Source organism: Elaeis guineensis, chromosome 4 (genome assembly GCF_000442705.2).
Source record: "Elaeis guineensis isolate ETL-2024a chromosome 4, EG11, whole genome shotgun sequence".
Classification (NCBI taxonomy): domain Eukaryota; kingdom Viridiplantae; phylum Streptophyta; class Magnoliopsida; order Arecales; family Arecaceae; genus Elaeis; species Elaeis guineensis.
Window position 1 is genome coordinate 21060622 of NC_025996.2, and position 72089 is coordinate 21132710.

Genomic DNA, 72089 nt, shown 5'->3' on the forward strand with positions numbered 1-72089 from the left:
TGACAGTATCGTCATGGAGAGTTTGAATTCTCTGAACATCTTCTTTCGAAAAAGTTATTATATCATTAAATTATCACTTTTTTGTCAATTTTTCTTTGAAAGTTGCCTCCCAGTTTGGTCGTCCAACGATCATATTAATAGCTCCTGCAGTTGGCCGATTATTGATAATCTCTTCAGGTTGTGGCTAAGGTTATCGATCAGCAAGAGGTTAAGTCGGTTGATCTTTTCGAAATTTTTCGAGGTAGTCTCGTCGGATCAGGATCTCTATCTCATCCCTGAGCTAGATATATTGTTCAGTATTGTGATCGTGATCACGATGGAATGACAGTACTTCCTTCGATCACGATTCTTTGATGGCGCTTTCATTGGTGGGGGGTGTCGTAGGTATTCTGCTCTTTCGATCTCTATGAGAATCTATGCATGAGGAGCAGAGAGAGAAGTATAGGAGTCATATCTGTCATAGTTCGGCTTCAGACTGGGTGAAGCTCGCTTATTGAGAGGTGGCCTACTTGATTCGGTTGGAGCTACACCTTTCTTCTGTTTCTTCTTCTGACTTTTGCCTTCCGTCTGGCGTCGGTCAGAAGTAGCTTCGTCCGTGTGGATGTACTTATACGCGCGTTCGAGAAGTTCAGCATAAGTTTGGAAGAGAGTTTTGTCTAAGGAGTAGGCGAATCTGGATCCCCTCAGACCCCTCTTCATGGTCGATATAGCATGTCTTCATTAAGATCCCTAACCTCAAGTGTGGCCGTGTTGAAACGAGCCACAAAGTCTCTTAGTGTCTCAGTCTCTCCTTGTTTGATGAGAAGAGATTGTCGGATGTTCGTGGCGACCTTCGGCTAGTGCTGAAGTGGGTCACAAAAGAATGTTTGAGTTGCTCAAAAGAGTCAATGCTTCTCAACTGGAGTCCAGAATATCAGGTCTGAACAGCTTTCCGAAGAATTGCCAAGAAGTCGATGTATAAGAGGGCATCGGTTGCCCCCTGGATCATCATGAGAGTTTTATAGCTCTCCAGATGGTCGATTGGATCGGTGGAGCCATCGTATGTCTCCACTTGCGGTATCTTGAATTGAGATGGGATCAGATCATTCAAGATGTGTTGAGAGAGAGATTGGGTGGTGTGAAAGTCGTAGTCACCAGAGAATTTTTGACCTTCCACCTGAAGTCGGGCAAGTCGGCGGTCAATCTCCTGAAACTTGCATTCATAGTCGTTCAGCCATCGCTGCTGAGAAATTCGGGGGTGGAAGCCCCCGATGAGCTCGAAGGAGAAATAGGTGTCTGCGGGCATTTTTCCTTCCTAACACTGTGTAAATGGGAAGGAGAGGGGGAACGCCGTGAATGGAGGGTGGCACGATGAGAATGCTGAGAATGCGGTTGTCCGTCTCATGCTCCTAACACTATTAAATGGGAAGGAGAGGGGGAACACCGTGAATAGTGGATGGCATGGTGAGAATGCGGTTGTCTGTCTCGATGGGAACATCGAAATAGTCGCTCTGGGGAGGAGAAAGGTAATCACCGGGAGGATGATGGCTGTACCTGGATGGTACCGACTGTGCCACTGGTTGCTCCACTGATAGTTGCTGCTGCTGCTGGGTTTGTTGTTGTTGGAGACTTTTGACTGCCTTCATCAGAACGTTAATCTGCTGCACAAGTACAGTGATCTGGGCATCCGTGGTGACCATAAGATGTAAGGAACTAGGTTCTGCTATCGAAGATGGGGGAGGTGGACCTTCCCGACAGGGAGAGTGCCTCATCGAGCCAGTCGAATGTTGGGTTCTGATTTTTGATATGATCGAATACAGATCTTTCCCTATCTGGTGCGTCAATCTGTTGTGGCCAACTCCCTATTGCCTGTCGCCAGTGATGAGCACCTGCAAAATAACATCATCACAAATGGAGTTATGTCCAGCGAAGATCCTCCGATACTTAAGTCAGAGAGAAATTGGTGAACAGTAGATTTCTGAATGTCAAGAGTAGCAGAGCTCTGGCTCAGAAGTACCTTACCGATGCTGTTCACTTATCCTTCTTTTATAGGTGATTCTGATATAACTGTCGAGCACGTGGTCCCGCTTTTTATGACACTAAATTATCGGATCATAATTATGGAGTTAGTAGGTCGTTAATTTTACTAATTACTGTGACATATAGTCGATAATCATTTATAGTTGTTACAGTACAGATTGGCCGACTATATGTCGGTAATATTGATATATCGGTAGAACGTCCGAGTGTCTATCAGCTAGTAACTCTGATATATCGATGGTCTTAGTCGGAGGTTGATCAAATCGTTTGTTTGTTGATTGATAGTTACCGACTGTAGATCGGTCAATCGATCGTAAGTAAGTGTGATATGTTCAGTCGATCGATGTAGAGTCGGAATCGGTGAAATATATTCAGTTGACATTCGATCGTCGTAGAGTTGGAGTCGGAAGTCGGTTGATTTATTTTAATAATAAAATATTTAAATTAAAAATTTATTTGATCGATCATGATGTAAATATATCACAATCTATATAGATTAAAAACCTATAAATTTTGACGGCGAACTCTTTCTTTTTGTATCACTGCAATGTATATGCTATAAATTAACAAAACAAGTATTTTATTATTTTTTAGATCTATTTAGTAATATAAATCATAATTAATGATATGAATCGCCCATTTACAGGATCAATCATTGATTATCAATTTTTTAAAAAAATAAAGATTTGATATAAAGTAGTCTAACATTCTAACTTAAGATAAGTTAATTAGTGACAACATACTAATTTAGAAAAATACATTCTGTCAGTTCGCAAAAAAGAGAAGGAAAGAAAACAACGTTCCGGACAAATCAAGTGTCTCCCATGTACAAACAATATAAATAAGTCATAAATAAATTCCTATTGCAAGAATTTTTTTAGATGTGCTCGACCAAAACTGCCATCCATCCAAATACTTTGTGGAGGCCCCCATTGCCTTTCTCGCGATAACTGTCGCACGTGCTGCATGCAGTCATGGGCTCCTCCCAGAACCGATCACAGAGAACTTGCACCCAAAAACTTGACGCCCGACCTACGCCTCTAACCGAGCCGCTTTAAGCCGCCGCCGGGGCGCGTTGGTACGGCCGTCAGATGGCAGCTAACCGGCACCGCCCCACGAGACCAGGCGTAGCGGACCAAAGACCTTCGGATCGACACGTGTCCTTTCTGCGCCGCGGTCGGAACTTTGAGTCTCCCAAGGAAAGGATATGGATATCGATGGACGATGGAAAAGATGGAGAGAAACAGGGCGGTGGGGGGCCCACAGGTGGGCGTGCGCTTAGCTGCTCATGGAAGCAAAGAATATTGGTCTCTTTTTATCGGAAAAAACGAATATAATATTGGCCTATTTCTATCTCTCTCGTATGATATGAGCACCGGCCTGTGTGTGGTGGGAATTGTGTGGGCCCGGCGGTGCGGTGACGTCACATCCGGGGCAGTTTGACGTGGACTGCACGCTCCCTTGTGGGTGGGTGCACATGTCACCAAATCCATCTTCTTCTCCGCTTCCTTCTCTCTTTTTTCTCCCTCCACCGGCGGTCCAACTGCCGCTGCCATGGGATTTATCTGCTATCATAAAAAAAACAACGAAAAAAGATTTAGAATGTTGTGTTCTGTGCTCTTGTCGCCTACTTCATTTGTAGCACAAATTAAAAGCGGGCGAACGATGAATGGTGTGATTTTATTTTTGCGTGCGTGCGTGCGTGCATGTGTGTGTATATATATATCACATGCTATTAAATGAGAGGGACTTTGATTGGAATGTCCATACCCCATTTCATCTTTTATTAGAGTTAAAAGTTTAATTTAACAGTACCTAACATATGCAGTGCATGTGAGTCATTCAAAAGAGCAAATAAATGAAAATCTTTTTTTTTTTTTTTGGAGACATGTTTTCATTATCATGCTTCTCCAGTTTTGTGGATAGGGTAGAACAATGTGAGAGAGATGTTGTTACAAGAGTAGAGTGTTGTTTATAATGGACTCATGGAGAGACAGATGAAGGGCTCAAGAATCTATTGGTGTAGTATACTAAAAAAGAAGAGGTCAACATAGTGTTCTATACATTTTGATTCACTTGGTTGGAAATATTAAATAGAAACGATACAGTGTTGCTCTAATTTATGCATCTGAAGTATATTTACAGTGGCACTTCGAGGTAGGTGTCTTAGAGTTTGCTTATGATAGTATAGATAGGTTTTATCTCGGCCAAGTCATTAACTTATACTTTACCAAAAAAAAATAAATAATTTGTACATGGCGAAATGTGATATAACCAATTCTCTCTAGAAATTGATGTATCTTGAGATGCCATCCAATACAATATCAAGTATCAATATATTGGCTAATAAAGTCTCAATCCTTTCTTAATATCAAGCTATGGGTTTGTTGACAAACAATAATGTATAAAAGAATCTTTACCAATATATATATAAAAGAATGGTTAATTTTCCTTGATTGGTGTATCTTGCGATTCCATTAAATACCACATCAAGTATTGACATATTGACTAGTACAAGTCCCAATCCTTATTTTACTACCAAATTATGGTCTTTTTCAACACATATAAAAGAATGGTTCATTTTTCTTTACCATATGAATCAATATCTTTTACTGGTAACCATCAGCCATATTTCAACACTTGATTGTGGTATGTTGGTGGAATCTCCAAAGACTACCATAATTTTGAATATTCTTCAGACCGAACGAAGATAAACCATTATCTTTCTTCTCGGTCGTTGTTAAATCGTAAAATTTGAAAGGTTGAAAACCTTGGTTAGATTTTGAATATTAATATAATTGGTAGGATAAGGAGAATAAAGTCTCTTGCGGCATTCAAAAAAAAAAAAAAAAAAATCCTTTGTATCAGATGTAGCAAGGCACAACAACTTAGGAAAACCAAGCATACCCCTTGACTCTTCCATCAATTCATGCGGCTTGGCTAACTAATCCACGAGAGAATTTATAGTATGGAAAGTCAATTTACGGAAAGAATTTCTCATGCCTCTTTGATAAGCCGTAGGTTATTCTAAAGCACTGGAATGTCATGACAGTATGTTTCACCCTTAGCTTCAAACTTCTTACGATATGGTTGGATATGATTTGGTCAAATTTATCCACCAACAGCTCAACACAATTCTTATTTACTTATTTGCTTATTGTTTGGTAATTAAGGCTCGAAGGCTGGATATGAAGGGCCAAAGGCCCCTTTTTTATACAAGACCGTACTTAGATGTGCTCCACATAGATAGAAGCACCAACTGCTCATGCCATTCCATCTTGATGTGGTCTATTACCATCACTCTAAAACTAGCCCCGTGCTCATGAGCCACTTTTTGAGGACTTATTTAACCAGAACCCAATGGGCCCATGTAACCCAAAAGGAAAAAAGAGAGAGGAAAAAAAAGAGCGAAAAGGATTCCATACATACAAGTGTAAAGCGTCTTATGTCTCCCCCAGAACCATTGACATCCGAGCACACCTTTCTAAAACTTTGGCATGGTCTCATACATAATATGCTTCATAGAGATTTATTGGCATCGTTTTATTTATATTAACTGGCATATGGTAGCCCTGCCACTCCGAGATTCCGCATCTTTTTGACATTACCTTGCCTTAGGAGTCAAACGTTCCGCACATTTTCTTCAACCTTTATTGTTTTCTTCTCTAGAAGAAGTTTCTAACAAGACATTTATGGAAGGAAACCAGGGCGGATTATTTTCTGATATATACAGTTTGAAAAAAAAAAAATATTCAATATCAGTCTCAATTTTTAGCTTCCAATTTGATTTGTTTTTTTTTTTTTTTAAACAACATCTTAACCAACGATGTGGCAGTTCATGAGACTTAACCGGGTATATCCCCAGTCGCCACACATCCTCATCTCTAGCCCTCCATTTTACCCTCTCCACATAAATAAATACTTCCAAAAAGATTCTTTTCTCTTGAAAATCTTTTCAGTTTTTTTCTTCCTTCTGGTTGACATTTAGAAAGGATAAGAAAGATTCTCCACTCTTTCTCTCATAGGCGTTGTCTTACTTTCCAATTCAATTTTTCAAACCTAATATATATTGAATCAAGCCCTCTAAAAGGCTAGTGGTAGTAAATTTTTTCTTTTCTTTTTTCTCAAAAAGATGAACGGTAAAGGACGTCCAACGCATGGAACCACTGGCCCTGCGGCTGGCTAGAAATCTCTTCGGCTTTGAAAAAAGTGGGCCCTACATCACCCAAAAGCATAACATGTAAGAAATGTTTCCAAAATTTTAAGAATATTTAACAAAGTATTATCCTTTGCTTTGAGAGGCCGACAAGGACGAGAGAAAGTCTATGTTTCTACGGAGTTGGGCCGATTCAGTCCATCTTCAGTTTCCTTCCTGTTCCCACCACCACTGATTGGACCCACCGAGCCCCACCAGCTGTGGGTAGTGAGGTCCAACAATATCCCTCCCCAAATCTCACCTAACTTGACCCTTCCAGTTTTTAAGAAGATATCAGTCTAATCAATTCGAATGCCATACACAAAAACTAACATGGTGGACCCCAAGCTTTTCTTCTCCCAACTCAGGTCAGCCACTATAAAGCAACAAATATTAAAACGTACACTAAAAGCACAAACCAAGGTACTTCTTTGGTCCTTTCCATTCACTTATAAAAGCATTTATATCTGTATATTTCTGATCGATATAAGAGAGAATGGTTGATAATCCGAAAAGTAATGGACAGTGGTCAAACTTAGCTCTCTTCGCCATCTTCTTTGCAACTGGAAGGTCATTAACAAAGAAGAGAAAATAAAAGTGATGTACTGGTTGCTAATGCGCCTGGGTCCCATCTCTGTCATCCACCAACCCACCTTGGATTAGGTTCAGGAAGGAGTCTTAAATTATCATTCTGCATAAATATTCACCATTATGACCTGGTCCCGCAAACTGAGTTCCCACTGGAGAGATGCCATGGTGTTTTGGAGAACAAATTGGCTCAGTCATTCAAATAAACTTCTGAATGGCATTTTTGGTACTTGGTTCCCTGTATAAAAATAGCTGTTTTCGGTCATCAAGCAACAGAAATAAACCAGAAGAAGGTATGCAACTAGCAACTTATCATTTTACTCAAAAAAAAAAAAAAAAAAAAAAAAAAAAAAAGAAAAGAAAGGAACAACGAGCAACTTATCATGTGGCAGCAGCACACTGCAATAACAGATGATGCAGTCAGGGACATGGAATGATACAGGAACACAGTAATAATTTAAAGGATGACAAAATTGATCATAAGATCTACGGTGAGTAAAAGCTGGTTTCATGGTTATATTTGATTATTAACTACTCAAGAAAATAACCTTGAATGAAAAAAAAAAAAAAAAAGATGAGTAACACTACAAAAATTAAATGAAAATTAAGGAAAGAAAAAGAATGGCAAATAGGTTAAGATTACCACATAAGAAGCTTGGTTGCAGTCAATGCATTGCCGAAGTCTAAGTTCCGGTTGATGAGTCAGTCAGGAATGACTTGGGAGACTGTTGAAGCTGCCATAGCTTCCTCAGTGGTCAGTGTTTCTCAATGAAGCTCCCACTGCATTTTGTACATCTTGACATAAGTTGTTCCTCCGTAATCTTCAACTGGGAAGGCCTCAATCGCTGTAATGAATAAAGCACATTAAAACTGAAGCATTAGCAGAACTTCCAAAACATAAATTAGCTTTTAGGAAGCTCTGAAGCCTTTTTCTCTTATGCTTTGCTCAAGGATAAAAGTAGGTGCACATAGGCTTAAAACCAGATAATATATTGTAAAAACATTGATAGCTTCCAGAAAATCCTTGCATAATATTAGCTGATAGATTTTAAAAATTCTTATCGATATGTTCAGTAATTAATGGCCTATAATTTAATTTCAATTATAACTATCATCAACAAGCCTTATAGCAACAATTGGGAGAGTGGTAATAAAACCTGTTCACCAAGGGGTAAAGAAACCCAGGGAGGTTCAAAACCAATTCAGTGTTGCAATGTCATCAAAGCAGTGACATTTTCACTGTCCAAACCAAGGGGCTAAACAAGCAGAAACCATCAAGGACTTCCGTATTCAAAAGAATAGTTTATGACAGACAAAGTTACATTTATTGGGCGAAGAAGCCCTTGCCAGTAACCAGACCCAATTCTCCATGCTGCATGGTTGATGTCAGGAATGACGACAGTTTATGCTGAAAGAGTTTAACAAGTCAAAGACAAAGATTTCATCGAATAAACCAATGACAAGCTCATGGATATGACCCTTTTCAGTGGTGATAATCACAATGATGCCTTACATCATCTTCTTCCTTTAAAAATGGATCATAATTTTGAATATCAATGGAATGACTTGTTAGAAGGAAATTTTTGAGAGAAACTCAGAGCAATAGAGGTTGAAGGAGAAAAGTTCAAAGCCAACAAAGCAATGACCCAGACTTTACAACAACCCAACAAAGCAACAACCCAGACTTTACATGTTGAAAACCATACATTTTATATCACATCAAATCTAGCAATTCCTAAGATCAACTCAATGTTTCAAATTTCCACCAATCAAAGCCAAATCAGGTTTTTCCTTTACTTTAAAAACATTCTTGGCTTAGAATTGTCTCACTCCTTAAAAGGATAATCAATCACATGTTCCCATAATAATATCCAACTTCTTGTTTTCTGTCAGTTTCAAATTAAAATTTTTTGATCCTTTTACCAGAATAACTATGTTTATTATCTCAATCAAAAAAGCACCAATATTGATTATCATTCATTTCTTTGTTATAATTGAATATCACAAAAATTCAAGGTCATGATACATTCTTGCCATAGGTCATTGCATCAGTATCAATCTATATGGTCATGCCATACCGATGCCACCATCATCAATTTGAGTATTAATAAGAAAACTGTTCAATTTGAGTTGCATATTTTTCTCTTATCTAATTATATATTCCATTTTCCAGAGGAAAAATATGTTTTCTCAGGACATATTTGTATAAGATAAAATGGTAGTAACAACATTAATGTCTGATGCCATTATTTCTTGGCAAGCTTCTATTTTTAATTTGTCTCCCTTTTTCTCTCAAGTTTAAGATCTTTATAGAAGCTGAACAAAAAAGTTAGGAGAAGATGAAAGATGGTTCCAGCATGTGAAAGCTATAATGAAGAACAAGCAGTGACCAAGCTGCAAAACTAACATTAAACTCTAAACTATCTGCTTGAAGTCTCACTGCATATTATCTCTTGCCACTGGATAGTTTTGTTAAGAAACAGAAACACTCTGGTCAAATCCATGATTGCCACCAAATCACCAAATTTATTTATATTTTCCTCAAATGTTGAAAGATTATTGTAGAAGCTCCAAACATCTCACACAATGAGCATGACGCATGGTTAATACTTGGTGAAGTGTTAGGTCAAAACTGATCAGACATCTGTCCAAATGCATCTTCATCCTAGCAATATTAGGGTAATTAGTGAGCTCCATGAAACATTAAACCCAAAAAAAAAAAAAAAAGCCCTCAGAGTATGTGTGAATATCTGTTGATAAACCTGATGCTACTCAGGGTTAAGGCAGGGGAGCAACATTTAAGGTAACAAAAGATGAGGGTAGATAAGTCTTATCAGTGATGATGCAAAATGCACTCTTAAATGATTCCACCAATTGATGACACAGATAAATTATCTCTTGCTCTAAGCAGCAACAGATATCACACATACTGGATACCTTTCATTTAGGAGTTAATTATAGGATCAAGTGGGCAATGATGATATGTGAAGATAATGTTATCATACTCCTGATATTCTCTGAATTATTGAAAAAATTTCCCACTAGTCATGATTTAGTACTGGCAAAACTTCAACAAATTATTCCTAAATGCTCAACCTAGTAATGAAGACTAAGTAAATACTTTGATGAATATTAACAGATTAAAACAGTATTAAGAGTTACTTCATTGGTTTTTGCTATTCTTGCTTTTCTGTTGTCATTCTTTTGCATGCACTAGTACATTTATGTATCAATTGATTTGTATTTTTGAAAATTTGATTTTTAAATATTTTTTGCATCTTTTGAAAATTTCATAGTTAGCTCATGTTGATAGGGGTGCAAACAAACTGAGCTGATCACAAGCAGATTGGGCTTAGCTTGCTAAGAGCTCATTGGAGCTTTGCTCGACTAGGAAAACAAGCCAAGCAGGTTCTGAAACACATTTCAGAACCTGGCTCATACAAGACCCATGCTTGACACTGAGCTGGGCTCGAGATTAATATGAGCTCAAGCAGCGCTGCAGCTTGCTTAGAAACTGAGCCAAGTCCAAGTAGCCTGATGCTCAGCTTGGCTTGGCTAGTTTTTACCATCCTTGTTGAATTAATTCTACATCCAAAAAAATTGTGATTATGGCACTTAAAACCATAACATGAATTCGGCTGCTAGACAAGTAAACTTCACTTACTTCCATGATGGTATAGAAAAGAAGGTTTGGCGAGGGTTGCAAAAGCCAATAAATGACTAGAGAGCAGCTGAGGTGACTGGTATTCTTATTCATTTTGCTCCGCGCATATTATCTGATGAATAGGTGAGAATGAGAAGTTATGTTCGTTGTGCTAGTTGCCCCCCAGCCACCAGGAAACCATGTGTCCATTGCCATTTGGAATTGCTACCTCAACATTTCTTGCACAGGTGGAAAGCATACTCTTAATCAGTCTGTTGATCAATATATTGATGTGAAATACTTTGATAAACAAGTCTGATTGGTTGAATAAGCTTTCCTTGATTTTGTCCAAGTTACCAATTGTCAAATATGACAACAACCAGCAAACCAATTGTTGAACAGATTATTTTTCTTCATGATTTATTTTAAGGTAACAGTTAGCGTGCAACCAGACCAAGATGACTTTTTCAGGTATTCATGTAGAAAACAACCATATTTATAGGTAATGGTTTGCTACCATCATCTTTTTGGTCCAAGATGAACAGATTGTTTTCTTCATTTGATGCATAAGTCATCATTTATATTCATTAACTTTGCTCAAATGCAAGCATATGTGACTTTGAATGTGAATGAGAAAGAAGTCTTTCGTGTGTCCACAATCTATACAGCTTGAAATGGGAATGCCTTTTTATCAGATTTTGGTTTGAGAACAAGAAGCAGCACATTTAAATAAAAGGAAGCATGAGCACATGGGGCACAATCATGCAGGGATAGGTCAGTTGGGTGAGTGTCCGACTGAAGATCTGAATGTTGCTTGATCGATCCATGCTCACTGCAAGATTCCAAAAATTTTTGGCTCAATGATGGGCTAAATCAAAATTTTTTGGTGCAATGGTGGGGTAAGAGTGCACAATGGTGGGAGCCTTGTCCACTAGGCTACCCTTTTATGAGCACATAGGGCACAAGTGTTTGTAATGTCAAATGCAGTGACTATCTATTTCTAACACGAAGTGGTTGCGAAAATGCATAGTACAGTCTTGAACTAAACGATACAACAAGATATAAAATGCATCGAACAATTAGAGTTCTTAATGGACCCTAATTACTTCAATCCAGGTGGATTACAGAATCTGTATAAATCCCTAAATTTTAGGAAAAGATCAAAATGGAATGAGCTAATGGAAGGGCTATACAGATTCACTATATTACAAATTAAAACAAACTTAAAATGTCTTAAAATCTTAAATTTAGTAACCAAAGCCAGGAAACTGAAACCCAACTATGGACCCATGAAAGGTCTTGTATCTGATTTTCTGGCTAAATTTGGCTTGTTTGTGCTTCAGTATGTTGTAAAATATTTAATGACTTGTGTTTATTAGTTATGGTTGTTTATAGCCAAGGTTTGTCGTACCAGTCGATATTATGTTATACTGGGCATACCGTACCATACCAGTATGTTATACCATACCGTACTGATACTTTATATGTCAAGTTGTATCATGCCAAACCATATACCAAAATTGTAAGAAGATGGTACGGGTACGGGATCCGGTACTGTAATGGTGAACCTTGGCTGTAGCCCTCGTGGCTTGTAGAATGTGATGAAGACTTCACTCGCTGCTTGATCATAGGTCAAGATGTTGATAGTTTTAGCCCATTAATTGCATTATTTTGTCATCTAACTTCTTTCTCTCTGAGAGAGAAGGGGGAGTGGGTAACACTCTATGTTAGAAGTTCTTGGATGACTCTAGCTTTTTTGTTTTTGTTTTTTTTTTTTTGGCGAGTCGATACTAAAAGGTTGAAATATAGAATGAAGCATATTGAGTTATTGACGTGGAAATAAAAAAGAAATGGGACAGTAAGGTTGTACCAAGGGTGACACATGCATATCGAATTGGTAACGTTGTTTGCATAAGAATCAAAATACTCCCAAATCTATCTAAAAAGAGGAAAACTGGTTACATACCTTATCTTAATGGAGAGTGAAAAATGCATGTCATGCTCATCTTGGCAGGAAAAGGATGATTATATACAAGGAATATAGAGACATCAACCTTAGTAAGAAAAAAAAGACCCAACTATATTCAATTTTCAGGCTGATATAAGCAAGGAGTGATTTTGCCAAATAAGCTTCAATGTAGTACAATCCTGAAAGAACAAAACAGATCATATGAACAAGTTATCAGCTTTGCACTTTTCCCTCTCAGAAGTCTTGCTGCACTCTTAAGGCACCCCCATTATATCATCAGCTTAAATATTGTCCAAAAGGATAACTGGATGGACCATGTGCATCTTGATTGGTACTGGATTGTCAGTTTGCTAGTATTATATTAGTGACAAACTGTTACTGATGATAAACTCTCTCTGGATCAGCCTAGCAGCCAATGTAGAACATCATAGTTCTGCTTGTTCACAAGAGGAAAACTAGCACTGAACATCTTGTGGCAATAATATGGATGGAATGATGCCTTTCAAAGAAACTAGTCCTGCTGTTTCACTAGTCAAGGTAGCAAATAAATCCAAATAATTATGAGAATGTAAAAGCTTAGGACCTTACAAACTGCACAAAATACCATGTTAGTAGTGGACATTACTTAGAACTATTAAAATGTGAACGAAAATAGAGCACTGGACGGGTTGTGAACAAAATTGTTTAATAGTACCATTCTAGATTTCTTATACTATCAAGGGTTTAGACAGAAGATTCAGATTTAACCTTTTAGTGGGATTGTGGCTCTACAGACAATCAAAAGGCAGGATAATTTTATATTAGAGTATCCAGCATCATCTCCATGATTCCAGCTAGAATAATGAGAACTGAATTCCAGGAAAGAAACATGAGTTTTAAAGCAAGAAAAGTGCTTAGCTGTGTGTCTGGCAAATTATCCATGTATGTACCCCATGTAGTTGGTCATTCTTGAGAAGATTTGTCATGCAATCGGTCAGCATTAGAAATGAACGCTTCTGGGTTTTAATTTGATGGCCAGTCCTGCAACCTCCAATTATTTGGTACCTAATCTTGAATCCAACACTGCATCTTCTGTATGCATTAATCAGATCAGACTTCTTTTTAGCACTTTGAGTGCATTATCTAAGACCTCAAAATGATTTTGCCAGTACACAAGGGTGAATAATTTTCTCCACATATCATATATCCAGGCTTTTCGACATAATCTCAAAGCCTTTGCTAATTTCACATCACATCAAACCTCCTTTACAATTCACAGAGCAGATACAAGCAAGGGATCAAGTGTCAAATTCCACCTGGGAATGTTGAGTTTTTGCATTTCTTCTGAGCCCAATGCCCACATAAACTAATCAGAAACTAAGACAGTCGTGTTCCTACCATCAACAACCTCGATATAATGATTTTCACAAACAAAATCCTAGAGCAGTGGTGACCTCAAAGAAATTTTGGTTGACACCCTGTCTGGACACTTCATTTGCCCTCAACAAGTACAGATTTCTTAGCAGGGCATCTGCCAGCTTAATTAATGATCCCCAGACAATGACAAAATAGCAACTTTCCACTAGCTATATTTAACCTTTTCCCTCATGCCAAACAGACAGTGAAGAATAATGTGGTAATTGAAAACACTCGTCGCACCACTTATAATGAAGGTTAGTGCTGATCCGACAGGCATTGGTAAGTGAAATCCTTGACTGCACTTAAATCAGCTTAAGGTGGCAACCTCACAAAATTGGAATGAAAAATCCAAGAGAATGTGTATGCAGACCTACTACTGCAATTAATCAAGCATTTTTCTCAACCAAGTGAAGCAAATTCCATGTAACATCACGCATAAAACATGATGGCAGCCTTTTCTTTCTTGAAGGCGCAAATGCCATTTAATGACTTTGCCTTTCATGACAACTATAAAGGGTTGCAGTTAAGCTGTGAAACAAGACGAGACCAAGAAGAAGAACCAGTAAGATGCGTCAAGAAGACAAAACCTAGCAATGATCTCGAGAACAGCAGTAGCAGAAGAAGAAGAAGTCCCACAGAACGGAATTAGGAACACCAATAACGCAATTAAGAACACAAATAAACACTGGCAACACTAAAGCGTACCTGAATAAACGAATGCAAAATACCACGATGCTATCAATGGGTTTCACACAGATAGTCAATTCAACAAATTTTTGCCTCAAAACACATGATTCCCATAACGCGCAACCTCAAACTGTCACATCTCAAATAAATGTAAAACTTCAAGAAAATAGCTCAAATAAAGATTCAGAGAGAGAGAGGGTACTCTATCGCAGCCGGGGTGGCAGCCCTGGGAGGAGAATGTGGAGGAGAGATAGATGGGTCCTGCTTGAACCTGAAGCCGAGCTTCAGCACCAACGGAGCCACCAATATTTCCCTCAGCACCTCATAGAGGGTGGAGCGCAGGACGGACAGCAGGGCCACCAAGAACACCAGCGATTCGCCGACCGCCGAATCCGACGGCTCGCGGTAGACCCGGCAGGCGATCTGGAAGAGGTCACGGCGTGGAAGGGCGGTGCGGTAACGCAGCAGAGGGGGATTCTCCGCCACCGCCGTCACTCTCGCCGCCGTGGTGGTTCCGGTTGGGCTTCCACACGGCATCGAGGCCAAATAACCGGGGGGGGGGCGGACGGCCCATCGGAGGAGGAGAACTCCGGTGAGTCGGCAGCCGTCACCATGTGCATCTCGAAGAGCGGGGGCTTCGCCTTGCCGGATTCCATGGCTGCGGCATTGGAATATCGGATCGTTTCGGTACCCTTTTCGTCTTCTGTTTTCTTGACCGGCTTCCTCCTGCCATCCGAATCGGAGCCTTTGGAGAAAAGAATCGGACAACCGTTACTTATGCCGTAACGTTACGGTAAACAGGGCGTACAATGTATATCATACGCAATAGGAAAATGCAGCAACGGGGTGCCGACGTAAGTTTGAACTTGATCAATTCAATTAGGGGATGTTTGGTTTGTAACTGAAGGGGTATTTGGTTGGAAGGGTTGAAAGTCTCAAATCAAAATTAGAATGGATGATTTTTATTCTAAGTATTTTATTGAGGAGAATCTCATTTCGATTTCAATTCCGATTCTAGGAAGGAATGGAAATGGCTCAACTATATAGAACTCAATCCGTACTCTCCTCTATGGATTCAAATTTTCATTCCCATTCCAATTTCGATTTCGATCACGAATCAAACACTTCGGAGGATTTGGCCATTCTGATTTCGATTCTGATTCCAAGCTATTCTGATTCCCATTCCCATTTCGATTTCGATTGTGAACTAAACATCTCCTGAAATCAAAATAAAAATAAGAATCTGAATGGTTTGGAATCAGAATCTGAATGGCCAAATCCTTCGAAGCATTTGGTTCGTGACTGAAATCGAACTCGGAATCGAAATTTGAATCCATAGAGGAGAGTAAGGATTGAGTTCTATATAGATTGAGCCATTCCCATTCCATTCTAGAATCAGAATCGGAATAAAATTTCTTCCAACTAAATGGTTGGAATGGAAGTCATCCATTTCGATTTCGATTCCACACCCCTACTCCCCCCAACCAAACACCCTCTTATTGTGTTTGGATAAGCAGAAGTAATGCCTAAGAAATGAAGTAAAGTTAATAGCTATGAAAGATAATATTTTACTAATATATATTAAACTTAATATAATAATATTATTTAATGATTATATTAATGTTTTAATTTTAGTATCAACGTAATATATAATCATATCACCAAAATAAATTATTAACATATTATCATAATAAATATTAATACCAATCTACTATTAATAATATCACAGAACAATATTGTTGCATCAATATTAATATATTTGACCAAATCCTATAATTGATAATAAAATATATATTATATATTATTGCTGCCAGAGAGTCAAAGTGGCATAGGCTGCTTAGCTAGAGTCGGGAGAGCGTGATGGTCGTAGGATAGCCGGTTGGATCCTTTGGAGCAAGGTATTGGAGCTAATTCCTCGATCAATCTCTCAGATCGATCCCGTAAAATTACTAAAGGTAGTAAAATCCTCACGTTGGGAGGCTCTATGGTAGTGGATCCTTTGATGCCTAAGTCTTCAACGGAAGCAAACAAAAGAGGTATAAGCTATAGATAAAGATTAGAGATTGTGGTGGTGTTGAGTATGAAATATGAGAGATCGATGTAGTAGGATGGAGAGTGGAAGATGGAGGATACCATATGGAGGATGGAGATCTTGGAGATGGAGAGAGGGACACTCAGAGTTTTGTGGAGAACTCGGATTCCAATTCATATGGAGTCCATCTCTAGGAGAGAACATGCAAGGTAGGTGTTTCTCTCCTTACTTGGAGGGTCCTGAGGAAAAGCTTTTATAGACAAAGACAGATACCTATTGCCTTCGAGGATGTGCGCTTAGGGCTGGAAGTGGGCTCGGACAGGCTCGAGGCCCATTGGGCCGGACCGGCTTCGGATCGGACTTAGGGCTCGATTCGAAATTATTTAGATCGGGCTCGGGCCAAAAAATAGGGTCCGTTTTACTTTCGGATCGGATTTGAGCAGACCTTTGGCCCGATCCGGGCCCGAATCCAAAACTCAGTCCAAAGTTCGGCCCGACCCCCCATGCTAGTTCTATTACGGAAGATTTACAGCCAATACGAAATCTTTTCTAGACACCACTGATGGTGGAAGATTCTGGTGCCGCTCTAAACCCTTATCCTCCATTTGCTGCCGCTGCCGATGGCAACTTCACCTGTCGGACCACCAAACCAGGCACCAAGCACCTCCTCCTCACGCTCTCCGTCCTCCTCTCCTTCCTCTCAGGTATTTTCCCTCTCCTCTCTCCATTTCTAGGGCTCTTCCTCTTGTTCTCTCCCTATCTCTAAACCCTATCTCCCTTCGCCCCCCAAGCCTCCCTTTCCTCCTTAAATCCATGAAAATCTATCGATCTTCCCTCCCCTTCTGCTCCATCGACTCCCTCTCAAGCCGCCTCCAATCAGACCACCCCACTCTCCTCTACTGCTTTGAAGCCATCCTTCTCTGCCCAGACGCTGATCGATTCCTTACCGATTGGTTGGGATCTCTGATCTCAGAAGATCTGGTAAAAAGAACCAGCAACGATCCGATCTGCGGTGGTTGCGAGAAGAACTTTTCTATCTTGGTGATGATCGATTCTGGTGCGTGATGCATTCGGAGCTCCGTTGGTGTAGGGGATGCCTGCCTACCAGACCACCGACCTCCATGCCAAGTGTGACTCCCTTTTCGCAGTCGTCTCCGCTGCCTCCATTGATGCCTACCTTGCCCTAGCCCTCTACCCGGGCCTCTTCCCTACTGAGCTTGCCCTTACTGGTGCCATCATCCTCCAGGGCCTCTGGCCCTTCCAGTTCGGGCCTCCCTCTACATGGATGCCTTCATCCCTGACGACTGCCACTGCTTTCTCTATGTCCCCACTGGCTTCGCCACCCACCAAGCCTCGTCCGATTGTGGGCTAGCCCAATCAGGTTCAGACTGGGCTCAGGTCTGAATCTTTTAAAAAATTTCGAGCCTAAGCCTGACCCGAAGTCCGAAAAAAAATTCAGATTGAGCTTGGACGAGGGTATGACTTAGCCCGGCCCGACCCACTTCCAGCCCTATGTGTGCTGTTCGCTAGGAAACAAAGGTTGTAGAGACGTACTCCGATTGTCAAAGAATAATGACTCGCACGTCTGGGGTTATTGAGATCATGGATCTCACTGAATGGAGGAGGAAGTGGAGCAGTAAGCAGGTAGGTTGCTTGTCAACTTGCAAACAAAAAGCTCTAGAGCTCTTCCAGTATAATCGTGAAAGACTAGGTGGCAAATGCTTGCCGATCGTTCTGTCATCTTTTATTAAAGATATATGTTGGACCATCGCTGGGTTGTCAGTGTCACGATGAACGGTCCTTCTTTGTATGTAGAATATTAACAATATTATAATTAAATTTAAAATTAAAATAGTAATATTTATTAGTAACAATTTTAAAATATTATTAATGATATTATGTTAGATTTTTAAAAATAATTAAAATACAATTAGCATATTAATTATAATATTTGTGATAACTATAATCATATTGCAATAATGTAATGAGCATAGCAATATTTTCATAACAATGTAATTCAGTAATGCAATAATAATCCAATATACAATATGATATATTGTAGTAAAATAATATGACTAATAATATAGTAGCATAAGTAAAAAAAATAATTTTATGATATTAAATATAATATTATGTTTCTCCGTAGATAATATATTTAATGTATTTCTAATGTATAAGCACTATTAATAAATATAATAAATCAGAACTTCTAATTGCTGCCTGAACATATAGCCCCCTCTGGGATGTGGTTTTTTACCCCTTTTCATGTGACCCTGGAAATCAGCATTTCTATGTAACCTAAGGGCTAAGACTCTGTTTCTTATTGCTCAATCTAGCTTTCAGCTCCTCTTCTTACCAAAAGAAAGAAAGAAAGAAAAGAAATAAGCTAGATCAAAAGCTGATACCCATTCCCACTTCCCAGTTCCCATAAACCAAATATGGCCTGATAATCAATTTAGCCATGCAAAGTTTAGAAAATTTAACCCTGAATTGGGCTTAATTAGTGAATCCAACCTTGTATTTGGCCCAACCAAGCTCAATTGAAGATACCATTGTGACTCAAACGCTTAGGCCGAATGCGGACTAAGATTGGGCCAGGCGTCCAGAAGTCTAGGGATGGGCTTGAGTCCACCACTGACCTGGCGTAAGACACTTGACACCACCCATCCGCTGAAACTTTCTAGAACGAGAATTCTTCAAATCTTCCACCCTATTAATTGCATTGATCTAGCTCAAATCTCTCGATCTCTGCCATGTCTCTCTCGTGTGTGCTGTCAAGTGAATAGCCTTACCGTCAAGAAAGGTAGGTTCATGCTCATCTGAATAGCATTTGTCCTGCCGACATGAATATGCCGACCAATAAAAATATACTACAGGTTTTCATTAAGGGCACCATAGAGAGTCCAAATCTTCTTCAACAACTGGTCGTTGTAGCTCAGTCCACGATGGCACGCATTTAAGCTTGCATCCTTAATGTACACGCACAATACATGGACAGTTTTTTTTTTTTTTTGGTAATCATAATACGTGGGCAGTTATTGAAATACATAATACGTGGACAGTTACTGTGCGGTTAAAGCATGTGATCATCTTATTCACTAGTTGTTGCCGACCCTCATCTATATAGATAGCATCCGAGGGATATTTAGTATATTTTCTTATAATATTTGACTTTCTCTGTACTCACACTAGCATTCTCTCTCAAACCTTCGGGGGTATTTAGTTCGTAATTAAAATTAAAATAAAAATAAAAATAAAATGGTTTGGAATCAAAATAAGAATGGTCAAATCCTCCGAAGTATTTGGTTTGTGACCGGAATCGGAATTGAAATGAAAATTTGAATCCATAGAGAAAAGTAGGGATTGAGTTCTATATAGATTGAGCCATTTTCATTCCATTCTGAAATGGAAATCGGAATGGGATCCCTCGCAACCAAACAGTTGGAATGGAGTCACCTATTTCGATTCTGATTTCAGACCCCCACTCCCCCCAATCAAACATCCTTTATTATTTTTCAAAAATTTTGGTTGATTTAGACATTGAGAAATTCCCGTAGGGCAAATGTAAGCACTTCATCAATTATGCAAATGAAATCTGAATTTTGCATAAACCTTTATGTCCAAGGTCTTGAACTTTATAATTTTCACATTCTAAACAAATTTAAAGATAACGTACCTTGATCTATCATAAAATACTTGAAGATTGTCGATCACAAGAATGTTCTTTCTAAAGAACTGTATTTGTCTCTCTTGGCCTTCTTGATCTTGAAGTACGGTTTTCTGATGGAAAGAAAACTGTCTATATCTTTGGCAGAGAGAGGACTCAGTTGTAAATAAGATTTCCTTTAGGAGTCACTTTCCATTAACGAACAATATCTCCTTAACTGACTAATAGGAATTTAGCACTTAATTTATTAAACCATAATTAAATAACCCTTTTATTTAACGTGGGCCACTAAAGAAATAACTAACATTTCTCCCACTTGGCCCATGTGACGTTATCATGGTTTAATAATAAAACATAATATGCATAGTAAAAGCTAAATCCTTTCTTATATTGGTCATAACATTAATCATCATTAAGCCAAAACTAATATGGATCATAGCGGTCTTATGTCATTAGGTTAACATAATTCCTTCTATGTATCATGATATTAGTTCAAAACTTAACATGACCTATAATGAGATATATCATAATAGTCCAATAATAATGTCTTCATCAAAGACAAATCCTGCTATCTTCACATAATTTCAGCATGTATATCTACCAACAATAAATAACAGGATGTTTAAATATCAGAAAGATTACTTAAATGAGCTCAGACTGCTAAATACACGAAACAATAACATAATACCAATAATGGTACCCAACAATTAATGCCTATTCTTTCGACATGTTTATTAAATGCTTTTGGCAGCAATCCTTTTGTTAATGGATCAGCAATCATAAATTGATGCTAATGTGCTCAATTGAGACACTTTGCTTCTGAACTTCTTCTTTAACGGCAAAGTATTTTACTTTCATGTGTTTAGTACCCTTTGAATATTATCATTTTTTAAAAAGAAGACTGCTGCAGTATTATCATAATAAATTTTTAGTGACTTGGCAATACTGTCGATAATTTCAAGTCCTGAAATAAAATTCCATAGCCATAAATCATAAATAGTGGCCTCAAAGCATGCCACAAACTCAGCTTCCATAGTGGATGCAGCAATGACAAACTGTGTCGCACTCTTCATGAGATTGCTCCTCCAGCTAAGAGGAACAAATAGCCAAATGTGAATTTTTTTTTTATGTCAACACATCTAGTATAATCTGAATCTGAATACCCAATCACCTTAAGATGATCAAATCTCCTATAAATGAGCATGTGATCTTTCGTTCCTTGTAAGTATCTCAATACTTTCTTTGCTGCCTTCCAGTGATCCAATCCTGGATTACTTTGATATTGTCTAGCATTCCAATAGCAAACTGATGTCTGATCTGGTACAAATCCATGCGTACATCAAACTCCCAACAATAGATGCATAAGGAATCTTTTCCATTTTTGTGCATTCCAATTCATTCTTTGGGCATTACATAAGGCTGAATTTATCACCTTTCTGAATTGAAACAACATTTGTAGAGCACTTTTCCATCTTGGATCACTCTAGAACTTTATTGATATATGCTTTCTGAGACAACCTTAACAATCCCTGTGATCTATCACGAAATATTTCAATTCCTATCATATAGGATGCCTCACCTATATCTTTCGTTTCAAATTTTTTAGAGAGAAATTTTTTGGTCTCATGTAGTAAGCCAAGATCATTAGCAGCAAGTAAGATATCATCAATATACAGAATCAAAAATATAAATTTGCTTCTACTGATCTTCAGATATATACACCGATCAACTATATTTTCTGTAAATCCAAAATAAACAATAATATCATTGAACTTAAGATACCATTGTCAGGAAGCTTTTTAAGTCCATATATTGACTTCTTAAGTTTACACACTATGTATTCCTTTCCTTCAACTAAAAACCCTTTGGGTTGATCTATATAGACTTCTTCCTCTAAATTTTCATAAAGCAAGATAGTTTTCACATCCATTTGGTGGAGCACTAAATCATAATGGCTACCATTGCCATAATAATTCTAAATGAGTTTTTTTTAGAAATAGGAGAAAATGTCCCATTATAGTCAACGCCATCCTTTTGAGTGTAACCCTTGGCAACGAGTCTAGCTTTATATCGTTCGATATTGCCATTTGAATCATGTTTGGTCTTAAAAATCCATTTACAACCGACTCTTTCACAACCTTAGGGCAATTCAATGAGATCCCAGACTCCATTATGGTCCATGAATTTTAACTCTTCTTTCATGGCGTCTAACCATTTAATAGAATTTTCACTTTTAGTGGCTTGTGAAAATAAAACTAAATCTTTGTCAATTCCTAGGTCATTTTCTAACTCCTGTAAATAAACCACATAATCATCAGAAATAATAGATTTTCTTTGTCTTTAGGACCTTCTTAATGTTACTTCACGTGGTTCATCCACTATAGGTTCATTGGCAACAACTTCATTATGCCGAGTTTGGTCGTTTATTTGTTGTTTTTGTAAATTGTCAAAGTGTTCCACAACTGTAGGAACAAAAATTTGAGAAGAAGTTATAGGTAAAGGAACTTGCACCCTAATTTCTTGGATTTCCACTTTATGTGGTTCCATACTCCCACTAATTTTGTCATTTTCTATGAACCTAGCATTTCCACTTTATGTGGTTCTATACTCTTCTTTCATGGCATCTAACCATTTAATAGAATTTTCACTTTTAGTGGCTTGTGAAAATGAAACTGAATCTTTATCAATTCCTAGGTCATTTTCTAACTCTTGTAAATAAACCACATAATCATCAGAAATAATAGATTTTCTTTGTCTTTGGGACCTTCTTAATGCTACTTCACGTGGGTTATCCACTATAGGTTCATTGGCAACAACTTCATTATGCCGAGTTTAGTCATTTATTTGTTATTCTTGCAAATTGTCAGTGTTCTGTAGGAACAAAAATTTGAGAAGAAGTTATAGGTAGAGGAACTTGCACCCTAACTTCTTGGATTTTTACTTTGTTAGGATTTGATGCCTTGAGATTCAGCCCACATTGAGCCCACAGTGAGGTTCGCGATGAAAAACAGAGTCTAACGAGATCAAGATCACCCCAAACGAAGCTCGGATGGAGGAGATACGAGCTTTTGAAGTCAGCATGAGACTCGAGGCGGTGGAGGACCCCGGCGGCCGGCGGCGGGCCGCGGAGTGGCGCAGGTCGGCCGCAAGAGGCGGCGCGCAGCCCAGCTCACGGGCATGCACGCGCGAGGCGCAGCCCGGGCCCAGGTGCCCGGCGCGGGTGCGGCCCATGCCCGTGCATGCGGGCCGGCCCAGGCCCAGGCACCGTGCCTGGGCCCTGTACCCCAATCCACCGTGGACCGGATGATCCACGGCTGGGTTGTGGATCGCTTGGACTTTTTCACGGTTCATGGAACTATTTCGTGGACCGGAGCGCGATCGGAGGGCCTAGGCGCTTCCCGGTATTGATCCAACGGTTTGAGGCTTAATTGGGCTTGATTAAGGAGTTCTAAACCTAATCTAAGTCATTTTTAAGCCTATAAAAGGATAGGAACAGTGGGTTTTTTTTTGGGTGCTCTGCTATTTTGCCACAGGAAGCTGTGGACATACGGAACCGTGAAGAGAGAAAGGAGTGCGCGTTGCTGAGAGAGCAGGGGCAGGGCTCCGGATAGTGGACGTCAGGCACTTCAGGGGTTAGGGGTCTTCTAAGAGAGAAAACTTTTGTGACGAAAATTTCTGTGAGAGAAAAATTGGGTGTACAAGGGTTGAGGGTAAGGTCTCCTCTTATAATTTTTTTTTTATAGTAAAGTTTGCATGCCCCGTAGAGGTGAGCCCTTTTGTGGCTGATTCACGTATTTTGATTGCTTTTGTTTTATTTCTTCTTTCTTTCTGCTGCATCGTGTGGTACTGTAAAGATCCTGAATGATGGTGTCCTGGTCAGACATCCACTCAAAAATGGTATCAGAGTGAGGTGGTACAAAGATGCAGATTGCAGCGGTGGTGAGCAAGACTGAAGATGAAGAAGACAGGATCAATCAAGATGGAGATCAACAAGTTTGATGGTAAGAGTAATTTCTCCTTATGGCAGGCAAGGGTGAAGGACGTGCTCATCCAACAGGGGTTGATCGATGCTCTCTTGTGCGATGAGAAACCAACCACCATGGAGGTGTGGGATTGGAAACGGCTATAGATGCAGGCGTGAGTACCATCCGCATGTACCTGACAGATGAGATGGTGATCCATGTGCTGAGCGAGACTTTTTCGATGGTGCTGTGGTCGAAGTTCGAGGAGTTGTACATGGCGAAGTCTCTCACCAATATTTTTTTCTTCTGTTGGTATTCTACCAACTGCAGATGACTGAGGGATAGAGCATGCAAGAGCATCTAAGCCACTTCCAGAAGATCTTCATCGACCTCCTCAGCATTGGTGAGAATGTTGAAGAGAAGACCAGGATGCTGGTGTTACTAGCATCCTTCCACCTTCGTAAGAGTCCTTGGGGACTGCTCTTCTAATGGGGAAGAGCACTATCAAGATGACGAGGTCACCGCGGTGATACTCCAGAATGAGGTTCTTAGGAGGGTGAACCCAGCTTCGAGCTCAGGTGATGGTAGCTCAGCTTTCATGATTTTTGGAGGAGCAGGAGGCGATAGACGGAGCGACAGAAGGTCGCGATGAGGACGGTCCAAGTCCAGGAGGGACTTGAGCAAAATCAAGTGTTACCAGTGTGAGGAGTTGGGGCATCTAGTCAGAGATTGTCCTCAACTCAAAAATCGAACGATGGCTGCTGTGGCGATGGCTGACAGCGATTCAGATGGAGATGTCCTGGAGATATCCGATGAGGTATCTACTTCTTCCCAGCAGTGGATATTAGATTCTGCATGTCCCTATCTTGTATGTTACAGAGAGAAGCAGTTTGACTTTTTGGAGAACAGTGAGGGCACTGTATATCTGCCGGATGGATCGAGCTGTGCGATCAGAAGCATCGAGACGGTCAGCTGGAGGACACATGGATGGTGCAGTGAGGAGATTGGGAGAGGTTCGATACATATCTGATTTCAGACGGAATCTTATCTCACTTAGCAGACTGGATTCGAGAGGCTACAAAACGGTAGCTGGTGGAAGAATCCTGAGGGTGCTACGCAGCGATAGGATTGTGCTGGAGAGGAAGAAGGAGAGCAGAGGACATTATTACCTGACAGAAGTCTAGTGTGAGGTGGAGCTTCGGGAGCCAGATGGAGTCAGATCGAGGTGGAGCTCCAGGTGGAGGCGGATCGGACACGAGACAAGAGACTCGGGAGGACGAGAGGCGACGTCGCAAGGTGAGATTCCTATTGCCACAGGATGATGCTTCGAGTAGATCTCAGGTCAGGAGGAGCACAGCATACGATGGAGATGGGATCGAGCAGCCTGGCTCGACTCTCATGTTTGCCCATCCATATCAGCAGGCGATTGCCCAGGGCATGGGGACGAAGAGATTTAGAAGCTCTCGGAGTTAGGAGGAGGCCGAATATCGAGTCGAGATGGAGATTATTAGAATTTGATGCCTTTAGATTTAGCTCACATTGAGCTCACAGTGAGGTTCGTGATGAAAAACAGAGTCTAACGAGATAAGATCACCTCAAACGGAGCTCGGATGGAAAAGATACGAGCTTTTGAAGTCGGCACGAGACCCGAGACGGTGGAGGGCCGCTGGCGATAGGCGCGGGCGGACGGAGTGCCGGCGGTGAGAACGCAGGGGCGGTGCACGGCCCAGCCCATGTGCATGTGCGCGCGAGGCACGGCCCGGCCCAGGCGTCCGGTGCGGGAGCGGGGGGGCGGCCCTAGGCCCAGGCGCCGTGCCTAGGCCCTGTACCCGATCCACTGTGGATCGGACGGTCCATGACCGGGTCTGTGGACCGTCTGGATGTTTTTTAGGCATTTCTGTGGTCCACGAAACTATTCCATGGACTAGAGTGCGATCAGAGGGCCTAGGTGCTTCCCAGTATTGATCCAAGGTTTGATACTTAATTGGGCTTGATTAAGGAGTTCTAAACCTAATCTAAGTCACGTTTTAAGCCTATAAAAGGACAAAAACATGGGTTTTTTTTTTGGGTGCTCTGCTGTTTTGCCGCAGGAAGCTGTGGACGTACGGAACCCGTGAAGAGAGAAAAGAGTGCGCGTTGCTGAGAGAGCAGGGGTAGGGCTCCGGGACAGCGGACTTAAGCACTTCAGAGGTTCAGGGGTCTTCCAAGAGAGAGATTTTATGAGGAAAACTTTTGTGAGAGAGAAATTGGATGTACAAGGGTTGAGGATGAGGTCTCCTCTTGTAAATTTTTTTTTATAGTGAAGTTTGTATGCCTATGGAGGTGAGCCTTTTGTGGCTGATCCACATATTTTGATTATTTTTATTTTATTTTTCTTTCTTCCTGCTGCATCACGTGGTATTGTAAAAATCTGGAGGTGGTGTCCTGATCAGACATCCACCCAACACACTTTATGTGGTTCCATACTCCCACTAATTCATCATTTTCTATGAACCTAGCATTTCCAATTTCAATAATTCTCATACTATGGTCAGAAAATAAAATCTATACCTTTTAGATTTTTTTGGATAATCAATGAAGAATTCACAGGTTGTTCTTGAATCCAATTTCTTTTCATGTAGATTATAAATTCTTACTTCCACGGGCAACCCCAAATATGTAAGTGCCTCAAATTGGATTTCTTTCTATCCATAGTTTATAAACAGTCTTTGAAACTATCTTACTAGGAACCCTATTTAGCACGTGCATGGCAGTCTTTAAAACATACATCCACAATGATAAGGGTAAAAAAGAATAACTCAACATACTCCTAATTATGTCTATTAAAGTACAGTTAGCTTTCTGCAACACCATTCTATTGGGGTGTACCTGATATTATGTATTGAGCATATATGCCATGCTTTTCAAGAAACTTAGCAAATGGATCAGGACATTGTCTAGTTTTATCATGCTTTCCATAATATTCACCACCTCTATCAGACCTGATAATTTTACCTTTCTATCTAGTTGTTTTTCAACCTCATTAATAAACATCTCTAAGGCGTCTACTGATTGAGATTTTTCATGCAACAAATAGATATAGCCATAATGTGAAAAATCATCAATAAAGGTGATAAAATATTTTCTTACCAAAAGATGAAATATCAAAAGTCCACATATATCAGTGTGTATAATTTCAAGAAGCTGTGTGCTTCTTGTGGCTTCTTTTTTAAGGGTGTGCTTTGTATATTTTTTTTAATACAATCAATACAAATATCAAGATAGTAAAATCCAAATCTGAAAGGATTTCATTCTTTACTAATCTTACTATTCTTTCTTTGGATATGTGACCCAAACGCTTGTGCTACAAGTAAGCTGAACTTTTATTCACTAAACACATTTAGTACCAATATTATGATGCAATGTTAATAGAGTTTCAGCAAAAAGATTATCTAGCTTTAATTTATATAAACCATCACAAAGAACACCGGAACCAATAAGATGATTATGTTTAAACAAACTGAAACATCCATTTCTAAATTTAAAAGAATATCCAGTTGTATCAAATTTGGACAAAGAGGTTAAATTTCTAAAAATAGAAGGAACATAAAGAGTTTGGAAAAGATCTAAATGGTGTCCAGTATCTAAAATCAAACGATAAGTTTTAATGGCTTCAACTGGAGCTTTGACTCGATTTCCCATGAAAATAAACTTTTATTTGGATTTATAGTTTGGATCGTAAGGAATCCTACATCATATTAGTAACATGAGTGGTACAATCAAAATTAATCCACCAAGTATTATAAAAAACTTCTGCTAAATTAGATTCGAAACATACAAAAGCACTAGGCTTATCTTTCTTTTCGAACCATGCCTTACATTTCAAGCAATCTTTCTGATAGTATCCAAATTTTTTGCAGAAATGACACTTATCATTCTTCGATTCCTTCTTGTGGATTGGAGCAGACGACACATTAACCTTATGTGTTCCTTGCTTGCCCTTTTCTTTCTTTTTCTCGGATTTCTTTCCGGCACCTTGCCGACCCACGAGATTAATTGAGTGAATTCCTTGCTTCCTCCTGAATAAGCATACTTTGCAGTTCATTCACATTCCATTTGTCCTTTATAGTATTGTAACTCATTTGGAATAGACCATATTTAGAAGACAATGAGTTTATGATAAACTGCACAAGGAAACTTGCGCTCACTTCCATCCCCATGGATCTCAATCTTGCTGCTGTATTTGTAATTTCAGTGACACGCTCATGCATGGTACGAGAATCATCAAACTTAATGGTGGTTAACATATCCATTAGTGTCCTAGTAAGTGACTTATCAGCAGAATCAGACCGGGAGATATCTTCCACATATTTTAGGTATTCTTTAGCATTTTCAGTTTTAGGAATTGTAGCCTTAATGTTGCTAGCCACAGTCATTCGCATAAGCATTAAGCTTAGCCTATTTGATCTTTCCCAAGCCTCATGAAAAGACCTTTGTTCAGCACTACTAGACTCGGTAAGAGTAGTGCACTTATCAGTTAGGAGTGCCCAATCAAGACACAGAACATCTAGGTGAAACTGAATTTGCTCACACCATTCAGAAAAATTAAGCCCATTGAATTTCACTATGGACATAGCTTGCCAATGAAGAGCAATAGAACTAGATACTGAAAAAATATATTAAATGCATATCATACATTATGCTTTGAGTTGTAATTTAAACACATAAAGCAGATTCAAATATCATTCATAACAATACGTGCATATTGAAGTTCTCCTTTGGGTGAAGCAACAACATACAAAAATAAACATAATTGATGCTTAATTTTGTTTTCACATAATTGATAATTATATATACTTTAATTAAACATGTTTGCTATCTTTGGATAGACTAAACATATCTAACTAAGTATATTAAGTAACCACAATCATGTTCATAGACATAAAATTAATTAATCAATCTTTGGATGATTCTTAAATATTTTATAATCAATGAACTTCAGTATACCCATTACATGTATCATCATGTCATCTTAAGCATAAGCATCACATAAGCATGATTAACTGAGTTATTTAATTTGATATTAATTAAAACTTTCCAATTTGGCCACTTTAGTGACTAACAAATTGTCCATGATATAAACATCAAATTAAATAATAATATAATTATACAATTTGATAGACAATAATGATAATACCAGCTTTCGGTCATAAGGTGCTTATTATTCTATAATTCTCTATACATGCACTACAAGAAATTTAATTTTTTACGACGAAATTTTTTCATCGCTAAAAATCATATTTTCTTCGCTAAAAATATTTGCGACGAAATATATCATCGCTAAAAATTTGTAGAGAAAGCCTCGTAGCAAAAGACCTTAGCGACGAAACGATTTTATTTCGTCGCAAAAAATAGTAAACCTAGACGACGAAGTATGTGCTATATTAGCGACGAAAATATTTTGTCGCAAGAGTTTAAATTTTTGTTGCTAAAATTACAATAAAAATAATTTCATCGCTAAATATAGTGATTAAAAAAAATATTCTCTTATTTTTTGCGACGAAACTTTCCTTTCGTCGTAATTTTTTGCGACGAAAACGAAATTCGTCGTAAAACTTAGCGACGGAATTAATCGCAAACAAAATTTGTCGCAAAAATTTCGTTGCAATAATTGTGATGAAAAAAATTTCGTCGCTATAATGGCGATGAAAGAAAAATTTCGTCGCTATAAGGACGACGAAATAAAAAAATTCGTCGCTATAATTGCGACGAAATAAAAATTTCGTCGCAAAAAAATTAAAATTTTTAGCGACGAAACTATTTTTTCGTCGCAAAAATAGTAACGAAATAAAAAATTTCATCACGATGTATAATAAAAATTTTACTTTTTTGGGTTCACAAATTTTTTTGCGACGAAATTAATATTTCGTTGCTAAAATAAATTTTGGATAAAAAATTAAATTTTTATTTTTTTTTCAAAAAAAATCTGCTCAAATACAAATTCTTTGATCAAATATATTTTAAATAAATAATATATTAACATAATAAAAATATTCTAATTCAAAATACCAATTCCAAGTATCAAAAAGTTTCATAACCATCTTTGTCATATACAAAAATATAAGTCCATACACCATTTTAAATTTAAAATAACTACAAACTAGGTATGATCTGACTGGTTGGCCTCGTTTCCTTCTCCAGGCATTGATCCCTGATCCGATATGTGTCGCGATGGTGGTGTAGAGGCGGCATCATGTGACTGTAGAGGTGCTAACTCAGAAGCATCAATACCGAGCCATCCCGCCACCGCAGCTACTATTCTCTCGAGTGTCTGACTACGATTCATCCAGTAACTAATCTGATCTTGCATCATGCTCATGGATGTCCTAACTGCCTCTGGTACCGATGCATCATCAGACCGATCGGATGACGAACTACGTGATTTTTTGGACCGCATGCTATGACCAGATCCTAGCTGCCGCCCGAGGACGGTATCCAAAATCGTATCATCTGTCATCAAACAAACTTGCTGCGATCCAGTATCACCGTCAGATCCAACCTCCCTCGTCGCCTGCTCTCTCAATTCTAACATTTTTTCCTTCACAATAAACCAAATAAAATCATAAATTTTTTTCAAACTCTTTAAAAGTATTCAAAATGTAGAGTAATGATACTTACATGACGCTGCCTCGCCTCCTCGATCACGAACTCGCCACTCTTGTTTTGATAGAATTTAGCATAGACGTCGACTCCGGATAGTCCCTGTTCAAATAAAAAAAAAAGAAAAAAAAGATATCAAAATAATATAAATATTTAATAAGAAGTTACAAAGTATGATTGCAAATGTAGTTACGTACTATCTTCTTCATTCCCTGTGTAAAAGAGGCACTTCCTTGCGTGTGAATAGAATCAATCTTACTCCTATTCACCTTATTCGCCTCCGATCATCACTACAAAATACATATAATTATAACCAATAAAGGACATAATAAAATTAAAATAACTTGAAACACTAGACATACCTGAAATGCCTCACTTCCAAAATGCTCACATAACCACCGCCAATCGTCACTAGATCCAGCCCAATTTCTGTATGGCTGGGTCACAGAATTAATCTCCTTCGCCTGCAGCTCATTGCAGTATTTATGAAGCCTACATCGCCGATCTCTGTATCTATTTACAGCCATTTTGAGAATACATGCCGTCACTTCTTCGTCGGTGCAATCCTCGAAGTCAATATTATCCTACACAGTCATCATACCAAAAAGCAAATATATGAAATTATTCATATAATAAAAAATTTATTTATATAACCAAAAATAATATGGATCATGTAATGATATGCAAGATATCCAAATTTAATTCTTACCTTGATGTGAGAGACTAGAGCATCACGGTATCGAGGAGCTACATGCTTGAAACTTTCAGCAGCCCATGAAAAATAATTTCACATATACAAACTGATCTCATTTGCGACGATACTAGCCTCTGTGCCAACCGGATGATCTCGAAATATCTGTACCTTGATTTTTCATTGTGTGTATGCACATATTTTTCCAAAACAAGACCCCTACTAGGACCACCCACTGCACGTCGATGCTGTGTTCCTACATGTAAAAATTGGTGAAATAAACATATATCATGTATCACTAAATGCATATAACAAAAAAATATATATGGTTTATAAATTGATAGAGATGTACCTGTAAGGGGATGATGCTGCAGTGCCATGACCTCCGGCTGGGCAAGCTCTAGCTGAGCACTAGTCTGCTCTGTGGACTCGGACAATTGAGTCTCATCTAAATCCTCTGACTCATCATGCAAAATGCTAAAGTGAGGATGTGTATCATCAAGCGGAGCCTGCTGCCTACCCCGTGAACATCTACATCCAGGACCAGTCATGATGCTGCAATGATTAAAATAATTTAAATCAGCACGTAATCAAAAAAACTCAAGTATTACATGATATAACAAAAAAAATAAATTAAATTACTTATTCATATTAATTATTGTTCTCAGATTCTGAACTTGTGTCCATATAGTCATCTTCGACGGGAGTCATAGAAGACTTCGACCCTGAAGTGCTATCATCATCGTCGTTAATGAAGTTATTATTGGATCGTGCTTGTGCCCGTGCCCTTATCGACGATCCAACAATAGAAACATCCTCAGGTTCATAGTCATCTCTTTGTAATTATTCTATGTCAATCGTATCATCTGGCACTAATATGTTATCTGGTGCTTGTATTTGATATGCTTCATTTTCAATAATTACACGGACTTCATTCTCTAGATCTTCATCGTTCGGGCATGTGAAAAGTGCGGGATCAAACAAATGCCTATGCTGAGCCCTTATTGCAACTCGTCAAGGCTATTTCATTTTGTTATCATCAATATACCACACTAGTCTCGCTTGCTTTGTAAAAATATAAAGATCACTTTCGTACCATACATGACCAGTGTGGACACTGACGAGTTGAGGATCTATAACAATTGGCCTGTGTCGTCCTAAGTCATACCATTGACACTTGAATAATACAATCCATCGAAGACCACTATATCTCAACTCTATAACCTCATGCAGAACACCAAAAAAACTATTATTTCACCCTTGTGCTCGCCCTCCACGCTTATTCCATAATTCTGTGTGGTTCGATCGCGATCGCAATTTTTCGTTAAGAATTGCACACCATTGACTTTGCATGCTGAATATACTGATACACGTTTGTCAGATTTTTGTACAAGTACAGCTAAGTCATTACTGATACAGTTAGGATTATCTATACGTAGCTGAGTTATCTACAATTAAAAGAACAATAAGCAGGTTAAATTTGACAAAATAAATACTATATAACAAACTTTTAATCATGGATGAACATTAACATAACTTACCCGTTCATCAAACCATGATGCGAATTGATTCCTATGTCGTGCCGCTGCTAATGTAGGATTACTTCTTCTGAGCTCACTTTCGTGTTCACTGAAGTGATACAGTAATACCATGTATATTTTAATTTAGAGTCCACATACATTCATTGATATATCAACAAATAAAAATTAAATATATATACTCACATCATGTACGCTTCTACCTCCTCGCAATTGTTTAGCACATACCAATGCATGTCATCCGTTTCTTGTGGTGTCAATATTCGAAAATCTTTTTTACCATATGGTCGGGCAACATTGGAGAACACGGACAATCCATCGGTCAGAATCTCGTCAACATCGATATTCCGTTGTGGCCTTGTAAATTTGGTCTCCACTCTCCGAAGGTACATAGAGCAGAATGTCAGACATTCATTCATAACATGTGCCTCTGCTATTGAACCTTCAGGCCGTGCTTTGTTAGTGACGGCACTCTTGTATTCACGCATCTCCCTATTCAATAAATTATCAATTGATATCACATATAATAAGAATATAATAATGAATAATAAATATTATAATATCATGTAATTACCTTTCAATTGGGTACATCCATCTTGTATGTACTGGCCCACCCAATCTAGCCTCATGTGGAAGATGAACAGAAAGATGCACCATGATATCAAAGAAGGCGGGAGGGAATATCATCTCGAGCTTACAGAGAGTAATGATAATCTTCTTCTCCAATATGTCGATCTGACTTCGTCTCAATGTCTTCGCACATAAGTCTCGAAAATAAGTTCCAGATCAAGTAACGCATCACACACATTATCCGGCAACAATCCGTGCAAACCAACTGGGAGCACATGTTGTAGAAGTACATGACAATCATGACTTTTCATCCCGACGATCTTCCCATCTTTCGACTTGATGCACCGTTTCAAATTTGAGGCGTATCCATCAGGAAACCTCACTGATCTCAAATATGAAAGAAATTAATTTCTCTCTCTTTGATTCAGTGTATAACATGCCAATGGCTTCACCAACCTATCCCCTCGTCGAATCAAATGTAATTTTTTCTAATCCGCATATCCTCTAAGTCAAGACGAGCCTTCACGGTATCCTTCGTTCTTCCTTCGATATTGAGAATGGTATAAAATACATTATCAAATATATTCTTTTCAATATGCATGACGTCAAGATTATGTTGAAGAAGAAGCATTTTTCAATATGACATCCTGTGGGTTGGGTAACTGATTTAAAATATTGTCCGTAGATCAGAATCTTGGCTGCGCACGTCGTTCATGCTTGCCATTGAACTTAAGACTTCTCCCCTATCTATGATCATCTGGCAAGAAACGTCGATGGCCGGTAAAATAAATCTTTCCACGAATACGGTCCGATGTAATATCATCGTTACAAGTTGGGCATGCTTTATACCCTTTTGTACACCATCCAGAAATATCGCTATATGCAGGAAAATCATTAACTATCCAAAGCAGTGCTGCATGCATGCGAAAGATGCCTCCTGCAACATGATCATATGTTTCGCATCCTTCTTCCCACAAATATTGTAACTCTTCGATCAACGGCTCTAAAAATATGTCTATGTCTCTTCCAGGGGCACGGGGACCCGGGATCAACAAGGCCAATAGATTAAAAGGTGATTTCATACACTTCCATGGTGGTAAATTATAAGGAAATACCATAACAGGCCACATACTATAAGTAGTACTTAGATTACCATATGGATTAAATCCGTCTGTTGCCAACCCTAGCCTGACATTTCGTGAATCAGCTACAAACCATGGATGTTCACGATCAAAATGTTTCCACGCATCTCCATCTGATGGATGTCTCATGACATCATCGTCGATATTGTTTTCCTCCTTATGCCATTGCATGTCACAAGCAGTATGCCTCGACATGAACAATCGACGCAATCGTGGTGTAATCGGAAAGTACCACAAAATCTTGCATGATATTTTCTTTTTCTTCTTATCCTTACCACGACTTTCTTTCCATCTGCTTGAATGACAAATCGGACATGCTTGTAGATCTTTTTTATCCTTTCGAAACAGAACACAATCATTCGGACATGCATGTATCTTTTCACAGCGTAGGCCCAAGTCATCGACTCCCAAACCGAGTCCTTTCAATAATTTTTTGGCTTCATAATGACTTGACGGAAGTAACTCTCCCTCTGGCAGTAAGTCCTTCAAAAATTTGAGCAACCAATTAAACGAGTTGTTTGACCACTTACCAAGTGTCTTCATGTGTAATAACTTTATTACGGCAGACAACAGAGAGTACTTCTTACAACCAGGATAAACATCACTTTGTGCATCTCTTAATAGACGCTTGATCTATCATTTATAGATATATTACTGTCCTCTTCAGCTTCTTGTCTCAGAATGGAATGCTGATGTTCTGCTCTCGCTTCTACATTTACTTCAAATAATTTCGGATGAAGATCCTCTAAAGTTTCTCTATCTTCTTTACCGAGTGTTTGTCTTTCACGACTGCATGATCCACCGACTGACGACGGATTTATGAACTCCTGGACAACATGCTCGAGCTAGTCGGCAAATCTTCATCATGACAAGTCCATCTCTTGTAAGTTATATCTATACCGTGTTCGTATAAATGATTCTGAATGTCTAATAAGGTACACCAAAATAAATTCCTACATCGACGACATGGACAACGAGCTTTTCCATCTTCTCTAGTATGATTGGATGCCACATTCATAAAAGTCATCACACCCATAATATACTCGAGACAGAACTTATCACGCAATGACATCCAACCACGATCCATACCTACATATTTACGATGCAAACTATACAATCAATTTTATGTAATAATAGTTGACTAATGTCTTATATCTCCTACCTATAGGGTGATGGTCCTATTCCATTCAGGAACGTAAGAATTTAATATTGCAATACATGTCTTCTATACCAAAAAAATTTCGACAGTATTTCGATGCAGTTCTCCAGATACACAAGCATTAAAATTGTGCTATGTATCCAGAGAACATGATCAAAAATACCGACAAAACTCTACGATATAAAAGCATATGTGTTGCAATATTAAATTCATTCACGTGCCCAAACTATCCACGAGGACAATTCGAGAATAGTGTGTCAAGCACCAATATTTTTTTCATAAAAAAAAATATTGGTTTATGCACGCTATCCTCGAACGAAAATTCTAAGGCTTATAAATTTGTTATGCTACAATTAATATATTATTATTATAAATATTTTTATTTTTAAAATATTTTTAAATCATGATTAAAATTAATTATATCAAACAAATAATTATATCTAACATTATATCTAATTACTAAAATAATAAATAATTACTTCTAATGGCTAAAATTTATTAAGAAAAAAAATTAAAAAATATATTAATTAAAAAAATGGTTCTCACCTTCAACTCTTCCGTGAACAGTGATGGTGACAGTGACGGCAACCGGCGATGGCGGTGGCGGCCCGACGGCAGCAGCGGCGGCCCGACGGCGGTGGCGGCCCTACGAAACCAGACAAGCCAGGTGAGGGAGAGTGACAGAGAAAGTAAGGGATCGACCTTCAACTTTTTCTCAGGTAAGAGACTGAGAAAGAAAATGAGGGAGGGAGACAGGGGAGGGAGGGGTCAACCAGCGGCGGCGACAGCCTTGCAGATGCCGCGGCAGCGGGGGACGGGAGGCCGAAGCGGCAGGCGGCGGCGGGGGATGGGAGGCCGAAGCGGCGGGCGACGCCGCGGAAGGGGGCAACGTGGGCGAGGCGGAAGAGGGGCAGAAGAGGAGGAAGAAGATGAAGGAGAGGGCTATAGGGTTAGGGTTTCGAGGGATTGGAGGGAACCGGAGGGAAGGAGGCAGAGAAGAGGGAGGATTCGAGGGACAGGGTTTGGGAGGGGAGGAGGAGGTCGGAGTCGGAGAGGAAGTGGAGGGAGAGGGAAACGGTGGAGGCGAGGAGGGAGAGGACAGGCGAGGAGGGAAACGGTGGGGGAGGGAGGCCATGACCGGCGACGGAGGCGGGAAGGGAGGACTCGATCGGCGGTGACACAGTGGAGACCGAGAGGGAGACGGTGCGGGAGGAGAGGGTGGCGAGGCGGGAGGGAGATGGCGCGCTGGGGGTGGGCTCGATCAGCGACGGGGGGCGGGCTCGAGCGGCGACGGTGGCGGGGAGGGAGGGCTCGACGGTGGTGGGGAGGGAGAGAGAGAGGATGGTGGCCGGAAGGGAGAGAGAGAGGATGGTGGCGGGGAGGGAGAGAACTTACCGGGAAGGATGACCGGCGATCGGGGAGGGAGGACTGTCGTCGGAGATCAGGGAGGGAGAAAAATTTTGACGACTGCGGCGGCGTGGGGAGATCAAGAGGTTTATTTTCAATTAGGGCCCTATTTCAAAGTATTTTTTTTTAATTAAAAAATATGTAGCGATGAAATACATTCGTTGCTAAAAATAAATATTTTATCACAAAAAAAGTATATTTTTTGCAACAAAAATTTTTTCGTCGCAAATGATTAATTTTTTGCAACAAAAATTTAATTTCATCATAAATATAAAAAATGGTCGTAAAATCAAATTTTTCGCAATGAAACAAATATTTCATCGCATAAAATCAAATTTTTTGTGACGTAATTATTTTTGTCGTAAAAAAAAAGATTTATTAACGAAAAATTTTTTCGTCGCCAAAAAAAAATATTTTTTTGCGATGAAAAATGTCATCGCTAAAGATCAATTTCTAGCAACGAAATTTAAAATTTCGTCGCAAAATATTCAAATTTTTCAACAAAATAAAATTTAGCGACACAATAGTTTCGTCGCTAAATATAAATAAAATTGATCGCAAAAGCCTTTATTTTTTGCAACGAAATATCAATTTCATCGTAAAAAATATAATTTTTTTATGATAAAATTTTTTTTATCACAAAAAAATATTTTTTTACTACGAAAAAAATATTTCATCGTAAAAAAAATTATTTTTTGCAACGAAAAAAAAAGTTCGTCGCTAAAAATCAACTTCTAGCAACAAAAATAAAAATTTCGTTGCAAAAGATATAACTTTTTGCAACGTAATTTTTTTTGTCGCAAATACCTGATTTTTGAGGACGAAATTTAAATTTCATTGCAAAAGCTTAATTATTTACGATAAAATAAATTTCGTCGCTAAAATTTCATCGTTAAAAGTCAAATTTCTTGTAGTGATGCAACTATCAATCAATAAATTAATACTTACTATTAATAAATTGGTAACCTAAAATAGTTGCAGAATGATGGATCAAAATTCATTTTCGTATATAGGTATTGCTAGAAATAGAATAAGGGTGAGTGACTGTGTAGCATTATCCGGTCAAGAAATCAGGATTCAAAGAGGATGCATAAAGGCAACCATACTGGGACCTAGACTATGCTAGCAAAGGAAGATTTGGCCTCATACATTGCCACCGCAGGTTTGATGGGTACAAGCAGTAAGACATCAACCACAAACAGTGGTCCCCACAAAACTTTTTTTTTTTTTTTTAATCGCATTCAATCTAATATGCAGCCAACAAAACAGATATTCAACATGAAATCACAAGTAGAGTATTACAACTGATCAACTCAAAACAACAACTCAAAAATTCACACCAAGTTTAAACGGCAGTGGAATCATAATAATAATAAGTTCAAGTTCTTGCAATCAAATTCTTAAAAGGAAAATTACAAGTCCTCAAATCTGATTCTGATACCACATGTAAGCAATGCATCAATTATGCAAACGAAATCTGAATTTTGCATAAACCTTTATGTCCAAGGTCTTGAACTTTATAATTTTCACATTCCAAACAAATTTCAAAGATAACGTACCTTGATCCATCATAAAATGCTTGAAGATTGTTCGATCACAAGAATGTCCTTTCTAAAGGAACTGTATTTCTCTCTCTTGGCCTTCTTAATTTTGAAGTATGGTTTTCTGATAGAAAGAAAACTGTCTATATCTTTGGCAGAGAGAGGACACAGTTTCAAATAAGATTTCCTTTAGGAGTCACTTTCCATCAACGAACAATATCTCCTTAACTGGCCATTAGAAATTTAGCACTTAATTTATTAAACCATAATTAAATAACCTTTTTATTTAACGTGGGCCACTAAAAAAATAACTAACAGCAAACTCCAATAAATATACTTCTTTTTTTAATTTCAGATCTGACAACAAGCATTAGCATCATTGTCCGAGCACAACCACTGCTGATCAGCTCACTTTCTTTAGCTAGGAGATCAGCTTGGAACTCGAACCGACCTGGCGGATCACCAATCTCGTCAACACAAATTTTAAAGCACCTTATGGTCAGATGCAAATTTTAGCACCAGCAGCATTCACCTCCACTACTACTCGCTCTCCCTTTCTCTATCCCGAATTTTATATCACTGCAGCCACAATAGGCGTTCACCATATCTTGGAGACCCTTATCATGCCATGGGCACTATTTAAATGCCCAACACAAGCCTTGTCCCACGTACAGCAGCTGGAAAGAAAAAGCGTTGCAGCCCATGCACAGCCCCCACCAGCTGACATCCTTCACAGCATCTGATTCTCTCTTGCTCTCGACTCTCTACATTTGTCTGGGCTCAGATGGCAAGAATTTAGACACGAAATATAAATCCAAACTGGATTGGTGTACGAGGGATGGGAATTTCCTGGACAAAAGGCATATTACCACCTCAACACAACCGTTTCAGAGGGGTTTGCATCTGGACCAGACTGCAATCGATCCAAGGAGTGATTGAGATTGAGAGAATCCTGCATGTGGGCGGCGACTTGTCCACGTAGTCTGGATGTCGCAAATCATATACAAAAAGTCATGTTCTTTGGCTCTTTCCATGTATAGTATGGTTTTCAAACAATAATTATAACCATCACCAACAAGAAGTCATACCTGGCCAAATAATTTCTTCGGTGAGTTCTATACATCTCTTCCTCTTCACTCGCCATCAGTTGTATGCTCTGGTAGTCATTTTATAGGGTGGTTCTAATTTTCATAAGGAGTGACATGCATGTCAAGGTACTTGTACCAAATAGCAACAATCCAATTAGTCTATTTGATGAACTTTGGATCCATGTGAGTGGGATCCTGGTTTCATGATACACATAAGTTATCCTAGATCGTGATTAAATGCACGAAGGTGTGCATGTCTATTGTGTAGAATTGGATTATGAAGTCATTAGATACATATTTTTCTCATGTATAGGATAGAAAAAAATGATGTCTCATGATGCATGTGATTCATGATGAGGACTGACTTCTCGGAAATGGAGAAAAATAGGTGGATCTATGAAAAGGTTCTTTGAAATGAAGGCAGCCATTCATATTGAATGACCTCTTGGCATCTTGGTTACATTTGTTTTACACATGCACCGCATATCCCTAATGCGAGTTATATATATATATATATATGTGTACATATATCGTTGCCGCCATCATATAAATTGTTAAAGCGATTTCTATCTTCTTGATACACTGTTCTTATTAGAAGGAAATTGATCATGAGCAACCAAGATCAGCATGCCAATCTAGACATAGGGATGATCACACCTATCCTACATGATCAGTATTTTACATGAATAATGGCTTTCTGCACCATGCACTAGCATTCGTTAAGTCAACAGTCCACAGTGTTTACCTATATTAATTTATTAACTATCACAGGCACGATTGCAAGCAGGCGCTCAGGCATCACCAATGTATATAGGAAAAAAAATTACCACCTGATCAATCTTCCTTACAGTGGCACCTACTTCCCACGTGTGGGGAGCCACATGGCAAGGGCTAACAGGTTATGGTAAGCTAGGGTTTGGTGCCATGAACTCGCTAATTATATTCTACAACATAAACTATGAAATATAATATGCATCCTGAGGGAGAGTCACGGCATGCATCATCCATTTGGAGAACACCTAGCTAGGAGCATGACATCTGTACTGGAGGGAAAAATGCTCGACTTGTTGATCAAGAAACATTGCATGCTAATGCGATTGAACTAATTATATAATCTTTTTCACTGCTAACTGTTCATTGCGTTTTGATCTCTTTGATCAAGGTACCAGCACCACATGCACTGTACAGTGAAATGAAGAATCTTTGTAACGATTGTACAGCAGTGGATGAAGCCTCTTTGCAACAAGTCCAAGCAGCGGCGCATCTCATGCAGGAATCCCGGGTATTAAGGTGAGAGGAGGGATCCCATCTGGGGATTTGTTGTGTTAAAGATGGACAAATATAAAACCTTTTCCACAATGCTTCATCATGAATTATCTCTCAATCCCCTATACAATATTCCTATCAAGTCTTGCGAAGGATAAGCTAGTTGTTAACCAAGGGTGAAGGAGACATACGTGTTTGGTGCTTCCGCTAAAAGACAAAAGGATGTGGCTAGCTTTGCATGCAGTGGGAGGCTGCGAGGAAGGAAATGAGGTGCAATGTTCCATCAAGTGGACTTTGTTAGGGCTCCCATGCATCGGGCTAACAACAAGACTTGCTTAGATCTCTTAGTCAAAAAAAAAAGGACTAAGAATGATTGAAAAAATGGTAAAATGTTAAGCTAAAGATCAACGCGGTTGTCGGGGGTAGGCCATGGGCAGGGGGGAAGCATTTTTAGCTGTCCTAATTATTATATCACCAGCCCGTCCTAACAAAACAAAATATTAGATTAGTCCATGGCTCCTCTTTTGATTGGTGGCCCGCTTGTCTCATGCCTCCTTAAGACTCTAAGAATATGGGAGCACATGGAAGGTGTGGTTATTGGTGTTGCTGAGCTGCAATATTGGTGCATGAGGCTGGTGCAAATATTTCAACAATGGATACACCAGCACTTGGCCCTAGAAGGACAGGTGCTCGCTTTGAACTGTTGGATATCCTTTGCACTTCCTTCTGCTGCTATATAAAATTCAGTCCTACTATGTTAATTTCGAAGGAAATCTAATATATATATATATATATATATATATATATATATATATATATATATATATAGAAATTGAGAGAAAGTAGGATAGCAATTTAAGCTATTCATGTAAGCACGAATTTATCATCCGTAAATATCATGTGGATCAAAAAAATTCTATAAAATATTATTTAATTAAATAAAAAATATTATGATATTAAAGAATTGAATTGAAACTCATATATACGAATTAAATGATATGATTAAAGTCCACTCTTATAATAAAAATTACTCTTGCAATTAAATAATGTAACCAACAATATAGATTAATATCAGAAATTTGAATCAACATGATTTTATCATACTAATTTATTAATTTAAAAAATAATTATTTTAAAAAAATGAGCAATAATATAATCTAAAATCTGCACATAAGTGTGAGCTCAAAATTAGTTAAGTTGGAACACAAGCATATAAGAGAGAAACAGAGCACATGGCGCACAGCCATTTTCCCACGCTCCTTGGTAGAAGGATGTCACGTTCTAGTCTGGTTGAGAGTTGAAAATAGAATCGTTTTCTACGGGGGTGTTATAATATTAATGTAACTTAGGGAGTAGCTTAAACCACGTAAGACAAACTGCACCGACCGCTTAACTTTATCCTATGGTTGAATATGACCAAAATGCTCTCCTAGTGTTCTACGTTAATGGACCGTTGCGTACTAGATACTCCAAGCTCAAACATAGAAATATTTCAAATACTAATGTCGAGTTTTTAGGTTCGCATATATCGACATCATATTCTATATTCCAACTTGGCATCTGAACGGCGTGTCGCCGAGATAGAACCACGCAGCTGGCTAGTTGAACGTTAATATGAAAGGCAGGGAATGAATCAAATTTTTTTGCGCGAATCACCCATTGGAAAGTTATATTGTTGATAGATGTCTTATCCATTCATCTTGAACTACTAGTTCATGTAACGTGACTCATAATCGTTGAGGAGGAGAAATATTATAAAAATATTATCTAATTTTTAAATAATATTTGTTTACATGATTGTAGCACTGTTTAAAAAGAAAAATTTATTGTTCGATGGCTATATTATCAATATCTACTGATCGCATTTACACTAAACATGATAATAATAATATTGATTACATAACTTTAATCCTAAAAAATTATTGTGGTTTTATAATTCAATTACACATATTGGAAAGTCATATTGTTGACAGGTAATTTATTCATTCATGCTTAACTGCTAGTTTATTTAATGTGGCTCATGGTTGTGAAGGAGGAAAATATTATAAAAATATTATCTAATTTAAAAATAATATTTTTTACATGATTGTAGCACCATTCAAAAAATTTTTTTTTTTTTGATGGCTCTAATATCAATATCGATCGGCCGCATTTACACTAAAAATGATAATAACAATACTGATTATATAAATTTAATCATGAAAAACTATTGTAGCTTTATAATTCAATTAGATGCCATCACGAGATACACGATACTTCCGTCCAATCAGTAAAGATGATGCCAACAACCTGCCTACCATAAGATAAGAATCAGACGGTCCCCACGTCACCATCCAGAACACGCCATTGTCAGTATTTCGAGACGGATCCATCAAGCAATACCATCCATACGTTACAATTTTAGGCCGACGAACAACGAGCATCAACCGCTCCGTCTTCATCGGCAAGATCATGGGGGCGGGCACCATCAGTTGGACGGTCGCTGATAGGCGGGGCCCGCGGCTTCGCTCTCTCTCTTTCGGGGGTCTTCCCCCGTTTCGTCCCGAGGTCGCCGCCGCGATATTTTGGGTAAGAAATCGCGACCGGAAGGACAAAGTCGTCCAACGCCGCAGTCAAAATCCCGGTCGACGGGAAATGGTCGTGAAGACGACCCCCGGATTTTTTTTTTTTTTTAATCTGGAAATTTTTAAGTGAAAAGAGCTCCACGACGTCGACGTGATCCACGGCCACGACCAGGCAATGGAGAGTGGAAACCGTGTCCTTCCCTTGCCGTGTTGTTCTGCTTGACAGTTGCCCTCAACTCAATCGGTAAACTACCAAACTAGGCTCTGTTGAACCAAATTAAGCTCATTTTCTCTCATAAAATAATTAGAGGTAACCAGAATATTTCCAAGTTTCCATGTAAATCTAAGAGGCACCGGTTAACCATGAAATTGTGAATGATTTTCCAGAGTACGGTTCATTATTTTCTTTTTTCTGTTTGCTCCTCGGATTCTACTTCGCATGTTCTTGTATCTCCCTCCCTGTACATTCTATGTAAATATTATTTTACTCTGTTCTTAATAAAATTCTTAGCGGCCTTGAGGCAAACGGAGAGAAAGAATACTAATTCTAATGTTTGAAAAATAAATAAATTCTAAAACAGGAAAGTTTCATCTCTAAAGAATTGCTTATATCTAAAATTCCTCTCCCCTGTCATATAGCATGCGGGTTAGCCATGCAAAGGAGTTACTTAAAGAGGATGAAATTGAGCTACTTAAATAACCAAATATCAACAGGGAATAAACTATGCAAAAGAGTTTAAAGAAGGATAAGGAATAGGATTATTAGCGATCATATGACTGGAGATCCAAGTTACTTATAGCATATTTAAAGAAATTTTCTAAAAAATAAGTACATGATTTCGATATTCTTCAAAATCTTGTGATCGCAAGAACAATGTTTTTTTTTTTTTCATTGTTTCATTGCTTTCATAATTTACTGTTTTCCCTCCTTAATATGTGAGATGTCTCATATTATTGCACTTCAGAAGCAAAACGACTCTCGGTATCTTTTGTTACTATCTCCTTTGTCTTCTTTGGCATCTTTTGTTACAAGAAAAAGATGTTGTAAATAGCTCCTTCAGTATGTTAGGTGCATTTGAATGCGCATCCAATGAAAGACAAGCTTCTGAAGTGTCATGTTGATACTACCTTCTTTTTGATCCATTCAAGGGCCTAGAATCCTCCCTGCTCAAAGAAATGCTTCATATCATCTTTGGGCATTGAAATAGTAAGTAGCTTTAACTATGACTAGCTTTGACAAAGTGAATGCCAAGCAATAAATAAAAGCTAGTACAGTTGGCATTGCAAAGACTTAATATTTTCTTAACCTCATATTGTGTTAAGGCGCTGTAGCAATAATGAAGTATTTATTTATTGGAAGGACTATATGTTTAATGAAATGGAAGTACACAGCCGGAGACCTTTTTCTGTATGGTCTTGCATAATAAGAGCTATGTCCTTTCTTTATTGAATGTTGCATCGTTTGCTTCCGTCCAACTATTATTAGAACTTAGCACATGCAATGTGTGCGAATGGTCTAAGAGAGATTAGTATCATATGAACGTCTAATCCATTCAATCTGTGAGTTGGATGGTTGTGCTCTAATCTCTCTTACTTTTGACTGGTAGAATTCTCTTATTTCTTGTTTGCTTATGAAAGAAAAAAGATTTAAAATCAAGAGAGTTGCACTTGGAAAATGGAGTCCTTATAACGAAAAATAGAAACGGGGATGAACACAAAGATTTAGAGGACCTGAATTCTTATTTGAGGGAGGGGATGGATGAGATGACTTCAGTTCCTTATTTCCTTTTTTTTTTTTTCGTTCCCCACTTATTGTATTAGCCATTGGCATTGGACGATATCCTGTTGGTGAGTTAAAAGTGGAGTGGCTTAGAGTGTGAAGCCACTAAAACGCCCTTTGACTTGAAAATCCATCATCTCCATGAGTATTTTGTTGGACTTATTCACAATCTTGGAATGGAAACCGATTGCACTTCTATAATTTGCTTTCTTTTGCCAATTTGATCTCACTAGTTAGCATTCCTCCATAGAAGAGGTCAAGGTTCAGAGACTGATGATAGAATTCCATCTCTTTTTTTTCTTCCTTTTTAAAAGAAAATATATGCTTCCATTTTCAATCAGCCAATATCCTCCATTAACTGAAGTTGGGAAGACATTTGAATTTTATCCTTTCCTAATTTATACTAATGATGGGGCATATAATTGCCTGAGATAATGTTCTGCATAAAGGATTTAAATATAAGTTTCCATATATATGAGTGACTAATAGTGCTGCAATGGAGGCACGCCACTATTGTCCTCGTATGAGTGACTAATAAATGACATGCATTCTCATTATCCATTTTAGTATAATATCTAATCTTAAAACTCATAAAATACCTGCAATAAAAGAAAGCAATAAATGAAGATAACTATATTATAATGATGAAGTAAAATTCTCCCATCCAGATGATAGAACTCTTTATTGGTGCTAATGCTAGTTTGAGAATGTTAATTTATTTGAATTTAGCAAAATATCATTAATCGTAGCAGTTCTTGGGTTGTAAATCATTTATCAAGAAAAAGTTTTGGGCTATTGGAATTAACAAAAGATAATCACATTGAATTGTATCGTGTCTCATTTCATGTGCCTTGTAATATGGCAGGTTATTTGCTAAAAAAGAAAAAAAAAATCATGTTCCATATATGTAATAATAGTTTTATCCTCTTACTATACATTATAGTACTTGTTTAAGAAAATTTGTGTTGATTTATAAGTAGGATATATTATTTAGACTACAGGAGCCTAAATCCTGTTCACTTATTTTCCATTGTCAAAATTCCTTTCACGTTATCATAAGTGGTCCAACGCTAGAATGTAAAAAAAATATTTTCAAAGTGCAATCATTTTAAGCAAGCAAAAGGTACCTTTTGTGTGGAGTAGGTCATACTATCTGCGTTATTTTGGTTCTTTGTTGAATGTATATATATATATTTTTAATACACTTGAAGCAAAATACAAGTTGTCTTGAAGAGAAACTTATAACACGGTTCTAAAAGACAATACACTAATTTTTGATGGATGGAAAGCTTGCAGAATCACACTTTTTGCAAGGCAAATGCTATCATATTCAAAGATCACCGAGCTCCAAGCTTAATTTCAATATCAACATATTCACCTTTTTTCAATAGATCAATATTTGATTGGATTTTAGCCAAAAATAGATCACTAGATTAGATCTGAAGTGATGCATTTATTGTTTATCTAGTTAACTTAAAAATGATTAGCGTACACCATCAAGAATCTAACATATGATTATCTTTTTCCATCCTAGTTATATGGGTGGTCACATAACATCTTCACTATATGTTTGGCATGAGAATAGCTGCATCATTGATTATGAAAATTTATGTAATTGATAATGCAAAATTCAGTGGATTCATATTTTTAATTTCTTTTTTTATATTCTAATCATATCCTTATTATCACATATTATTTTTTTTAGAAGTAATTCGAAATATATTTAGCAAATTGTACTTTTATATTATTAACACATTTCTACCAATTTCTTAAACTTCATAAAGATACTAAAACGACATTAATATGTGTAAGCATCTCCCTTCTAGTGGAAAGTTCTCACTTCAAAATGCACCTCATACTAGCAAAGGACCTAAATTTTAAACAAAAATGTGTCGATCCAATGCCAATAAGAGTTTGATATAAATCATTTCTCTTATGTCACTTTCTTCACGAGAGGTTGCCAAGTGACTATTGTTGTATATAAGATGGCTCTTTTCTATCAAAATACCCATTATGCCATGACACCGTATATGCTATTGATATTAGTAGGTGACTAAGGCAATTTCTTGTTCACAAAATAAAATTCAGAGGAACCTGATTGAAACTAACCCTAGCATTAACTAAAGTAATTACAATAATCATCAATTAATCTAATCAATAATTGTAAGTATTATTGGGGTTGGTATGCGGCACAAAGAAGCCCTTGGTATGGCAGTAATCCTCCACCCCATGGTAAATATTGTTGGGCGGGGGCCAATTTGACCCGGACATGTAAACAGGAGCACTAAGGACTGGGTAAAGGGGCAGGACCGGAAGCAGTGGCCAAACAGTGGGGTGATTCCCGTCATTTGGTCGAACGGGAGAGATATGGGCAGCACCGCTGAGCGCCACGCAAAGAGCGGCAGCTGCAGCAAGAGAAAGGAGAAATAAAAGAAGGCCAGAATTAAAAGCCGATGCAAGAGAGAGAGAGAGAGAGGAGATAAAGAAAGCTAGTGTGAGGTAAGCTGCCTCAAACCCAAAACCCTCCTTCCAGTAGCTTCCAAATCCTTTCATCGGGCCAACCGATACCGGAGAGCCACGCCCATGTCAATTTTTTACCAGAATTCCACCTTTTGTTGCGATTTCTAGATTTCTTTATGCCCGGTGCTGGCGATCGAGCAAGAGAGGGAAGGAAAAAGGCTTGGGAATCGCGGAGCTGCCGATCTCTGTAGAGACATTGGTTGCTTGGATTTGACGGCGTTTTCGATGCTTTTCGTGGTGAGCATCCCCCTTGTCCCTACATCTCACCTTCTCTGGAGTTCTTTTTTAGCTTCTTTTCATCGGCTATTTTGGTCAAAATCGCACCGTTTTTTGGGTTTTCTTGATGATTTGTTCCTCCGCTTCGTGATTTGGGCTCCGTCCGCCATAATTATTGTCGGAGATTGAGGTTTTTGGTCATGAATTTTAAAGGAGGTCGGCGGTTTTTTGTTTTCTTCGATGGATTTTTTTAGTTGCGATCGGTTGCATTAGAGACTAGATTCAGGGCCCTCTGTTGGGACTTGTGTTGCAATCTAGGGTTATAAAATTTGGGAGATTTGATCATTGACCGCGATCGATTTCGCCCCCTTGTTTGTCCCCTTGTTTTCCTCTTGCTACGGAAAGGAAATTCAGGGTCTTGATTGCTGTTTATACGGACACTGGACTGATTCCTGAGATGAGATTCTCTGTTTCCGTTGTGTTCAAGTGAGACGGCCATGGCTCATCGTTGCGCCTTCCAAGATTTTCTAGAGGAGGAGGAGGTGGTCTTCTTCGACTCGAGGGAGGACATATCGCCTGTTTCTGATTCGTGCCCCGACAGCCCGGCGGTCCATGATTCGTTGCCGGAAGGAAATTTCGTCGATGGGCCCTCAAGCGACCCTGGGTACCAGGTCTGGATCCAGAAGCTCGACAGCATCCAGGAGCGGCGTGATAGGTTCATGAAATCGATGGGTCTGGATATCTTTCGCGGTCCCTGTGGAGACTCTGCCAATCCTGACCGGGAGCTCAAGGCAGACAGTGAAGTTATGCCAGAAATTAATAGGATTATGTCGGATGGGGGAGCTGTGCTGAGGAGCTCTTGTTCGGAGAATGGGTCTTCTTCGATGCCCAGCTGCTCCAGTGAGGGCCTAAGTGCATCCAATGATGGAGCCTTGGAGGAGAGATTCAAGTACAAAATTAAGAATTTGGATGATGGTATTGTAGTGGATAAGTCATGTAAAGATGGAAGCTTGAGATGTCCTCGTGAAGTCGGTTCGAATCAGATGGCAATGCTGGATGAGTTCAAGGGAAGCTTCCGTCCATCATCTTTTGCCCAGCAGCTTATGCGGCGAGAAGATAATACATCAAACAATTCCAACAAGATGATGGGAAGGAGAAGGATTGGGTGGTTGCAGAAATTGGGTGCTGCAGCTTGCATTGTGGATAGGCAAATGGAGGAGAATAATTCATGCATCTCTAGTTTGGAGCAAAGTGGATGTTCTAGGATTCAGAGAGTAAAAGTCCATCCATATAGGAAGCGATCCAAGGAACTATCGGCAGTGTACAAGAGCCAAGAGATCAGAGCCCATGTCGGTGCAATCTTGACCATGAAGTTTAGCCCCAATGGCCAGTACTTAGCCAGTGGAGGTGAAGATGGAGTCGTGCGTGTGTGGCATGTGATGCAATATGAAAGGAATGAGGAAAGTGACGTTCCGGAGGATGATCCCTCGTGCATATATTTTACAGTGAACCATAAATCTGAATTAGCTCCCTTATATGCTGATAAGGAGAAAAAAGCTAAACCAAGGAGTATGAAGAGGACTTCAGATTCAGCTTGTGTTGTCATACCCCAAGAGGTTTTTAGGATATCTGAGAAACCACTGCATGAGTTTCATGGGCATGATGGTGATGTGTTGGATCTTTCTTGGTCAAAAAATAAGGTCAGTTAGCTTGTCAAAAACTTGTACTTATTTGTGTGCTTGTTGCATAGAGTCTCTTCACTCTAATGACTGTCAAGGCCCTGCAAAAACTATTCTTTGAATGCTAACATATGCTTTTCTTTTTTTTTTTTTGCCAGTATCTACTTTCATCATCCATAGACAAAACTGTCCGCCTGTGGCAAGTTGGATCCAATAGCTGCCTCAAAGCTTTTTACCACAGCAATTATGGTAAGTGACTTGTTAAATTTATGGTCATTATTGTCGATCTATCATTTCATATATTTAATTTGCTAGCTCCTTTTAGTTTGTTGTTCTCATAAGTTCTTTTGTTTTCTAATACATTATGTCCAGTGACATGTGTCCAATTTAATCCTGTCGACGAGAATTATTTCATCAGCGGCTCTATAGATGGAAAAGTTCGTATTTGGGAAATTCCGGGATGCCATGTAGTTGATTGGACCGATACTAGAGAAATTGTCACTGCAGTGTGTTACCGGCCAGATGGAAAGGTATGTTGATTACCATTCTCTGTTACAATATTTAGATGAGTTGATTCTTATGTAAGTTTAATTGTAAATAAATGATTGTACTTTTTTTCTTATAGGGTGGAGTAGTTGGCACTTTGACTGGAAATTGTCGCTTTTATGATGCATCAGGTATATTTAATGGTCTTGATATCATTCCTTTCTAAACATTCTTTGTCTGGACATGTATATAGCATGGCTTGATTAATGCAATAAATTAACTGGATCTTTATTCCTTGTTAGTGTAATTGCTTGTAAAACATCCACATGTTAAAGCACTTAAAAAAGTTCTCTCCTAAAAGTAGCAGCAGCAGTCATCTTTTAACAGCTCTGCAATCCGCTGATCTCAGCCGGTGAACATTACTATGATTTTACTGAGAATGTAATTGAACAAATCAACTAATTGAATATCTTGTGGTTGCCGGAAGTTGTTTCCATAATAGTAGAAATATATGTCAGCCAATTAGATGCAGATATCCACATGGTTCAGTCTGAAATGTCAAATGCGGAGGCCTAAGAATATGTGATTTTACACATTTTATATATGCAGGAAAGTGATTCACAAGAATACTCATTCTAGTGTCTAGAAAATAGATTATGTGGAAATGTCATCCTTTCATCAGTCGGCAACTTATGAATTTGTTTTAGGAAGTTAGGACTTTTATAGTTGAAATCAGGTTGCTGTATGAAGGGTGGGCCATTTAGATGTCTTATTTTCAGTAACGTTTCACCATCTATGTTTCACTTTCGATCATAAATGGTACCACCAAATCTGTTAAAAATTTGACTGGGCTGACTATTCCTTCATTCTTGTACCTTTCAATTAAACCTGAGCAGCTGAGCCACACCTTTTGTAATATTTATCTGGCTGTGAGTTTTACTGGCTTCTACACTACTAGTGTTGTCACTCTGTGTGCTTTCACTATCAATGTGACTTGTATTTGTTAACATGTTTGTTTTATGATGAGTGCTATCAGTAATTATTTGGCTTATGAATTTTGAAGCATTGCTGTTGCCCGCTCTTCCTAACTTGAAAGTTGAAACAAGTTTTGCTGTCATATTGCATTTTGTCATAGCATCAGGATTATGTGATGGTTGTAACCATGAATAAGATTCTCCATAGTTAAGACTGCATGTTATGTATTACCCATATCTTGCATTATGTCATGTTAATGTCAGTACTGGTTGGTATTTGTGTTTGGAAACATTAATGCACTTTCTGCTTTTGTCTATACAAGTTACTTTATGGTTGCTTATTGCTTTCTTTGACAATGGACCAGATAATCATCTACAACTGGAGGTTCAGGTTCCCCTACAGGGTAAAAAGAGGTCTCCATTCAAGAGGATTACTGGCTTTGAGGTAGCTGTTTATAGAACTCTGACCTCAACATGACTCGTGTCTCTTCTTGTTGACTTTGTGCATGCATAGACTGTTCCTCTTCAAGTGGTTCTGATTTCTTATTTTTGCATTCTCCAGTTTTGTCCAAGTGATCATCGAAAACTACTGGTCACTTGTGCTGACTCACAAATTCGAATTCTTGATGGGGTTGATGTTGTCTCCAAATACAAGGGTATAAAATCTATCCTTCCTCGCGGTGCCATGCCTTTTATGTGGTACAACCATTTCCTGAACCTCCATTCCTTATATATTACTAGTCATTCTCATGTCCAGGTCTGTGGAATGCTGGAAGTCAGATATCTGCGTCCTTCACTGCAGATGGGCGGCATATCATTTCTACCAGCAAGGACTCCAATGTACATGTCTGGAACCATGTAAACCCGGAAGTGCCTGCATCCAACCGTTCAAAGAGCACCTGGTCTTGTGAGCGTATCTTCTGCGACAATGCATCTATTGCAATACCTTGGAATGGGCTGGATTGTAGAAATGCAGTCTCTGTCACCTCTGAGGTTCTTCCTTCACGATATGTCTTTCGAGACCAAGCTGGAAATACAGGTTCTTGTTCCCGTCACCGTGGAGAAGATTCATTCAGCAACAACACCCTCCATCTGTCACCTTCAGGTAGTTTCACGCTGAGCCATGAGTTCTTCTCAGAGTTCCTGCCCAAGGGCTCGGCAACATGGCCTGAGGAAAAGCTTCCCTCGAGCTCCACGACAGCATCTACCTTGTGCAAATCCCACTACAAGTTCCTGAAAACCTCCTGCCAGAACACCTCCCATGCATGGGGCCAAGTTATAGTGACTGCTGGATGGGATGGGCGGATCAGGTCGTTCCAGAATTATGGATTGCCAGCACCGGTGTAGCGTGATTTAGCCTTCAGATGATCGGTCTCAACTTCAACTGTGGAGCATCGCGGCATTTTCAGAACGGTGGCGCTTCCGAGCCACTGAATCTGGGTTTGGTTAAGTCAATGCTGCAGGTTCAGCCAGTAGTTATACCGTACGAAGCTTCACATGTTCAGTTGTCCCCCTACCTCTGGATGTATTCTTCTCTCTCCAGCTTTGGGGACCCTTCCGGTATTCGGGACATATACCGCAAACACAATGCGACAGAGTGGTTTGTAAAGCATCCCCGTCACCGTCACCTTGAGCAACAAGTGGCGGACAGGGGATGGTGCGACGGGTAAATTGTATTGTTGGACTGAGAAAATCCATTCAATTAAAGATTCTTTCATTTATTCATACGTGCATTGTGTAAGCTGGCCTCCTAAAAAAGGGACTGTTCCTTGTGTGGGGGAGCTGTGTTTGTTTGTGTCGTGGATAATTTCAAGTGCTTGGTGTCCTGTGGTGCTTGTTTCTCAAGGGGGTGCTGAAGTTTTGGTTGTTTGTGGTGGTTTTAGGAGGCTTAAGTTTTTATTCTCCGTGCTTTTGTGATGCTTGGGACCCTTTGGTATAGCAACGGGCACTATTGGATCAATCTATAATGCGGATTTACCATGTCTGGCGGATTCCGGGCGGTTCTCGATGACGTTAGGAAGCTAAATAGGATGATGGTTGACCAATTGGTCTTGGGGGTTCTCACTTGTTGACTTGTTCCAGAGAAGGAGGCCGGAATCCAAGGGGATGATTGGTTTGGCACCAAGATTCATAGGGTTTGATGCATGGTAGGAAAACTTGATGAGTCAACTCTTTTTATGACAGCAAATCAAAATTGCAGGTGACGTGGCCTGCTTTCGGTTGGCCTAGTTTGATTGAGTCTAATTTTCTTTCAGAGTTGGCGAGTCAAAAAGACTCATTTGAGTTGTTACCAAAAAAAAAAAAAAAAAAAAAAAAGACTCGTTGAAGGCGTCGTCGCTCTTATGGCAATACAAATTTTCTAATACAAGTGAAAGGTGAAAGTTAACTAATAGAACAGATAATAACATAGTTAATTGTGCTACTCGCCACTGAGAATATTCATTAAATATTCTGCACTTCTGCCAGAATGTGGCTTGGTTTTCGTCAGGCGCGTGTGGGAAGTATCCAAGGTGAGTTACATGCGAAAGACTCCATCCACCATTTTATCATTATCATCATCATTATTATTTTTCTCACTTCTCCTGTACTAGAAAGATGAATAAGTTTTAATCTAAGATTAAACATGATTACACATGTTAGATATATGAACCACTAAATTTAGTTCCTCATGCACAAGGAAACCTAAAAAGTTCGACACACAAAAGAAAAGCATGCCAAAGTTAGCAGCGTAAAACGCAATGCTGCTCATATTGCATAAATATTTTGGTGCTTCGGCAGTTTTAGGAATGTCATAAGATTCACTTCAAGCTCCCCGAAAATTATATTGTACACCGTATCTCCTCTGTGCATTGGAGGTTGTTGCTTTGTGAAATTCATAATACTATAATTTAACCATCCAATACTTGTAATTAATTTAACTCCATACTCTGACGAATTGTGGTGAGCAGCACCTGTGGATGTTTTTTTTTTTTTTTTGTTTTTTTTTAAAAATCAAAGCAAAGCCCATGGCATTCACTCATGCGAACGAGCTGGTCAAATTTGCACAGCTTTCTTGGTCGGTAACACGCATGTGGTTACATGTTTGACGCGTTGCGTATAGAAACATCACAAGGAACACTTTCTGCTGACGTGCATGTTAACCATTATTTAATTATTCTAGTTATTACCTCAGACTGACTTCAATCTCCATGGTTCCCTATCAACATAAACTTTTGAGATCAGTTGGTTATTCAACAAATTTAATTCATTACAATTCCACTCAGATGACCCAAGAAAGACTATTTCATCGTTTTTCACTTATTTCAAGCTTGGTAGTTTCCTATCAACTGGAGTCATGATTTGATAGGGTGGCCAAAATGTCTCTTATGTCTCGTTGCAGATTGCCCATGATTTTATTTTCCGTGTCAAAACCAAGGAGTGAAAAAAAGAGCTACAATGTGACCATCTTGCATATGAATGAAGATGCATCCCTGATAAAAGTTCAAATTTACTACCTTGTTATAATGTTCGACTTATATTTTTCACACGAAAGGCTGATTGTTCTTCTTTCGTGATGTCAATTATTGAATTATATTTTGCATAGCTTTCAATACATGATAAATCCCTTCTCCTCCGTTGCACAATTCATGAAATGGATGTTTTACTTTAAAATTTATATAAAATATGATCCAACAATTGATATCGTAAAAAAAGAACAATGATTTTTTCATGCAAAAGATACAACCCGAACCCTCCTATAGGCATCTGCACATATTATGGTTCAAGGCTATCTATCCTGAGAAGGAAAGAAAGGATACACCAACTTCTTACCTTCTATCAACTAAATTTTTTTTGTTATGGCGATGATGCCATCTGGTTGGTTTGATGTCCTAATTAAGGGCTTGGGATGCCTCCTGTTAGAAATTTTAATACATAATGGTGTTATCTAGATTCTATGAACTAGAATATCTCATTCCCAACACAAATTAATTAGACCTTTGTAGGTTTAAAACCCACAAAGAAAGCTTAACCCTTCTACTGATTTCCTTCTTGAAGCATCCGCAGGATCTGGTTCAGGATGCTGGCAATCAGTCAGTTGACAGCACATGGGATATTCAATTTGCGTCATTAATGCTTGAGTTTGAGAACCCACCACCCCCACCTCCCCACGCCCCCCCCTCCCCCCCCCCCCCCCCCCCGCGGCCTTTGTAACCTTCAAGTCGCCCTCAGTTTTTTTATATTCTTATTTTTCTGGAACTCGTTGGGTCCACGGGAAGAGAAGGTGGGGAATTATGATTAACAAAAAAAAAAAAATCATGTTCTATTGAAGTTTTGAAAATAGAGAGAGAAATATAGTTATTCTATAAAGATAAGGTTCTCATATTTAAAATATATATATATATAAGATATAAAAAATCTAATTTTCAAATTGGAGTAATTTTTTTTTTCTAAAAATACCTTTAAGCTTTCAGACAGAATATAATAAAAACTTTTCTTTTGTTAAGATATAATAAATATTTTATATAATTATTTTAAAAAAATAAATACTCAATTAAACATAAATTATTCTACAATATGCTACTTTCTCATAGTCTATTAGATATGCAAAAATTATCTTTTCAAGTATTATATACTCAGGTATTAGCTTCCAAAATATTTTAATAAGAGCTCATTGTTTGGTGGATAAATATCATAAAAAAATTGATCAATTTTTTTATTGACTAATTTATCCATGTTCTCATGCTTCTCTAGATAGATAAATTATTTTTTCATGAATAATATTTATATATAAAATAAAAAAAAATTATCCATCTAGGAGGTAAGTTATTTTTCCATCAATCAAGAAAATAACATTTTTATTTCATTTCCAACATACCTTTAAGCCTATAATAATAATATAGCAACATATAATACCATCTTATATATAATATAATATAATATTATTATCAAATAATAATACTTTATCATTTATAATATCATATATTATTATAATAATAATATTATAGTATAATATCTTATTTATTATTAAAGTATAATACTAGTATCTTATATTATTATAATAAAGTATGGCATAATGTAATAATATATTATTTTAATATATTAATATGATATATTACACTATAATATATATTTTATTTTATTTTATGTAATATAAGTTATTATATAATATAATATATAATATATATTCAATATTTATGAAGATATATATATATATATTATATAATATATTATAATATAATATATAAATATATTATATTATAATATATTATATTATACTATATTATTATATATAATAATATTTTTATAATAAATTTAAGGGTATTATGAGAAATATGGATATATTTTAATAACTTATCCAAAAAAACTAGTAATACAAAAGAACATAGATAATAAATTTTTAAGCCATTTTTCAATACATAAAAGAATATAAAAAATTTTTTATCTTGTCTAAATCTTGCATAAAAAATATTTATATAGAAAAATATAGATTTCTAGATAAATTTTTTATCCTCAAAAGAATGGACCCTAAAGAAAAACTTTTCCTATAAACTACACGTGAAAACTCTCAAGCTCTTTGATTAATGTAGGGAACGAGTATTTGATTACAAGTGATTACTTGATATACACACTATTATAAATACTAAACCATGTAGATCACATTAGAATCCCGAAAATTGATTGCTACATCAAAATCCTAGCCATACAAATTTGGACCTATTTTTGCCAAAAGGAAGCCAACCTAACCATCAAAATATTTGAAAAAAAAGGTAAGTAATTATAGCCTAAAAATAATCAAAAAAATTCAGCCTTAGGCCTAAAAAATTAGACTCAACTTTCACTTAGGCTAGCTCCCAATAATCGATTCCTATATAAATTATAGTCACAAAAAGTAACGATTAATCAGAGTTCGAAAAAACATGTGGGAAATCTCCTAAGCAACTAAAATTGTGAAAGGATTCAAATTATTGAAAATTACTAAAAGAATAAAAATAAAGACTACTAGATTTTTTTCCTGGGTGTATATATATATATGTGTGTGCGCGTGTGTATGTTTATGTATGTATATATCTATTGTTGGGAATTATGTCCTAAAATCAATCGTGTGACGATTGAGTTCATCCTTATATATGAATTATTGATTATTGAATAATAGTTATTCTAATATTTTTCATCACAAAATGACATCTTCCTTGAACTCTTGTACTGTGATGAAGTCTCTAGAACTATGCTAGTGTACGATAAAGAGAGGATTTATCGTATAGTTCTTAAACAAGTTTGCGATCAAATGATATGTCATTACGGGACGATGACGTTTATCAAGTGAAGATCGTTGTGTACCATATGGGTTAGTTATCCTTTTAACCAAGGAGTGTGGTGACATTAGTATGGCATATAGGTGACATGTAAGGGTATATCGTCACTGAACAAGTGACTCACCTGTTGAGCATTCTGCTGTCAAGAGCTGCTCGCGAAATACATGGATATAAATGTCCTTCAGATCTGAGATCACCATAGTGACTTGCAAGCAATTCACTGTGCTTTGGTATCGAACTACTTGAATTTTTAATGCAGTGACGGAAGGCTATTGGGTACAGTCAAGTACTTACAAAGTCTGTGTGTGGATCAAGATGAGATTGATCCTTCCGAATTATTGAAGTTGATGTATCACTGTATTTCAATTTAGTAAAATCTTGATCAAGATAATCCATGAGATAGATTTGAAAGGTTGAAATAAAATGTGGATGAAGCAATCTCGATTGACAGTTAACCTGAGACCATTCTAGAGCATCCACGATCAAAAGGATGAATTATGCAGTAATCATGAGTATGGGTTTTGAAATATTTTTTTACGATAATTCGACCTATCTGGACGTCGAGAACCATTGCTAGATGGTATCTTGATTAGTACAGAAATTGGTTCCTGTGCTACCGGCTTAGTGTTTGAACCTATGGAGTCACGCACACAAGTCAAACAAAGTAGGAAGCAATTGATCTATGTTTATATGTCTAATCTGGAAGTACTTGACTTGATTGAACATATAAGCTAACTTGATTGAGAATTGAGTTATGGGTCAAACGAGATTGAAGAGTTGACTATGTCTAGCTAGCACTACATATGAGGTTCAGGTTCAATCCCGGAGATGAACAATTTTTATCTATGATCCATGGAACATATGAAAGATTGAATTTAAGTACTAATTAATTTCAGATTAGATCTGAATTAATTAGACTTAAATAGGTCCAAAATTCAAGTTAGACTTGGTACAAAAATCCTAAAGAATTTAGAATTGACAGTCTTTCGAAATTATTTCGAACCGGCTTCGAATCGGATTCGAATCGGACCTGTTTTGGATGAGATATGAGTATTCCTACTTGCACTGAGAATATCCACTCATGAAGCACGACCAAAAATTAGTTTGGTGCTTATTTGGGACGTCCCAAGTGGGTGTGGGAGTGGGTGTAAAGTGGATGTCATAAGTGACGGCAATTATATCTCATATAGGAGTCCTTCTTTCATGAGTATTAGACCAATTCAAATTAGATTTGAATAAAGAGTCCTCTTTTCATTGGATCATGAGAATCATCTATAAATAGAGATGGTCTCTACCTATGGATGATAGAAGAGAATAGAATAGCAAACTAATCAAATTGAAAGAAGAGAAAAAGAGAGAGAGACAGGCATGTGAAGAGGAGGTCCTTCATCTTCTACCTCTCTCCCTTTGTTGCCGCCTTCTCTCCTTATGCGTGGATCCTTTTTGGGCATCCTACTTGCTAGTGTGAGGCGTCATACCATCACATCTCATCCCTCGATTGATTGAGTTGCAAAGCCAATTGGATTGAAGTTCATCCTGCTTTCCTGCAATATTTGACGTGCATGCAAAGTAGAGGGTCTACATATCCAGGCCTCTGCGAAGGTTTATATCAGATAATTTGGGATTTGATTCCTGGTTTCGCTGCGATTCAGGTAAGGATTTGATCCATAAATAAGTAGAACATTAGAAAAAATTTTTAGATGCAACCTGGACATTCTGGAGGGAAACTGTTCCCTTTCCTTCATCTATATATCTATAAATCTATATATATATATCTATATACATGTATATATGTGTGTACACACATATATATATATATGTATGTGTGTGTATTTTTATATATTTATATACATACACACACATACATACATATATAAATACATATATGTACACACACACACACACACATACATCATGACCAACAATAACATGTGGAATAATTGATTTGTAATGCATAAAGAGTAAATTGTTAATCTAATTCTTCATCAGTACATTTTCAAAGAACAGTTTGGAGAATGATTCAACCACGGACAAGGAGAGTAACTATTTTAAGAATTTTGTTAATTTGGAAAGCATGTATACTATGATATAATTTGAAGTCATGTTCCTCCCCAAATCAACTTTGAGTAATTGAAACAAAAGGACAAAGTGATGGAAAAATCACGCCAAATTTAACTAGAGCTCAAGGATCTGGTGCAGAAGAAAGAAAGCAATATCAAAAGGATCTACATTCATTTATTATGAGCTGAAAAAAAAAAAGGGAAAAGAAATTCCAGGACATGAAAACAAAAAATGTATTTCATTGGAAAGTAAAACAAAAACTGTCTTTTATCTCTTTTAGGTATGAATAGTTTAGCCGTACAGGGTTTTAAATCAAAAATCAATATGATTTTTTTGGTTAAAAATCAATAGACAATATGAAACTAAGGAGCACTAAACAGTAAAAATAACTTTTTTTTTAGTGGGTAAGCAAACATTATTTTAACTTGGTTCATGTATATTATACAAAAGACCAGCTTGAAATGACTGTCATCAGATGTTACTAACCAATTGATCTTGTTTAATAAATCAAAAGTTTTTTTTGGTAGAAATTAATAAATCAAAAGTTAATAAGAAACTCTATGGCATTGAATCATGGTAACTGTTGCCAACAGTTTGATGTCCAAGAACATTTAGGGTTAAATATTTGCAATTTGCCATTTTTTTTTTTTCTTTCGAAGTTTAGATAGAATATACTCTCAAAAAATGTTTAGATATAATACGTACAAATAAGTTTAAATGCATAAACTATTTAAAACATCTTGTTTGTTACATTTAGTTGAAAATTAACATAGGAAGGACAGTGAATAACCTTTGTTTAGTTGCTTGCAAGAATAATACTGTAGTCAGTGATAAATCATCCACTCACATACGGCCTTCGTAGCCTGACAAGATCGTCTATTCCCTCGTGATGACACGTGAGGGGAAATCCCTCCCATCTAAGGTAGATGTCCATTCCATGAAACGGTGTAGAATAGATTTATTCCCCTCACGTCAAAGCCAATTTCTGTATTATGGATCCAGATTACACAATGAAATCGGACAGGTAATTTTATCTTTGTGATAAAAATCTAAATCATCTTGAAATCTAACTTATATTAAATGCAACCTATTCTTTTTTCTTATTGTCTACTGTCTATTTCTCCAATTAAATGTCAAGGCATCTCTATTTAGTTATGATCATTACTTTTTGAATACCTTGAAATGGACTATAGTTGATACGACAGAATCTACCAACTAGAGCTTATCAGGGAACTTTCACCCCAGCCTACCAGTTCTCGCCATGTGGTTAATCCAAAGGTGCATAAATATGCCTAAATCTCCTCCTTATCTAGCTATAGCTGACCTAGGATGGTAAATAATTTTCATAATTATAAAATATAAAAAAATTGATGTATGGGAGAATCATCTATGCGATAGCTTCTGGATATGTGAACGGTTATTTAAAATGGTTAATTTGCATGTTTCAAGAATTTATAGTGACGAGTATCGATCCTCGTCTATATAGACTGTTCTAAGGGGACTTTCTAGATGAGTGCTGAGCTATAAGTTCTAAGTTCTCTATAATAAATGCTCTAAAATTTTCATCTTTCTGTTATCGTACAGTACTTCAACTGTTTGCTTAAGAATTATCTGACTTAGGCATTGAAAAACCTTCCGTTAGACACTCTTTGGCAAGCGGATTTTTTATTCGTAGTGTTTCAAGATCAGACTTGGTATTGGAGTGAAGGTCCAATCATGATCTTTTTCCCTTAGTCATTAATCCGGTGTGATCGATCTAACTGCAACTCCCTTCGGGTTTCGACAACCATCGTCCACATGCTGGGAAAGATTCTATTTCAATTATAATGGATTTGGAGTTAGTGTGGACACATCCAAAAATGTTATGACCATAAGGATTCTATTCAATTACAATGATTATTATTATTTTGATGTTAGCTTAAGATTTACTACACATATCTCAATGCCATTTAATCCCAGCCATTCCAACCACTCCCAAGATCTAAAATTGGATAGCCCCGTGCATTCCAACTGATTGGCAATTATATCCCAATTGTTCTAGACGACGGACTTCCCAACCACTAGCGGTGATGACAAAGGAATCACATTGGTAGAGTGTGGCATCTTTCAAGTGGCTACGAGTACGACACTTACGATCCGACACCCAATTTGTCGGGCTGGCTAGAGCTTGCCATGTGCCAGCTGAAGGGAAGGACCGCATTGTACCATTGAGGTGACTCCTAACTCCATTTAGCAAATACTTCCCTCCCTCTCGCTTCACTCAAATGTTAAGGGTTTCGTGAGCTGTCCCTAATGGGAGTATTGCCCAATGGCATAAAATTGATTTTCTCCACAATACCTGTACGTCTTTCACTTAAAAATTAGACCTTTAACCCAATGGACTACTAACCCCAAATTCGTCGGTACGCCGCACATCTAAATCTAATAGAATCTCTATGCCTATTATACAGGAAAAAAAAAAAGGAGAAGATTAGAGCTCTCTCCAAAATTAAAAAAAAAAAAAATAAAAAAAAATAAAAAAATTTTATAAAAAAATAAAAATTAATATTTTTGAAAAAAATGCCCAACGAGTAAGAATTTTATGTAGATTCTTCAAGTTTAAGAAAAGTCGTTAGCAAGGTATTACAATTTTTTTTTGATTATTTTAGTTATTTTTGATACACGTGGAACAAAGAATTTGGAAAAAAATTTGGAGCAAATTTAAATCCCTATGCAACTACAAATGGATAGGAGAGAAAATACCATTGTGATGGTAGCCCGATAGAATGGGCCTTTGCCTTCCAACCAACTGATTGGTTTTAGTCACGGTAGATGTTGTGGCTTTGATTAAATACTGGGGTAAGATAAGATGTGAGGCCCAAAGAGGCATCTGGTCCACTGGCATCTGGAAAATTTAGAAAAAGAAAAAAAAAAAAGAAAAAAAAAAGGAAGAGAAGGTTCAATCCCTGTTCAAAATTTAGAAAAATTAGAAGGAAATTTCTTGGAAAATCATGCATCACGTGGAGAGGTATTATCCACGTGAGATATTATTAAGAATATGGTCAGAAGAGCCAAACGGATTGCTCGGACCGTCGACTATTCGCCTGATGACCTGCCTCCAAATGACTTTGTTCGACAAAAAGCCGCCCCAACATGACGCAAGAGCAGGGAACGATCTAACCACATACATTCGTCTTCCGTGCATTTTTATGGTTAACTTTCCATAAGTTTGTTTATTGTCCCACGTATCACAGCCTCCCTTTCATTGCTTTAAACTTCTTGTCTTCTTGTCCACTATTGACCTTTGCACCTTCGTCGGTGTTTAGGTATATATGAGAAGGGAAGGCAGCGTTGAGAGAAGGGTGGTTGGATAGGACAGCTCCCATCTCAGTTACCACACAAAGGGTCACTGGTCCGCGGATATTGTCACTGCAATGGACCGATCTGGGATAACGTTCTTGCTGACTACGTTTTCTCGGTTCGATGGGAGCTGGGTGAGGCCGTTTCCTATAACAATACTAGGGGGTGGGCACGCTGCCAATCGCTTGGACAAGTTTTCTGTGTTCACACATGCATGTGGTGTTGACATTGTAGATCATCATGATCCACTCACACCGACGTCAGCATAAGAGAAGTTCTGTTCAAATGATACTCGATGTTCTCATGAAAAAACAAAAAAGAATATTACTTAGATCCTAAATCTTCTTCTTTATTTTATAAAATTTCTAACATTTCGGTATAATTGTGATTTAGATGACGTTACACCGGTTTGTCAGTCAACTATTTGTTTGAGCCTTGATATACGCCGCAATTGCTTTTAGAATCAAAACCGTGGTTCTCCGTTGGGAGTTCCGAAAATTTTCATTGTGCGGGTTAGGTGTCATACCCTGATACGTCTAGAACGCTGTTTGCTGTTCAGAAAAGTGACAGCAGATTGCGCCAATTTAGCAATCAATTGTCCAAAGCTCTTGTCAATAAATCTTCCAATTGTTTGCTTCCATGAACACGGGTTTTTTGTTTTGTTGTTTTTAAGGAAATGCACACGGAGACTATAAAAGCGCGCGTGCACTCTCTCGTGGCTTCGCACCGAAACCTGTGAAGGAACGTCAAGGAATAAGATGGGGAGAGCCCCTTGCTGTTCCAAGGTGGGGCTGCACAGAGGGCCATGGAGTCCAGAAGAAGATGCTCTGCTCACCAACTATATCCAATGCCACGGGGAAGGAAACTGGAGGTCTCTTCCTAAAAACGCAGGTGTGTTTCTTTTGAATGTATATATCCATTCTCTCTCATTTACCAACTCTCACTTCATTTCTCGGTAAACCAACCCCCACTTCTTCATGGACTAATATTATCTTCTTCCTTTGTAAGTGTTAGGATTATGATATTTATCGTACGTACGTTGTGTCTTTGTTTCTTAATCGTGGACCATATATCTATGTACATATATAGTATCCTTCCTTTCTTTTCAATTGTTTCAGTAACTCATTTTTTTGAGAACAGTTTTTTTTAATATTTTCCTGCTGACTTTAGAATGATCGGTGTGTTAGGTTCTTTTTATTCTTGTTTCTAGTTGCGGGGAAGTGTGACGACTGTTTTCTGTTTTCATCTCGTTATCAGATTCTTCTCAATATTATGTTCGGTAGGAATAGAAGTCATCAAACGATGAGATGCTTTAAATGATCCAGGAAGTTATCACTTCTTGCTGTTGTATGCTACTGCTTTAAATCAGAACCTTTTCTTCTTGTTTCAGCTCAATCTTCCGCTGCTTTTAGGCTTCCGCTTCGAGAGTGCAATCTCGATTGTTCCATAGTCACGGTCATCATCATGTTGAGTGGATCATATATAGAATAACTGCTTTGTATTGTTCTGCTGGATCTTTGATCTGAAATAAAGGTCCGGTGGCGCATCTTCCGTCTCCCTTATCCTCAAAAAATAAAATAAAATTTTGAGAAATCGTGTGTGCGTGTGTCTATATATATATATATATATATATATATAATGGATGCTTTGCCAATCCACCACGTGCAAATCTCCGTCCACCATGTATTAAAGTCTTTTAAAATAGTAATTACATATTCTATTAATGGTGGAAAGTAAACAAATAGTGATATTAATATCATTAAAAGATCATTAAAAGCCTCAATAGTCAAAAAAAGAAGAGGGGTGAAGCTCCCGAGGTGGAGACTTCATCTAAAACTTTCTGATGAAAATAATTATTAATAAAATAAATATTTTATATATTAATAAAATATAAATAACTTTTTAAACAACTATGTAATTAATAAAAAAATATTTTAGAGGAGATACATTTTCTAAGTAAAAGAGGTGGTTTTGACAAAGCTTTCCTGCACCATGTCTATGTATAAGTACTCATACATGAAAGGATTCTTGAAAGCTATTTTCTTAGTATAATAGAAAGAGAAGAGCATTTCAACTTAGGATCATGTAATTCTACAAGCATTTCTATAGTTGGTTTTGTTATAATCTTAATGAGATAATATTAATAATATTGATAATAAAGATAGTATTTAAATAAAAAATATTTTAGAAAAATAATATTTTTGGTAATAATATTTTTATAAGATTAATAACATTTAAAAATATATTACGTATTGATAAAATAATTTTTTAATAAAACTAATAAAAATATTTATTAATATAATATATTATTTTAAAAAAATTAGGTAGTTAATGGAAATAATATTTTAAGGATAATACATTTTTTAAACAAAAGATGTATCCCGCATGTTGCACGGGTTCAATGCTAGTTAATATCATCAAGTCAAGTCTGAAGGCTTTTTGGCTTCCAATTAAGTTCCATCTTTGTCATATGCAATTGTGGACTTGCTCTCACATAAACACAATGGAAGATGTATCACTTAGAAAAGAAAAATAATGGAAAATGTTCTATTCTTCTTAAGAAAAGTCAGTCAACTCATATAGGTAGTAGGTAATACTCGTATCTTTTTCAAAAGGTTATGATTCTATCTCTCAGACTAAAAACCTACTCTCTTTCAGGCCTTCTTAGATGTGGAAAGAGCTGCAGATTGCGATGGATGAACTATCTGAGACCTGATATCAAGCGTGGCAACATCGGGCCAGATGAAGAAGATCTCATCATCCGGCTTCATTCATTGCTCGGCAATAGATGGTCTTTGATAGCTGGAAGGCTGCCTGGTCGAACCGATAATGAAATAAAGAACTATTGGAATAGCCATCTCAGTAAGAGGCTCAAAGGGCAAGGAATTGAGGTTAGAGAAGGGACCTCCAAAGGCACAACAAAACGAGCCCGGATATCACAAAAAAAGAGTCACAACGTTAACAACAGCAATATTAACCATAGCAGCAAGAAACAACAAGACAAAAGAAAAAGGAAGACTGAAGGGGAAGACACTGCAGAGATTACTAGGACCAAGATTTATATGCCAAAACCCACAAAGTTCACACCAACCTTGAGGAGCTATGATCTGATTGAGAATAGTGGTGTATCTGAAGTTCCTAAGACCGAAAGTGCAACATCACAGGAACAGAAAGGAGATACTACCATGGAGGATTTGGAAATTAATTGGTATGACATCAAGGAAGGTGGCTTTTTCTTTGAAGAAGATGACCCAAACCATGTTCTAGCTTTTGATTTCCCCTCCAAAGATAGACTACTTCAAGGGCTCTACCAAGAGTACTACGAGCTCTTGAACTCGGAGGGAAATCAGGCGCAGCTGAATTCTTTTCCTGATCAGTCCTTGTTTTTGTGGTGACTGATGAGGAAGAGGAGAAAATCACTGTAAAGGTGAGCGATCTCATGCACACCTTCTATTCCTTCTCCATGTAAGAATTGCCGGCCATAAAATTGGCTCATCGCGTTGTGCAATTCTGCCGACTCTGTGCCTAGTCCAAACCGTGTCAACATCTTCATATCTATATATCACTGTATCTAATATTTTAACCGATATCAGTTCATTAATGTAATTTGGCATACATGGGTGCTTTAAATTTCCAAGCTGTTCATGCTCGCCTTGACCTATTTCAACCCATCCGGATGCAGCACATACCAATATGTACTGGACTTTGTTTTACTTATTTTGTTAGGTGGATATTTGGTCAGGATATCACCTCTCAGAATCTTTTCAGTACCACGCAATACAGTAGAAAGAAAGAAGAAATAAAATAAAAAATAATTAAAATACGTAGATCAGCCACAAAAGGGCTCGTCTCCATGGGGCATGCAAATTTCATTATGAAAAAAATTTTTACAAGAGATCTCATCCTCAACCCTCGTACATCCAATTTTTCTCTCACTAAAAGTTTTTCTCACAAAAGCTGTCTCTCTTGGAAGACCCCTTGAACTCCTGAAGTGACCAGCATCTACTGTCCAGGAGCCTCCTGCTCCTCTCTCAGCGACGCGCGCGCTTATTTCTCTCCTCACGGGTTTCGTACGGCGTTCATGGATCAAAAAACCACCATACCTCTGTTTCTCGGTTCCCAAGCTTTATAGGCCTTAAACACATGTTAGATTAGGATTAGGAATCCTAATCAAGCCCAAACAAACCCCAATTCAAGCCCCAAGCAGTTGGATCAAGATCGGAATGTCCCTGGGCCATTCGATCACGATCGGTCTATGAAATAGTGCCGTGGACCACGCGAAACGCTTGAAAAATGCCTAGACGGTCCACAGACCCGCTCGTGAACCACCCGGTCCACCGTGGACCAGGGTACAGGCTCAGGCGTAGCACCTGGGCCTGGGCCGGCCCGCGCGCGTGGGCCTGAGCCGCGCCCGCACCGGGCGCCTGGGCCCGGGCCGCACCCTGCGGGCCCACGTGTGGGCTGGGCCGCACGCCCGCTTGGGCTGGGCGCCTGGGTCACGCATCCCCCGCGTTGGCCCCGCCTGGGCCACGCTCTGCCGGCCCGCCGCCGATCGCCAGTGGTCCTCCGCCGCCTCAGATCTCATGTCGACTTCGAAAGCTCGTATCTCCTCCAGCCGAGCTCCGTTTGGAGTGATCTTGATCTCGTTGGACTCCATTTTTCACCGCGGACCTCGCTGTAGGCTCAATATGGACTGAATCTCGAGATGTCAAATCCTAACAATTTTCATCTCGACTCGATATTTGGCCTCCTCCTAACTTCGAGAGCTTCTGGATCTCCTCGCCCCATTATCTTGGGACAATCACCTGCTGATCATGGATGGGCAAACATGGGAGTCAAGTCAGGCTGCTCGATCCCATCTCCATCGTATGCTGTGCTCCTCCTGATCTGAGACCTACTCGGGGTATTGTTCTGCGGCAATAGGAATCTCACCTTGCGACGTCGCCTCTCGTCTTCCCGAGTCTCCTGTCTCGTGCTCGATCCACCTCCATCTGGAGCTCCACCTCGCTCTGGACTCCAACCAGCTTCGGAAGCTCCACCTCGCACTGGGCTTCCCGTCAGATAATAATGTCTTCTGCTCCCTTTCTTCCCCTCTAGCACAATCCTATCGCCGTATAGTACCCTTAGGATTTCTCCACCAGCTACCGTCCTGTAGCCTCTCGAATCCAGTCTGCTAAGTGAAATAAGATTCCACCTGAAATTGGGTATGTATCGGACCTCTCCCATTCTCCTCACTGCACCATCATGTGTCCTCCAGTTGACCATCTCGATGCCTCTGATCGCACAGCTCGACCCATCCGATAGATATACCGTACTCTCACTGTTCTCCATAGAGTCAAACTGCTTCTCTCTGCAACATACATGATAGGGACATGCAGAATCTAATATCCACTACTGGAAAGAAGTAGATACCTCATCAGATATCTCCAGGACATCTCCATTTGAATCGCCGCCGGTCGTCGCAACAGCAGCCACCGTCCAATTTTTGAGTTGAGGGCAATCTCTGGCTAGATGCCCTAACTCCTCACACCGATAACACCTGATTTTGCTCAAGTCCCTTTTCAACTTGGACTGCTCTCGTCGCGATCTCCTGTTGCTCCATCTACCTCCTTCTGCTCCTCTAGAAGCCATCAAAGCTGAGCTACCGCCACCTGAGCTCAAAGCTGGGTTCTCCCTCCTGAGAACCTCGTTCTGGAGTATCGCCGTGGTGACCTCATCCATCTTGATAGTGCTCTTCCCCACTAGAAGAGGAGTCACTAAGGATTTGTACGAAGGTGGAAGCGATGCTAGTAAAACCAGCACCCTAGTCTTCTCCTCAACATTCTCGCCAATGCTGAGGAGGTCGGTGAGGATCTTCTGGAAGTGGCTGAGATGCTCCTGCACGCTCTGTCCCTCAGCTATCCGCAGTTGGTAGAACTGCCTCTAGAGGAAAAGAGTGTTGGTGAGAGACTTCGCCATATACAACTCCTCGAGCTTCAACCACAGCATCGTCGGAGAAGTCTCGCTCAGCACATGGATACCACCTCATCTGCTAGGTACATACGGATGGTACTCACCGCCTGTATTTGTAGCCATTTTCAATCTCGCACCTCCATAGTGGTTGGCTTCTCATCGCACAAGAGAGCATCGATCAACCCTTGTTGGATGAGCACATCCTTCACCCTTGCCTGCCATAAGGAGAAATTGCTCTTACCATCTAATTTGTTGATCTTCATCTTGATTGATCCTATCTTCTCTATATTCAGTCTTGCTCACCATCGTTGCAATCTACGTCCTTATACCGCCTCGCTTTGATACCACTTGTTGGGTGGATGTCTGGTCAGGACACCACCTCCCAGGATCTTTTCAGTACCACGCGATGCAGCAGGAAGAAAGAAGAAATAAAATAAAAAATAATCAAAATACGTGGATCAGCCACAAAAGGGCTCGCCTCCATGGGGCATGCAAACTTCACTATGAAAAAAAAATTTTACAAGAGGAGATCTCACCCTCAACCCTCATACACCCAATTTCTCTCTCACTAGAAGTTTTCTCATAAAAGCTCTCTCTCTTGGAAGACCCTCCTGAACCCTTAAAGCGACCGACATCCGCTGTCCAGAAACCTCCTGCTCCTTTTCTCTCAGCGACGCACGTGCTTGTGTCTCTCCTCACGGGTTTCGTACGGCATCCACGACAAAAAATCAGACCACCGTCCTTTGTTTCTCGCGATCAAAAAACCACCATACCTCTGTTTCACGGTTCCAGGCTTTATAGGCCTTAAACACATGTTAGATTAGGATTAAGAATCCTAATCAAGCCCAAACAAATCCCAGATCAAGCCCTAAGCTGTTGAATTAAGACCGAAACATCCCTGGACCGTTCGATCGCGATCGGTCCACCAAATAGTGTCGTGGAGTGTGCAAAATGCCTGAGAAATGCCTAGGCGGTCCACAGACCCGCCTGTGAACCATCCGGTCCATCGTGGACCGGGGTACAGGCCCAGGTGCAGCACTTGGGCCTGGGCCGGCTCGCGTGCGCAGGCCTGGGCCGCGCTTGCGCCGGGTGCCCTAGCTCGAGCTCGGGCCGCGCCTTACGGGCTCGCGCGTGGGCTGGGCCGCGCGCCTGCTTGGGTCGCACGTCCCGTGCATTGGCCCTGCCTGGGCCGCACTCCGCCGCCTACGGCTACGCCGCTGCCACTCCACCGGCCCACTGCCTGCGCCGCTCCATCGCTTCGAATCTCGTGCCAACTTCAAAAGCTCGTATCTCCTCCATTCAAGTTTCGTTTGAGGTGATCTTGATCTCGTTGGACTCCATTTTTCGCCGCGGACCTCGCTGTGGGCTCAATGTGGACTGAATCTCGAGACGTCAAATCGTAACATATTTTAATAATTTGATCTAAATTTTGTATTCAAGATAAACCCCCAATATAGAGATGAAATATATTTTGTGGTGGTTACGATAAAGATAGTTTCTAAGTAATCATATTAAAGATAGTATCAATCTCATAGTCTCCATAATTGCCTTTGATGGATAAGACATGTTATAAAAAATTATATATCATGTGGACTTGGTTACGAACTCATTTGAGCCAGAAATACTTGGAGTTGGATTTGGAAATTCAAGATGTTACTCATGAATGGTGAGGAGCGCATCTTAATCTTCTTCTTAGATGTTGTCGTGATTACAGTTAGGCTGGTTTCCGAGACTACGACAGCATCAACGTTTCATCTTGCCACAAGTTTTATTGCCCCATATAGTTTAATAGTTCAAACATAGCTTAAAGTTTTGATGCACACTGCAAATACGTCAAGATTCACTCTTTAAGATATGTCTTTTTTTTTTTGGTAAAGAGTAATTATGTCTTTCATTAATAATTGTTGCGCGGTACAAGAAAGTAGGGAGTTCTTTCCACTTGCTTGCTTACGACCATAGCTAGCATATAACCGTCACGGGGCACCATTTGTTGTTAGCCTTCAATTGGTCTAGACGTAAATTGCTATCATATTACGGTTCAAAGTCTAATTGTGTCACTATCATCATCTATCAACCTACATGACCTGTTATGAGGTTGGTGGGAAAATTTCATTTTCCAAAAGACAACGGCTTGCCGTGAAACCCTAAAAGATCAGTTAGTGCGCATGAAAACATAATTGATTGCGCACTACTTGCTCATGCAATTCAATAGAAACTATCAAAAGTTTCTTTAGGCGTACACAAGAAGGGAAATAAGAAAAGACACATTAAATCTTCTCTAAGCTACCTCTTAGAGCTTGGTCCTTGAGACAGACGTCATTTATTGACATATCTATTTATTTCTTCTTGTAAAATTTGCTGGTTATTTTTCTCAAAAACAAAAAGGAAAGTTATTAAGTTTTTGATTGCACCAGATTAATTTAATCTTATCCATCAACAAGCTAAGAAGGTACAGAAAGTACTGGTCCAACCAAGAGAATGTCTGGATATATAAGTCAGAATGCAATTCTACTTCGAAGCTTAAGCCATTAAGTTTTTGAACTGAATCATCTATATCAATTCATCCACTTTCTGTTAAATCTTGCACATAATCCTTAATATTCTTCCCTTCGTGCCTGATGCTCAACATTATCCACTTTCATGCTTGAACTGACTTTAATTCTTCCTGGAGTCCCGTCCGCTACTACTACAATCAAACTCTGTCCCTAGTTACTCTTTTCTTAGTGTCTCAGGTGTTATAGTGCTCTGAAAGTCTTTTTGGGTGTACCATTTGTTCCTACTCCTGCTTAATTCCGAGAGTTATCTAGGATCGTCCATCATTTATTCTGATACTACTTGTTGGGGCGATGCAAAATACTTGCTTGAGAAATCTCAAGTCTGGTATAATTATTAATAATTACTGTAGCCAGAGTGCTTATGCAAACTGTGCTACACTGACTTTGTATATTGTATATTAGAAGCTGACTAGTGAAACTCAAGGATATTTTCTTTCCATAGAAAGAGGACATTTCACTAATACAGAGA

The 72089-nt window shown here is 38.5% G+C and overlaps 3 protein-coding genes and 1 pseudogene across 6 annotated transcripts; 2 read left to right on the forward strand and 2 right to left on the reverse strand.

Annotated features, from left to right (window-relative positions):
* Positions 1-6620: 6620 nt before the first annotated feature.
* Positions 6621-15257, reverse strand: LOC105043441 (uncharacterized). Its single transcript, XM_073255817.1, has 3 exons — positions 14702-15257; positions 7446-7647; positions 6621-7040 (listed from the first exon to the last, which is right to left on the reverse strand). The coding sequence occupies exons 1-2, from the start codon at positions 15034-15036 to the stop codon at positions 7641-7643; spliced, it is 342 nt and encodes a 113-aa protein (XP_073111918.1). The 5' UTR covers positions 15037-15257; the 3' UTR covers positions 6621-7040; positions 7446-7640.
* Positions 15258-27853: 12596 nt separating this feature from the next.
* LOC140856897 (uncharacterized) lies at positions 27854-28587 on the reverse strand (annotated as a pseudogene).
* A 19310-nt stretch (positions 28588-47897) lies between these two features.
* On the forward strand, positions 47898-53145 carry LOC105043440 (uncharacterized). Of its 4 annotated transcripts, XM_029264086.2 has the most exons (9): positions 47898-48044; positions 48174-48302; positions 48769-49981; positions 50119-50209; positions 50333-50490; positions 50586-50637; positions 51786-51865; positions 51983-52076; positions 52178-53145. In XM_029264086.2, the coding sequence occupies exons 3-9, from the start codon at positions 48779-48781 to the stop codon at positions 52765-52767; spliced, it is 2268 nt and encodes a 755-aa protein (XP_029119919.2). In that variant the 5' UTR covers positions 47898-48044; positions 48174-48302; positions 48769-48778; the 3' UTR covers positions 52768-53145. The 4 variants fall into 4 exon arrangements, with proteins under 4 accessions (XP_029119919.2, XP_073111919.1, XP_010919287.2 ...); XM_073255818.1 differs by having other exon boundaries at positions 47957-48302; positions 52162-52533; XM_010920985.4 differs by having other exon boundaries at positions 47964-48302; positions 48687-49981.
* Positions 53146-63859: 10714 nt separating this feature from the next.
* On the forward strand, positions 63860-66700 carry LOC105043439 (uncharacterized). The gene is made up of 2 exons (XM_010920982.3): positions 63860-64004; positions 65772-66700. The coding sequence occupies exons 1-2, from the start codon at positions 63872-63874 to the stop codon at positions 66506-66508; spliced, it is 870 nt and encodes a 289-aa protein (XP_010919284.1). The 5' UTR covers positions 63860-63871; the 3' UTR covers positions 66509-66700.
* Positions 66701-72089: the final 5389 nt, after the last annotated feature.

Bases quoted from the DNA above. Each gene is read 5' to 3' on its own strand.
- LOC105043441 (XM_073255817.1), bottom strand. From the start codon at position 15,036: ATGCCGTGTGGAAGCCCAACCGGAACCACCACGGCGGCGAGAGTGACG.
- LOC105043439 (XM_010920982.3), top strand. From the start codon at position 63,872: ATGGGGAGAGCCCCTTGCTGTTCCAAGGTGGGGCTGCACAGAGGGCCA. The intron at 64,005-65,771 runs GTGTGTTTCTTT...ACTCTCTTTCAG, and splicing joins GTCTCTTCCTAAAAACGCAG to GCCTTCTTAGATGTGGAAAG.
- LOC105043440 (XM_029264086.2), top strand. From the start codon at position 48,779: ATGGCTCATCGTTGCGCCTTCCAAGATTTTCTAGAGGAGGAGGAGGTG. The intron at 50,638-51,785 runs GTATATTTAATG...ACAATGGACCAG, and splicing joins TCGCTTTTATGATGCATCAG to ATAATCATCTACAACTGGAG. The intron at 52,077-52,177 runs GTATAAAATCTA...TCTCATGTCCAG, and splicing joins TGTTGTCTCCAAATACAAGG to GTCTGTGGAATGCTGGAAGT.